General features: G+C 42.0%; 5 protein-coding genes across 5 annotated transcripts in view; 1 reads left to right on the top strand and 4 right to left on the bottom strand.

The window, feature by feature from the left end:
• Nucleotides 1–9,837, top strand: part of ptpn4b (protein tyrosine phosphatase non-receptor type 4b) — a 36,046-nt gene extending 26,209 nt beyond the window's left edge. The window contains exons 16-27 of the mRNA XM_053616985.1: nt 1,103–1,262; nt 1,424–1,504; nt 1,596–1,652; nt 1,908–2,064; nt 2,351–2,523; nt 3,230–3,320; nt 3,409–3,470; nt 3,585–3,731; nt 4,127–4,255; nt 4,437–4,585; nt 5,324–5,459; nt 6,084–9,837. Coding sequence (XP_053472960.1) covers nt 1,103–1,262; nt 1,424–1,504; nt 1,596–1,652; nt 1,908–2,064; nt 2,351–2,523; nt 3,230–3,320; nt 3,409–3,470; nt 3,585–3,731; nt 4,127–4,255; nt 4,437–4,585; nt 5,324–5,459; nt 6,084–6,188 — 1,447 coding nt within the window. The 3' untranslated portion in view covers nt 6,189–9,837. The remainder of the gene's footprint in view (nt 1–1,102; nt 1,263–1,423; nt 1,505–1,595; nt 1,653–1,907; nt 2,065–2,350; nt 2,524–3,229; nt 3,321–3,408; nt 3,471–3,584; nt 3,732–4,126; nt 4,256–4,436; nt 4,586–5,323; nt 5,460–6,083) is intronic.
• Nucleotides 9,838–21,920: 12,083 nt separating this feature from the next.
• Nucleotides 21,921–40,711, bottom strand: ppef1 (protein phosphatase, EF-hand calcium binding domain 1). Its single transcript, XM_053617309.1, has 15 exons — nt 39,383–40,711; nt 36,539–36,666; nt 36,108–36,168; nt 32,957–33,126; nt 32,713–32,827; nt 31,943–31,989; nt 30,570–30,736; nt 30,426–30,462; nt 30,199–30,348; nt 27,484–27,780; nt 27,135–27,320; nt 26,712–26,854; nt 23,482–23,851; nt 22,754–22,838; nt 21,921–22,285 (listed from the first exon to the last, which is right to left on the bottom strand). Exons 1-15 carry the CDS (start codon nt 39,435–39,437, stop codon nt 22,086–22,088), a joined length of 2,211 nt encoding a protein of 736 aa, XP_053473284.1. The 5' UTR covers nt 39,438–40,711; the 3' UTR covers nt 21,921–22,085.
• Nucleotides 40,712–43,875: 3,164 nt separating this feature from the next.
• On the bottom strand, nt 43,876–44,472 carry LOC128602583 (histone H2B.1, sperm-like). The gene is made up of 2 exons (XM_053616468.1): nt 44,167–44,472; nt 43,876–44,067 (listed from the first exon to the last, which is right to left on the bottom strand). Exons 1-2 carry the CDS (start codon nt 44,266–44,268, stop codon nt 43,876–43,878), a joined length of 294 nt encoding a protein of 97 aa, XP_053472443.1. The 5' UTR covers nt 44,269–44,472.
• Nucleotides 44,473–48,542: 4,070 nt separating this feature from the next.
• rs1a (retinoschisin 1a) lies at nt 48,543–54,051 on the bottom strand. Its single transcript, XM_053617207.1, has 4 exons — nt 53,806–54,051; nt 50,777–50,918; nt 49,220–49,415; nt 48,543–48,702 (listed from the first exon to the last, which is right to left on the bottom strand). The coding sequence occupies exons 1-4, from the start codon at nt 53,978–53,980 to the stop codon at nt 48,550–48,552; spliced, it is 666 nt and encodes a 221-aa protein (XP_053473182.1). The 5' UTR covers nt 53,981–54,051; the 3' UTR covers nt 48,543–48,549.
• A 6,896-nt stretch (nt 54,052–60,947) lies between these two features.
• The window catches only part of cdkl5 (cyclin-dependent kinase-like 5), a 46,111-nt gene continuing 35,539 nt past the window's right edge, over nt 60,948–71,519 (bottom strand). Inside the window, exons 13-19 of the mRNA XM_053617083.1 lie at nt 71,389–71,490; nt 69,181–69,286; nt 68,896–69,019; nt 68,602–68,707; nt 66,555–66,671; nt 64,549–64,758; nt 60,948–63,368 (exon numbers count right to left, since the gene is read on the bottom strand). Coding sequence (XP_053473058.1) covers nt 62,982–63,368; nt 64,549–64,758; nt 66,555–66,671; nt 68,602–68,707; nt 68,896–69,019; nt 69,181–69,286; nt 71,389–71,490 — 1,152 coding nt within the window. The 3' untranslated portion in view covers nt 60,948–62,981. The remainder of the gene's footprint in view (nt 63,369–64,548; nt 64,759–66,554; nt 66,672–68,601; nt 68,708–68,895; nt 69,020–69,180; nt 69,287–71,388; nt 71,491–71,519) is intronic.

Here is a 71,519-nt window from a genome sequence, read left to right as displayed (position 1 = left end):
TGGATTTGAATATAATTGAAGAAACGTGTAGTGCTTAAATGATACGTTTGTGGGCGGAAGCACTCGCAGGCTTAAACGGCGGGTTTTCAGTTATAAAGTTGTACAGTCCTGATGCCGGTTGGAAGGCTGGAATGTTCCGGAATCCGAGAAGGAAAAATCGAATGCCCGTGAAGTCATCCTGACGTCGCGACAGTGACGCTATTGTTGTAGTCGAGGCTTCATTGTAAATATGAGAATGTGGGCAATCTATATTGCACACACACGCACGCACACACACACACACACACACACACACAATCACACGCTCACTGGAAGACTGATCAGCAGCTGCGATTGTGCTCCGTAATGTTTTTAAGTGTTTTAAAGGGGTCATATGATGCTATTTTAAAAGTTCATTATGTCGTATATCGGGTGGAATAGATTGGGTTAGCATGCTTTTAATGTAAAAAAAAAAAAAACAAAAAAAAAACCCGGCACATTCTTTTTCACATACCGTACGTTATCGTAGCGACGCTATTCCCAGTCTGTCCGAAAGCCCTTCCTTCTAAAAAAAAGCCCAGAGTGCTCTGATTGGCCAGCTGACCCAATGCGCTGCGATTGGACCACAAACCTCAAGCGTGCGTAACGGCGTTTATGATAACGTAATCACGTCGGCTTCGCTTCCGGAGCATTTATAAACACCGTTAATAACGTCGTCGGATTTGTTTTCACACAGCCTGTCGTACCGGATGTTTCGCCTTCGTGCTCCTCTCGTCCCAGAGGCTGATCTGCTTAGCAGTGTCAGTGACTATTGAGCAGGACTGCTTTCATGCTTGTAATCAGAGCATTCATAATGAGGCTGTGTGTGTGTGTGTGTGTGTGTGTGTGTGTGTGTGTGTGTGTGAGAAGACCAAGGCCAGGCCTGGTTACATTTCTTGCTACAGGCATGAGAGCTAATCCTCCCGCCTCGTTATGCTAATATTCAGATTCGCCCTTTCCGGTGTCGGGAGAACCCGATCATGAGGGTGCGGAATTTGTGGCGATTTTAAAAAGGGAACGCGGCGGAAGAACAGACGACGTGCTGTTTGATCTGCCGTTCATTTCCACCGTGCTTGCCTTGCAGATCTCCGGACAGCGCGATAGACAGCCAGCCTCCTGCTCTTCCACCGAAGCAGTCCAGGAAGAACCTGATTAGTCACATCAGCCAATCCCGATCTGAGCTGGAGCTCGATGAGCACGCCACCGAACTCTACGACGTGCCTGTTGCTTCAGATAAGAGCATGGTGGGTTGATTTATTGATTGATTGATTGATTTATTTTTGCTTGTAGTGTAGTGTAATAATAAACGAAAGCTTGTAGCCTCGAGAGCATTTTTGGCGCCGTAATTGCGCGTGCACTCGATGGTTGTGTATATCTGAGGGTTTAATCGATCCTCCCTGTGCAGAACGGCGCAGTTCCGCATGACAACCTCGTGCTGATCAAAATGAAACCGGACGAAAACGGACGTTTCGGATTCAACGTCAAGGTACGTTTCGAGTTTTTACTTTAAAACGGCCGATTTGGGAAAATACTGAAGGATCGGTTAGCGTCAAAAAATCATGACCCTCCATCCACAGGGTGGCGCTGATCAGAGGATGCCAATCATCGTGTCTCGCGTCGCTCCTGGAACTGCGGTAGGCTCAAACTGGCGCCCAGAGTTTCTCTGTAGCCTTTTCATTTGAGTTCACCGAAACTGCGTTCACGCCATGCCGTAATTACCGTAATTACAACTCGTAAACTAGGAATTTTCGGAGAGCTCCGACTTGTACCCCATGACCGGGGTACAAGCAACTGCGGTAATTCCGACGTAGCGTGGACGCAGCGTGAATGCATCCTGTGTGTTGCTTACTCACTTGTGACATGCGTATCCGACTTCTCCCTCACTCCAGGCTGACCTGTGTGTGCCGCGCCTTAACGAGGGGGACCAGGTGGTGCTGATAAATGGGCGGGACATCTCCGACTACACGCACGACGACGTGGTCATGCTAATCAAGGCCAGCTGTGAAAACCAATCGGGAGAGCTTATTCTGCTAGTAAGACCCAATGGTGAGGAGCTGATCGTCATGGCTTGACGCCTACGCAGTGCGCTGCGGATTACAGACGGTTTATACGACATTCTGATTGGTCAGAGGGTGTTGGCGAGTGTTATATAACAGCGGTGTTGACGGTAGAGGAAGTAAACACTTTGGAACGTGGTGTTAACGCAAAAGGGCTGGGCTTTTACGTTGTTGGTCATCTGGACGTTCTGGTTATTCCAGATGTTTTGCTAAAATGTTCGCGAAACGTTCAGATCCTCACACTCGCGTCTCTGGCCTTATGGCACGCTTTGCAGCAATCTACGACGTGGACGAGGAGGACGAGAAGCTGGATCTGGAGCCGGAGTTCCAGTACGTTCCGGAAAGCTGCGGTTTGGATCGGTCGCACTCGGAACCGGACGGATGGAAGTCGTCCTTCCAGATGCTGAGAGATGGACTGAGCACCGGCTCTGTTCTCGCTCAGTTTGACGTGAGTCACACGCTACGCTCGTTTAGTTTTTGGGTTTCCGTCGTCGTAGTTTATGGTATGTTTAGTATCACTGATATTTATTTATTTTTTGGTTTCAAAATGACGTTTCATCTCGTATCTCGTCTGCATATCTTTACCCGCTTTTTAACTAGAGGACCTTACAGTCGCATGCATCTGAATATCACTTCCTGTTATCATCATGTGCACACTGTGCTGTTTCCTGTTTCATGACACTGCTGTTTTTCTAGCAGAGTTTTCTCACACTCCGGACTCTGAGATCCAGAACCGATCTCGAACGGGTTTTTGAGTGTCGGAAAAGGAAATGTATGTTGGGGGATCTGGGAAAACCCCCACATCTGTCCTTACTTGTACACCTAGGCCGAGTTTCGTTTAGTTTGACCTGACGCGTTGCTCTCCCAGTAACCAGCTTCATTTCGCTCAGTCGCAGTTTCTAAGACGAGTCCTTAAAGAAATGTCGGTCGTTGATTATTTATCTCGCGCATAATAACCAGAATTCCATACTCTAGATGGATATAAGTTGATACTTTTCTGCTTCGAGTGAAGAATTTGAAGCGCTTCTGAAACCTCGGCTGTGGTTAAACCCCGAGGGGGAAACCCCAGCGTCTCTAAACTTCAAAGCCTCGCGTATGTTCTTTCGATTATCTCACTGTCTGATCATTTCGAATGTCTCCTATATCTGATCCAGCAACTGTATCGAAAACGACCCGGAATGTCCATGTCCTGTGCCAGGCTACCGCAGAATCTCTCGAAAAATCGCTACCGGGACATTTCCCCATGTGAGTAATGACATCAACGTACGCGCTTCTGTTTCCTGTTTAAAGTACTCGAAACGTTTTTGACATGCGAGCGCCATGTTTCACGCAGATGACGCGACTCGAGTGGTCCTGAAGGGAGCCGAGGACTACATCAACGCAAACTACATAAACGTAAGGACCTACAACCTATCTCTCTCTCTCTCTATATATATATATATATATATATAATGACTCTGTTCGACTGTAACAATGTTGTTGTTAACAATTTTTTGTGTGTGTCCTAAGATGGAGATACCAGGGGGAGGTGGCGTAAGGCGATATATCGCATGCCAGGGCCCACTACCTGGCACTTGTTGTGATTTCTGGCAGATGGTGTGGGAGCAGAGCGCCGCCCTGGTGGTCATGCTCACCACGCAGGTGGAACGGGGCAGGGTACGAGCGACACTTACTTCATACACTCGGACACGGATGCACACGAAGCACGTACAAGTAACCGATCATACGAGACATGGCAACACCGCTCAGGCTGTATAACGTTCGCGATTAGGCAAAAATCAATCCGCAGGAGCTGGCGGTTTTTCCAAATCGCAGCGGGTTTCGGGCCGAGACGCGTCACGTGACGTCCTCACGACACGCGTTCAGCCGAAGCGCTCTTCGGTACAGCTAAACACGCTCTCATTTCCCGACAACAAGATCGTACGATTGCGATCTCGCCGATTCATCTAGTTCTTTATGAAAAGAAATATGAAAATACGTTTATATGAAAGGAAAAAAAACAACAAGCCCAAAGTGCTGGATTGGATTGACTCGTGAGGCGTCTTTTTCAGGTCAAGTGTCACCAGTACTGGCCGAACGTATCCGCCATGGGCACTTACGGCAACTTCCAGGTGTCCTGCGTGTCTGAGGATGGGAAAGCGGCGTATCTGCTCCGAGCGCTGACTCTCACACACCTGGAGGTAAGGCAGTACGACAGTATCACCGTATAACGATCAATGGACATTTGAAATAGTTAGCATTTTTTCACTTAATTATTTAAAACAAAAATGTTCATCGAACTGAACACTGAACCCATTTTTCCATATTTAGGTAATGTCATGTGACCAATTCTGTATATCCCTATCCTGTGTGTGTGTGTAGACTAAAGAAGAGAGGCATATTTGCCAGATGCAGTACATGGCTTGGCCCGATCACGGCGTTCCGGATGACTCCACCGAGTTCCTGAACTTTGTTAACCTGGTGCGCAGTAAGCGAGGAGACTCGCAGGACCCTGTGGTCGTGCACTGCAGGTCAGGCCTACAGAACAACCGTCATTAACACACCAAGTTCATTTGACACGATTGGATTTAGATCACGAACAAAACCCTGCTACTGAAGTGTTAGCAAACAGCTGTCAGGTCAAACATCTGGACCGCCACTAGATTGCGCCAGTGTTTCAACATCGTCCACGGTCTAGTCTGTATGGCCTGTGGCTTCGGAGGCAGATGTTTGTTTCGTTACCTCGTATTTACATCGTATCGTAAAAATTTATATCCATGGCGAATGACCGCAGTCGTGTAAAATGAACCCCCCCCCCAAAAAAGCAGACACTTTCGAGGAGAAGATGGAAGATAGAGGTTATTACGCGAGTTTAAAGAGGCTAGAAGTCATTTTTTTTTCCTATCAAATGAAGGAGAAAAGATTCCCCTTTTTGTAAATTCACTATAGAGTTAAATGATCTGGAAATCTTTGTTTGTGTTGATGTAGATCCTGAATAACTTGATATCAGAGTCTGAGTGTAACCCAGATAATAAACTATATCTATAGCGTGTATATACAGAGTATATAATACTGTTGAGTACGTTTCCTGAAATATAATAGAACAGAATTTTGGAATATATTCCAACACCATGTAAGAAGACTAATGAGAAGAGAGTAGTGCAATAATTACAAAGGAAACTAGTTCTATGATCAGACGCTCAGTGTGAGCTCGGCCTGTCCTTCACTGATCCGCTGCTTTCCCCCCCACCCCCCACCCCCTGGCACAGCGCCGGGATCGGTCGCACAGGGGTTCTGATCACCATGGAGACAGCGATGTGTCTGATCGAGCGGAGTCAAGACGTGTATCCGTTAGACATCGTCCGAACCATGAGAGACCAGCGAGCCATGATGATTCAAACTGCTGTGAGTAGCGAAGCATTTCTTTATTTATTTATTTCTCAAACCCGTTCACGGAGATCCAGGAGGTGGAGTTCGGTTTTACGAACCAGCAGGCACAATACGTTCACGACCTGATTCGTGTATATATTAGTTCTCCATTTCGATTGGTCAGAAGGTGTTGATTTTGTATTTTTCTATAACAGCACAGCGTTTCTGTAGTGACCGCTAAATTCACGGAGATGCGTACGACGGCGTCGTTATTTAACAAAAGAAATCGTGTTAGTAATCATTGAAACGGTGAAGCTTTAGCAGGAGCTTTGGTAAGGATCGAATCTGCATTTAATCTGCATGAATGATTAATATAGTACAGCATTATGAATTTTTAAGTCTAGAAGCATAATACGTAAGATTTAACATTTATGTTAAGAAAAACTACTACAGTCTCAAAGATCTGTTGGGGAAAAGCAAAGAGCGATCAATAATTTGCTAAACAATAAAATTAGCCCAAAACCCCACCCACAAAACATCAAATTGAACAGTCTGAAGTAATAATAATATAAATAGCCACACGATCGATGTGTCTGACTTTGAGATCTGGCCCACGGTTTTTGATTCCGTCTCCTGAATCCATTTTTACTGCCTTCACAGAGTCAGTATCGGTTTGTATGTGAAGCCATTCTGAGAGTGTATAACGAGGAGATAGTGAAGCCGCTGGACTCGCCGGAGCCGAGCGCGTGCGCGACGGAGGAATGAAGAGCTGCCCCGTCCTGGATTCCTTTACGAACTCGACTGTCCCTCTGTCGCCTCCTGGTGGAGAGCTGCGTACCTGACCCCTGAGAATTGGAACACGGGCGACAAAGCACTATTTGCACTTTAGAACAAAATGACCACTCGAGGGGGATTTTACTAGAAAGACAACCGCATCAGGGTGTTGTGTAATCATTCATTTTTGAACAGTGGTAAACATTCAGGTTGGAGGCCAAACCGAATCGAACTAAAGACGATAGAAAGCGACTTCTCGTAGTGCCATACACTGAAATGAGCCAATGTCCGACCTGGAACAAACTCTTCTGGATCACTTTCCCGCCGGTAAATGCTATGTATATGATTTTAACGGGTTAAAGAGCCCCGTGTCCACCCCACAGTTCACTGTTTCATTTCATGGTACACGGATTTATGTCTCTTCTAAATCTGTGGAATTCCCAGTTTTCTGTCCATTGCTCTGATGCTTTAAAATGAAAGTAACATTTTGTCACGCACTCTTCCCGTTTAGGTCTCGAGTCTCTCGAGTGTTAAATTCGTATAATGGTTCAGGCCAGCAGCCAAGGGTTTAACTACTGTATACAGTCTGCGAAATAATGTGAAAAAAAACAATGTGAAAATGTTCCTTGCTGGCAGGACGTTGCTGTACCGTCGCCCTATACGACACACCAGATCAGGCTGATTGCTTTGGCATGAATTTTTTTTTCCTTTTCAAAAGGGTCAAACGACGAGGTCATTTAAATCTGGAATCTATTTTAACCCATGTGAATTTTCTCACCTACTGCATGTCAACAGAAATCTTTTGAGGCTCTTTTGCGCTTGTCCCACATTTCAACATGCAGTTGTCGTCGTCGTTTTTTTTTTTTTAGCAGACTTCTGATGTCTCGTTAAAATGTCCCGCTGGAGACCTAAGGTAAATGCTGTAGGCCCTGGGCCCGCACCTGGCTAACTGATGTAAAGGTGCTCTAGGCCCCGCCCTTGTACCTTGTAGAGTGGAGTAAAGATGCTCTACCTAGCAAACTAATGGTTCTATATCGGCCCCTAAACCAGACCAAGGAATTGACGGCCCAGACCCTATACATGGCTAAAGAAACAATGCTATAAACCATGTCCCTGTACTGGAGTAATTAAGGTAAAGGTGCTATAGACCAGACCCCTGTAAGTGGTTAAGGAAGTGATCCTATAGACCCTGCCCCTGTTTCAGACTACCTAAGATAAAGGTGCTATACACCTTGTAAGTGGCTTAAGAAATGATTATATAGACCTTGTCCTTCTCCTGGAGTACTTATGGTAGAGGTGCTACGTTAGGAAGCTGAGGTCAGCCATGATATAGAACACCTGGAGCAGATCTTCCTCAAGGGTCCAACAGTGGCAGCTTGGTTTTCCTAAGGCTTGAACCGCTGACTTTCAACAGCATCTTCACCTCCATTAGCAAGGGAGAGTACCAATGGTACTTTTAACTGAGTCGCATACAGGGCTTAACCTTGTGCGAGCAAGGAACCTTTTAATATCATTGGCTTACTCGTTGTTATTATCGTAACTACAGGTATTACCTTCATGAAAGTGAAGGTCCTGTAGGCTTAGATCCCTGTGCCTGGCAATTGAGGTAAAGTTCTCAACCCTATATCTAACCCTATACGAACTAAAGGTTCTGTTGGTACTGTTCAAGTACTAGCATCCGCTAAAGATGTTATAATAACGAGTAAGGTAATGATATTAAAGGACTAGTTAAGAAAGCTAAAGGTAAGCCCTGAACTCGACTCGGTTAAAGGTACTATTGGCACCGTCCCCGACCGTACGTGTATAATTAAGGGAACGGAGCAATAAGCCTGGCCCCTTTAAATTAAAATCGACATAAAATTGCTATAGACCTGTTTGTATTGGTGAGTGTGCCCAAATCCTAGCCCCTTTAAGGTAAAAGTGAGATAGGCCCAGCCCTTGTGTTCCTGAGTAACTAAAGTAAATGCCATATATTTACCATTGCCCCTAATTCACCCATCATTACTCACTAATCCATTGTGAATATATTCAAATCTGCTAAACCCCAAACTGTGGAAAACACACTCAACCAATTCCCATCTGTTGTTCATCTCCCTTGCCCCTAAAGGAAAAGATGTGACCAACTACTGTTTTTATGTCTTGCTCTTAGTCCATCCGTCCCGTTTTTTAACCATCGCATTCCACAACGTATAAAAGGGATTTGGCTTCCAGGACCAACACGTTTTTTCATCCTAATGAATGTTCATCAAGCAGACATGCGAGCTTCCGTGCGTGTTGTGATGAATCTTAAGCTATAGATTTGCTATTAATATTGTGTTGGGACAATGGTATTTTTGTATTTTAAAAGTTGAGAGAGAAAATGAAAAAGGAAAAAAAAAAAAAAAAAAGAGACAACACTTTGCAGCTAACTTCGTAGCCTGTTGAACTACTTTATTCTTACTGTAGTTATGGGCAAGGTGGGGGGGTAGGGTGGGGGGGGGTCATGTTGAAATTATATTTATGTCGAAAATTTGTTAAATAGAGACACCTGTAGGAACATCTCTTAACTACATCGTGTCGAATGTTAAATATTTGTAAATATGTTATATATTAAAAGTGTTCTGAAAAGATTTTTTTTTTGCTTTTTGTCTTCTTTTTTTTTTTTTTTTTTTAAGACTCTGACCTGCCATAAAACATTAATTAACACAGAAGGTCAGAAAGTTTATGATGATCTCTTATACGATGATCAACTACTGGATATACGTCCGACACCTGAGAGCAAAACACCTGGTATTTTCTGCAAGTCCAGGATCGGAAGCGACCGCCCGACAATAATTGAGACAGTTTGTACAGGGAGATGAGGTCCTTGACCTCCAGCTCAGTTTACTTACCAAGTGGCAAGGGCCCTTCGAGGTCACATGGTGACTCTTGAAGGAGTTCAGACAGACACATGGTAAGTAATACACACCCAGTAATACTGTAACAATGCAAGAGACAGATAATCTCCTAAAAGTGATCCTACATCACATTCTATCCAGTCGAATTCGGTTTCTCTCACCCGGTGCCACAGTATATTTAGAACGACTTCGGTATTTGCCAATAAAAATTGGCTGTGAAGTCCTTGAGATGAGCCAGGCTCACAGAGAACCTATCAGTGTGCAGCAGGACAGATGGCGGTACATCACGCAGTAAACCATTTTGGGTCTTGGGCATACTCAAAGATGGCAGCAATTGCTTCACTTACCTAATTTGTCTTTCCCCGTTGTACTGTAGACCTAGGTAGTTGGACAGAGGGTTCAGGGCTGTTTTGTGTTAGGTGCTAGGAGGTAAGGACTGCCCAGCGATGTACATTAGCAGGAAATTCCCCGCTCAAGTCACCGATAGTGTTTTCTGATCGAGTCGGGTGTCCTCACTTTCCAGTATGACCTGCTGGGATGTCTTCACACTCTCTGTTTGAACCATGTCCCCATGCAGCTGCTCTACTGAGATCACTTGTTGCGGTCTGTTTATTTTATAGTTCCGGTGGTCAATAGAAATGGGGCACATTTCCCATCTGAAAGTATTGGAACAGCAAGGCCCATTCTTTTGTTTTTGCTATACGATGAAGACACTTGGGTTTGAGATCAAAAGATTGATGGATGGGAATTTCAGCTTTCATTTAATAATATGTACATCTAGATGTGTTGAACAACTTCGAACACGGCACCTTCGGCGGCAGACGCATAAGTATAACGAATAGTAATAGAGAAAAGTCAAAAACGCTTAATACTTGGTTGCATACTCATTACTTGTGACAGCTGCATCAAGCCTGCGAGCTAGTGACATCACCAAACTGTTCGATTCTTCCTTTGTGATGCTTCTCCATGCTTGTACCACAGTTCAGTTGTTTGTTCTGGGGGGGGGGGGGGGGGGGGGGGGTTTCTCCCTTCAGTCTGCTCTTCATGCTATAAGGTTGGGTGAAATGCATGCGTATTTGGCTTAAGGTCTGGTGATTTGACTTGGCCAGTCTAAAACATTCCACTTTTTCCCTCTAGATCAAGTCCTTTGGTAGAGGTAACATATGGTGCATATCTATTTTGAGATACTGATTTCCGTGAGCTGTAAGCCGTAATCATCGAGATTAAAACATAAAAAGGCTCGAATTATTTCACTTTATGTGTAATAAATCTAGAATACATGAAAGTTTCACTTTTTTTTTTAAAATTAATTTATGGGGGAAAAAAAAAAAAAAAAAAAAAAGACTTTTCCATAATATTCAAATTTTTGGAGATGCACCTGTACACCCTAAACCTACAGGACTCACTTTGCCAAGTGCTCACTTCAGGGATACTGGTGTGGACCTGCACAGTGAATAATAGTGCAGAATAATAATAAAACCTTCCTCAGATATCTTGGGTCACAGTGAACAAAAATGAAAAACCCTCAGAACATTCCCCCGAGTCGGTTGTGCGCGTGGGTATCACGCTACAGACCAGCCACAATCATAGACGAACTTGTATCTACACTCAAAGATCAGATTAGGCATACCTACATACTATGCAGCTAAATGCCCCACAACCACAAATACCCTCTCACAAGCTAAATGCTTCCATTGTTGAATTCCCCCACAACTGCAAATACCCCCATATCTAAATGCCCTCACCACCCAATAACCCTCACAGCTGAATTCCCCCCAAAACCACAAATTCCCTCCCATTATTATAAACACCACCAACAACCAATTGCACCACAACCTCAAACAGATGCCAGTATAGGTACTGGTCTTTACAGAAACATTTCACACTGTTTAAAAACATAAATGAGAACCCATTTCCTGCCCATGTGCACAAAATGAAAGGACACAATGGAGTTGTCTTAGTAGAATGAAATAATTAAAAAAAAAAAAAATCTTCAAAATACATCACAACTTCCATGAGAAGGTGGGTGAGGGAGTAAAGAGTGGAACAGTACTGTACAGAGACGGTTCTTTAAACTGGCTGGCACTTCTTCCGGCTGTGAGGCGAGATACGGTAACTTTTGGGACAGGTGCATTTGTAGCCACCTCTGTGGTTCACGCATGTGTGAGAGCAGCCCCCATTCCTCAGTGTACATTCATTGATATCTTTATAAAAAAAAATAAAAAACACACACAATGAGATATACAGTCATTCTGTAAATTCAGTATTTAAATCCTTTCAGTTGTACGAACTAACCCTTGCACTGATGCCCATTTGGATGCCGGGTGTATCCACGTGGACAGATGCAGCGGTGTGTGCCTGGCAAGTTAACACACCTCCATTCACACATGTGCTGCCGGTGCTGTTGCATCTCCTCACACTCATTAATATCTGAAATGGATGTGCACGTGCATTAGAACTCTGCGCACACTACCACAGTTCAGTCTAATCTGCATTCAGAACAGTTGCAGTGAGTTTTCGAACAGTCCGACTGGTACGACCAATGACACGTGTGCTACTAGAATTTGGTTATTTTGTTTACCCTCGTTTTTTCTCGCCCGCCAGACAGCTCCGCCCATCATAGAGGTACAATTTCACCCGGAGACGGGTGAAAGGCTAACGTGCTTTTACCAAGTTGTCAACCACGTGTTTCCGAACTCGTGCGGATGCTGTGTCGCAGTGGAGCGTAACACACTCAAAGGAAAGCACCGACTGCCCTTTTCCACATTTAATGTAATATACAGTATGCTCACAGATCCCCCCGATTGGCTAGTGTCGCTGTGATTGACAAGCGAGAAAGAGAACGTCATCCCTCCCACCCAGAGAGCATGCCCAGAGAGTTTTGCTCCCTCAGGTCTTGGCATCATGGATGGCGTCGGCATCTTCGGGATGCAAACTCCTAGGATGATCTTCCAACAATAGAACAAATCTCGCTGAATCTTTGCTCCATTGTTATTGTATAAAACTTCATTACAGGTCTGTACAGCTGATTACTTCACAATTGATCTTCGAGTATCGAATTCAAATTCTGTTTTCACACATACTGCAATACCGTCTGGAAAAATCATGACACTGTCCAAACACTGTTCATTTTCTGCATCATTAATTACTTTAATACTAGCGTTTGAGACACTTGCTCTACATACAGTACCAATTCATTGCTCTATATAACGTCTTTCGGTACTGTGGGCTGTATTCTGACCCAGAATAGAATTGTATAGGGTTTTATTTATGTTTTACAATACACTTGAAAGCAGCTTCACAGACATTATTACAATACATCCTGTCTCTTGTAAACTCCTGCACTTACCGACGCAAGGCAGTGCAGTTAAATCTCCTACGGTCGGATCAGAAGGTTTTCTGCGGTATCCTGGGGGACACTCTGAGATGCAGGTCCTCCCGTCCCCGGCTAGCCGAGATCCGTCCGAACACGCGCAGTGGAACGACCCTGGAGTGTTCACGCATGCGTTCGCACATGGTCCGAGACCCGTATTCTCTCTGCATTCATCGATATCTGTACAATCAAGGCACAAACACATCGCTCAGGAAAATCTTAACCTGTAATATCACGTATTTAAATTAAAGGGGCGGGGCGAGGATTGCAGAGACACTCATCACGACTGACCTTCGCAGTGTCCGTGTGTGATGTTCATGCTGTACCCCGCAGGACAGAGACAGCGAAAGCTACCCGGTGTGTTAACGCAGCCAAACACACAGCGGGCCGTGCCAGCAGGCAGCACACACTCATTCACATCTGGAATAATAGAGAGGTGTGTCACATTTCTAAACGATCCCCCAGTGTAATGTAGTCAATACGCTGTGTTATACACTTACCGTCCACTTTATTAGGAACACCTGTACAACTGCACATTCATGCAGTTAGAGAGAGTGTGAGAGTGAGTGAGTGTGTGTGAGTGTAAGTGTAAAAACACACACTCCAGACAGGATGAAGAGTTTAGTCCTGGAATGAAGAACTCACCGGTGCAGGACATCCTGTCGGATGAAAGCTGGAAACCGAGTCTGCAGCTGCACCTGTATGAGCCAAAGGTGTTTTCACAGACCTGCTGGCACTCGTGCAGACCCTCCACACACTCGTCCAGATCTACAAACCACACACACACACACACACACACACACAGTTTTATAAAAGCAGAAACACATTCATACACGGCATGTCCGGAGCAGATTAAAGAGGGGTACTTTAAAGGGATGGTACGATTCATTCTTTAATAATGTCATATTTATGTATTTGATATTGGCCACAAATGGCATTCTGTATTTTTTTTTTGTTTGTGTGTGTGTGTGTGTGCAGTCTGACAGCGACACTGAACTTAATACTGCACGTTCAGAATCAACCAGCATGCGTACCTCTTCTGGATAGGGTTTAAACTCTATGTCTAAGGTCTAAATAAATATCGATGTGCACAATTTAACTATTAAATATTAATCACGCGTGTGGAATAACTGAACACTGCTCTAAAAGAAGAAATATCTTCATGATGGTATTTCAAATATGAAACATTTCTGGCGAAGCAGCACTAACCACACCCCACTAACCACAATTTCTCACCCAGACTCTTGGGTGTTGTTCGTGTCACACATTTCCTTCCAGTCTTACTTCATCATTTACAAGCATAAGTAAACACCATGCTCGTGAGTAAGTGGAAACACAAGCTGCTGTAATGTACTGCTCTGCACTATTACATGCCAGGCCATATGGAGAACCACCGAGGATGTTTTTTGCATCAGACCCAGTCCCACCGTCCCGTACCTTCTCATGATTGAAAATCCTCAAGAGGAACCAGACTCAGGACCTTTCCTCTTCTCAGAGTATAAATCATTACAATATACAGGAGAGGAAGACTAAAGGCAAATATTTGCAAGCATGCATGAGGTAAAAGTATTAATAAAGAGACCAAGGTAACGTGACCCTGACCAAGATCACCTTATTTATTTATTTATTTATTTATTTATTTATTTCATATTTATGAAGATTCACCAACAGTTATATTTTTTTCAACCTACTCCTTTCAAATCAAAACAAACTGAACATCTATAATATAATATATAATATAAAGGTGATTATTTATTTATTTATTTTTTAAACAGAGTTATTATCGTATTGTTTCACCAGTCACATTTGAAAACGACGGTATAGTAAAAACAGCTAAGAACCAGTGCAGTAAAGAATGTCCCATACTTGCTGTGGCTCGCCTTCATTACAATAACACACTGCTGCTGGACAAGAATTCACAGCCTTGGGGAAACTCAACGGCGACAGAACGTGAATTTAAATAGCGTTTAGCACTAAATCCAGATGTCTCGACTGGTTTGCTAACAGATACACATACATAAAGATCTACTTTAGACAAACGTTATGTTAGTGCCAGAACCCTGGCGCCTGAGAAACTAATGAAACAAACGAAGACGGGGGAAAAAAAATGAAGCAAAGTGGATAATCTCATACTCGACTGTAAATGTATCATTGAGAGTTGTTGCTGTAATCATAAAGAGTGCTCATGTGCTCATCCCAGGACTCTTAGTCAAAATATCCTCATGTTGAACATCCTTCGGTGTTTCATATCATGGTCCTGGACTTGCTCCGTTACAAAGCTGGTAAGTTATTATTTCGCTCATTATCTATAGGATAAAAGTGTGCTCTGGAATAAAACGTCTTTCACCTCGACACGTCCTTTGGTCCCTCAGCAGCAGGAAGCCGGGCTCGCAGCGACACTCGGCGTGATCGTACGCATTCACCTGGCACACTTGAGAGCAGCCACCGTTGCTCGGAGAGCATGGGGTTAACCCTGCAGGTAAGGACATACATGGGTAATCCCAGAAACATCTAGAATACACCTGCTCCAACATAAAGGCTTTTGGATTACGTTTCATTTGAAATACTTTAAAAAAAAAAAATTCTCTCTCAGCGTCCTCATATTTAAACTCGAATGGAGAGGTAGCGAGGATGTCCTCGGAGTAGATTTTAATGACTGGTACATCCTTAAATTGTGCAATATGATACCCTGATTTATTATTCAGCACACTTATTGCACTGATATATTTATTTATTTATTTTTTAAATTTCCTGTGCATGAAAAAAAAAGGCGAGTGTGAAGGCAGAGAGAGAGAGAAAATGAAATGCTGTTGAGATTACACTATGGTATAAAACTTACAGAAATACAGAAAAAGTGGTTATTTGATAAGCTACAAACTATGCCAAGATATATAGGGGCACTTTGTAGCACTTGGTAGTTAAGGCTCTGGGTTACTGATCGGAAGGTCGGGGGTTCAAGCCCCAGCACTACCTTGAGCAAGGCCCTTAACCCTCTCTGCTCCAGGGGCGCTGTGTCATGGCCGACCCAGTGCTTCCTGACATGCTGGGGTATGCGAAGAAAAGAACTTCACTGTGCTGTAATGTATACGTGTTCAATAAAGACTCATCGTCATTATTGTTCCATCAATGGGAAGGAATCACTATGACACTTACACTAAAAATACCTCAAAGACACCATTGGTTTGAGCCTGACACTGGATAAAAATAAATAAATAAATAAATACATCCAGCCGGCACCTTTGCGGTGCTCCGAAACGGACACTCTTGAGATTACCTCTAATTGTGCATGGAAAAAGCTAGAACGTTGAATTGTAAACTGACAAGGTAGGTGTCCAGGGGCTAGTAAGTGAAGGTATTTCATAAACCCCAATGTAATGATGTTTAAAGAATGTTAAACAGCATATGCATCAGTCAAACCTACAGCCACTAATATGCGTGACAAGAATATGCTCTCTCGTCAAGCCCGTCAGAGACTTTTTAGTCGTGTCTTTACCAAAGTAAGATCTATAAAAGCAGTGCCTTACCAATACACATGGGTGTGACACCGCTCCACTGCCCGTCCTGTAGACAGTAGCTGTACACATCCCCATCGGCCAGCGTGTAACCAGCATAGCAGGCATATTGTATGTAATGCTTATATTGGAATGGAGCAGGGTTGGAGATCGTATGGAAATAGAACGTTCCATGAGCAGGTAAGGGAGGGTAAGGACAGACCGGCCTTCGTTTGCTGCCGTGGAACACTGGGAAACCTGAAATTGCTGAAGTGGTTTGAGCGACTTTGTGTTTTGCGATAGTGTCCGGTGTTTGGTTCGCCACACTCTGCTTAGCTGTTGCATTTTCCTGATCATGATTACCGATCACTGGTGGTCTGTTTCTAAGAGTCAAAAATCTAGAGCTGGCAGGCCCATTTTTGCCTGATCTTGAAATATCATATAGTTCTCCACCTGTCTGACCAACCGAAAGTCGACGAGGCTCCAGAAGTTCCTTATCTACCATCGTGCTCCCCTTTGCCAGATCTCTAGCAACAACTGGAGTCAAGTGTATGGCAGGGGTATGTGCTGTTGGCACTTCCGTCCTGGGCGGAAAATCTTCATCAGCCCTGGCTGCTGTAGTACGCCAGAGGAACAATTCTCCCTCATGCATCCCAGAAGGAATGAATACTGGGGATCTAGCCTTAAAAGATGTTGGAAAAGATTTTGGCTTGTTTTTAGATACTGTGAGGTCAAGAGAGCTGGTTGGAAAGAAAGCAGTGCTCACTTCCTCGGTTACCTGTAATGACTGTGAAATATCTTCATCAGAAGAAGCTTCGACTAGGATCCGAAGGCTACTAGATAATTCACTATTCTTAAGGATCTCTGAAGACACTGTAGGAGCATCTCGAGAGGCACCATTCCGAAGACTGTTTGTGTGTGTTTTGGCTGCACTTGAATCAGCTGTTGCTAGAATCATATTCAAATTAGCTCCCCTTGATACACCAAGGACTTGCGAAGGTGTGATTGGAATTTCATGATGCATCGGTGCTTTTGAGGTCAGGTAGTTTTCTCTCTTATCTTCTCCTTTGGGTGTAGAAGAAAGCATCTGATCTAGGAATCTGGATGACACTTCTTGCTGATCATTTAGTGTTGAAGTGGCCGAGATGGTTGACCGAGTGGGTTTTGATTGCAAAGTAGCAGGAAGCGGAGTGGTGGTTGAGACTGTTGCAGAGTTCACTAATGTAGCTGGCAGTAGTGGTTGCTTGAGTGGATCTGCAAACGTAAGTTCCCCCATGGTATTCCGTTTAGTAATTGTGTCTTCGAGTCCCACAGTCTCTACTGGAGCTTGTGTAGCGACTTGATAACGCAGCAGTCTTTTTGGAGGGTTTGGATGTGTCTGTGAATCCTCAGACAAATCTCCAGTCAGCTGAGGGTTGGGCTGAGGATCTCCCAGCAGAGAGGATTTTAGAAAGGTCTCTTTGGCAGCTGTGATAGCAATAGCACTGAATGGGTTTTTCAGATTGGTCATGTCTTGGTTGAACTCCATACTAGGTTTGTACAATGATGTTTGCTTCTGCTGGAACATGTTCATGAAGTCTAACTCTGAAATCAGAAATGATGGTGTGAATTGAAAAATGACTTGAAGCGTGCCGAGAGACTTTACTGGGAGTCATACTGTGTTGCCTTGTTGTATTTCCTAGCAGTATTATTAACATCAAGAAATATGACCCTAGAGTTAATGCATCCATCTAACAATGCTTGGGAAGAATCTATAAGAATAATCGGCGTATTAGAAATATGGACATGTCATCTACCTGGATTAATTGCTTGCATTGCCTTGACTATATGTAGTCTGTCTTGATAAGATCACTTACCTTTACACACAGGAGTGCTGCCATTCCAGCTCTTGCCTTTGCAGTAGAGCAATGGAGAACCGAAGAGCCTAAACCCAGTGTTGCAAGTGAATTGGACCAGAGAACCATCAAGAGACATCAATGTGGTGCCATGCAGGAGCTTGCCGGGACTAGGGCATCCTGGAGCTGGGGTGTACAGGCACCAGACAAAACAAGTAAGCTGTCTAGCAAACTAAACAAGGCACATGCACATAAAAGGCATGGATAGAGCATCCAACAGTGAAGCCACCAACAAAACACACCACATCACAACAACAAGCCATCCCATAGATGTCACAGAGAACCCCCTCAGACAAAACATACTATATCCCTGACAAACTAACACACCTTAGCATTAAATACTGTACATATACAATATAGAATTCATTTATGGCATTCACATTAGATTGTTGACACACACACTAATTATTTATTATATTATTAAATAAATATTACTTCTATAGCGCTTATCCTACAGGGTCACGGGGAACCTGGAGCCTATCCCAGGGAGCATCGGGCACCGTACACCCCGGACAGGGTGCCAATCCATCACATTCACATTCATACACTACGGACACTTTAGACACGCCAATCAGCCTACCATGCATGTCTTTGGACTGGGGGAGGAAACCGGAGTACCCGGAGGAAACCCCCACAGCACGGGGAGAACATGCAAACTCCGCACACAGGGCAGTGGTGGGAATCGAACCCCCGACCCTGGCAGTGTGAGGCAAACCACTAAACCACCATGCGCCCATATATATTACTTGCGATATAATGCACTGCTCAGCCATAACAGTTTCACTGTCAGTGATGGATATTAGATTGTAGCCTCTCATTTAATATCACGACCAGCCATCAATGGGACGAGTCATCCTTGGACTGGACAATAAGATGAAGCGCAGTCGATACACACTCTACACTTACAGTTCTGTACACACACACACACACACACACAACACTACACTCAGCCCAAGGTTCACACCGTACTACATTTTCCACTGGAATCTCTAACAAAAGCATGAACTCATACAGCATGCTTACATTTCCGTATGCGTAAAAGGTTTTCTGCGTAAATAATCCACAGGCTGTAATGACTGACCTGCGCACAGTGGTGGATGTCTAGCCCACTGGCCAGACACACAGCTGCTGGTGTGGTGTCCGTGCATCCTGAAGCCTGGGTTACAGCTGAAAGTGACGTACAGTCCGCCATAACGGAAAAACGTGCGGCCATTCTCAAGATGCCTGAAGCTACTGCACGTGCTGGCAGCAACACCTGAAAAGATACAACTAGGTTGCAGAAAGGAAACCCATTCCCAAAGCATTATTGGTGCATTTGCACTGATTTACTACACGTGGAAATAATATCATGCATAGTTTATTCTGATCCAACAAACCCCTCATACCTGAAGCAAAGGCCCAATTCAGAGTAAGCAATGCAGGCAACAGTGTCGCTCCAAGAACCTCCATAGATATCCACTGTGGTGTTCCAGTATTCCTGGCTTTCAGACAAACAGGAGGAATGCCGTGTAGCTAGCAGGGATGGAATGGCAGCATACGGGAGGAGGGCACAAGACAAAGTAACACATCAGCTTCAGACTTCATAGACACACCTCTTGCTACAGAAAGAAAACAGTGCAGGATGGACGTTCCTAAAATGAGTATCCTTTAAAACCAGTAGAATAGTCACAGGTTGTTTTTGGCAAAAAAAAATAAATAAATTGCACCACTATACACTTTGGTGTTCTTAGTACTACTACTTTCCTTTTAACATTTTATTTAATAAAATGCACCTAATATCTCACAGCCAAGTTGTTTTCATGGACTAAACAATACACAAAGGTTAAAAATGTTCCTACAGAAGACTAAAAAAAAACAAACAAACTTGTTATACCAGGAAATCTTGGCCTCCATTGAGCATCTGGGATTTTATTTTAGTAATGTTTGATGGAGAACAGCATGGATTCTCAGAGGACTCTTTTGATGGTCGAACCAGAACATGCTTGGGGGAAAGAAAAAGTCCCTTTACTACTCACAAAAAGTTTATAAGTAGGTGTAAGCAGTAGCTATTAGCACCGTGTTACGCAGGGTTAAACATGACCGTTTTCTCTGTTGTGGAATGTGAATTGCTTGTTCATTCAAAAGCTGACTCCTGGACACACAAGCAGTTAAACAGGTCAAACCGAGGCACCATGTGCTTCTCAAACACACTTATGGGGGGGGGGGGGGCGGGGTGCAGAAAAACCTTGCCATACCTGTAGCAAAAAAAAAAAAAAGAGTGGTTTTTGTTTTGTTTTTTTTCCTTAAAGCTAAATTACCTTCCCAATTAGAAGCATTTCTCCATTCGAGAACTTTAAGAAGCCTCCACTGCACAAGCTTTAGGAATAGGGAATGTGACACTTCTCAGAATTAACCGATCCCATTCAAATGCATGTTCAAAAGTAATTAGCACAGACCTGTCATCAATGATATGATTCTGATTACCACCGAATAAATAGCAGCTGTTTCTGTAGGATTTTCTTGACATCATCTCGGTTTCATCTGACTGCTAAAGCGTTGGTCCATGAAGAGCTTACAAAGCATGTTCAGGGTCCCATTGTCTGAAGGTATCGATCAGGAGAGGCGTAGAAACAGTTACATGACCAAGAACAGGACTTCTCTCCAAAATTGACAAAAGGACAAGAAGAAAACTTACCAGGGAAGCTGCTTTAACATTACATTACAAGACACCATCAATATTAAAGGAGCTTCTGGAATATCTGGCAAGTACTGTACTGGTCACTTCCTGCATGTGATGATCTCTCACATGTCTGGGCTGTATTGTAGGGAGGCTAGACAGAAGCCCATTCTCACTGATGAGGTAGTTTTGAGTATAATTATAAAATATATGTTTGGTGCAGAGGCAAGACAGCTCATCACCCAAAGAACACCAGACCTGCAGTATGGTGAAGCATGGTGGTGGCAGCATCATGCTATGTGGCTGCTTCTCTTCAGATGGGACTCTATCAAGATAGAGGGAAGCATGGATACCAGTACGAATCTACTTTGCCCCAAGTCCTGCAGGCCTCTGTTCGACAGCTGAACATGAAGAAAATTTTCACTTTCCAGCACGATAACGAGCCACGGAACAAATCCAAGTTAACAAAAGAATGGCTTCAGAACAAGACAATTGACATGTTCGAATGGCCCAATCAGAGACCAGATCGAAATCCTATCAAAGACCTGTGGAATGACTTGAAGACGGCTGTGCACAGGAGATCCCCTCACTGGACATTATTAGCAAAACTTTGCAGTCGATATGAAACGTCATAGGCAGCCGACGTAAGTAAGTAAACAAATAAATAAATAAATACAACTTAGTACATCACGGAAACCTGCAATTTATTTGATAAAATGTTCTTACTATGGTGCTGTTCTCTCCCAGCCGAGTTAAATGTGTAAAACAGTGCACAAAGCTTAAAGATCATTTTAAAAATTTGAATAGAAATGTTTTTATTAAGTAGTTTTTACACCAAAATGACATACGGCTACAGCCAGTCCCGGCACAATTTGAGAGGAAACGGTCCGATCCAGGCAAAGTTCAGCTGAACTTGACACATCTAACGACGACACTGAATCACATCGTCTCAAATGATCAAATGATCAGCTCTTGTATAATTGCACTGATTTATGGGCTGCCTTAAATCTCGCATACATCAAATTATTCTTCAGGTATCGAGAATGTATTTTCTCGGAAGGAAAAGATACGCAGCCGTAATAGACAAACTACACCTTCGTACACGAGTCCGTTTCATGCCTTGTTTAAGTTTTATGTGTACAGATCTTAGCATTAGTTTAAAATCAGGTTTGAACGCGACACAATGACCTTAATATGTTGTTGGCAGTCCGTAGTACAACAGATATACATATACAAGTATAATTCCTCCATCGATATCCACGAATTATCCATCATTTCATCGTTGTATCAAGTAGCAGCACAGTGCTGCGCTATGGCTTGTTTCACATCTGTATTTTCAACTAGATTATACTGTAAATATAAAGAGAATAAACTCAAACCTAAATAAGCAGACATATCAATGCTTACCGACTATGCATATATAAGACCGCGTTTTTCAGTCCAATTTTCAATGAAGTGCAATTATTATAATCCTCTGCCATTAAATTCAAATGAATGGGAATGCAGACGTTCCTATCCATTCATTTCGTATCAATCATTATCTGCGCTATTGATTAACATTGCATTAATATTTTCTTGTCTTATGTGAATAGGTGTGTCAGCCTTGCTGCTGCTCCTTCACGTCCAGCTTATGGACGACCCGGAAGGCCTCGAGGAACTCGTTGAAGTCGATGCTGCCGTCCTTGTTGAAATCGATGCTGCGTGCCATGTCGTCAATGGCTCGGTCGTCCACATCCACACCCAAGTGAGAACTGAACAGGTTCCATGTTTGGCGGAACTCCTCGATGGAAATCTGACCTGCGAAAAGCGAGGTTTAAAACCTATAAACAACACACGACAAATTCAAATAAAACCTATAAACAACACGACAAATCCCATCCCTACTATAGCATGTGTTATGGTGAGGGGAGTGAACCAGGCCGAAAAATGTTGAGTTTAATATGGCAATTATGCTATGTGATGCTAAGTTATAGGAAAAAAAACTACCAAAAAATAAAAGGAAACGTGTCAATTTGAGTTGTAAATTGTGGACGAAGTACAACGGCAGGTCACGTGAGGTAAACAGATGGCAGTCACGAACAAATATGCTTATTTTCACTGGTTAAATACCTCTTTGGACGGCAATCCAACAAATAAATATGTAGTAGTTACAGACCAGTCAGGAAATCAATGCTACCAATACTTTTTGAAGCCATTCAATGCATCATTCATCGTGCTTTTATCAATTTCCCAGTCCATCGTCATCAATATAAAGCTAACACTTACCCGAATGGTCCTTGTCGATGATGTTGAAGATGATCTCAAGGTCAGTTCGGTACCTGTACAGTGTTTCTGCTAAGTTTGGTGCTACCTTTAAGTTGTAAAATAAATGTGAAAAAAGACAATAACCATCAGTTCTGTTCATGACTCAACCATGAAAGTGCACACATAAGAAACTTAAATCACAACCTAAAGTCTGACATGTTGCATGAGTCCCAATTACAAAGTTACAGAGGAAGTATCTGTGCCCAGGTATCAACTTGAAACAGGAGGTTCACCAAAGTACACATGCTCTTCACACCACCACAATGTCTCAAGGTGAGGTCAGACCATTAAATATTAATGATTGAAGTGGTTTGGACACTAAGGATCAGGCACATCCTACTGCATGACGAAGTGGCTAATGATATAAATGACCTGCTGCTTGCATAAACATAAAACACTAGGCCATTTATGACTTCAGCCATAAAACATATCCACAATCTGATGCGAGCAGTAGGTCATTTACTACTTTAACCAACGCTGATTATGTACTATGATGCTTCCGGAAACTAGTCTGAAAAACATCCTGTCTTTATTCTCTGCACACTAGGAAAATGTTTTAAACACTCTTCTTATTTGTCTTACCTGACCATAATATGCGATATATTCATATCATTTGAAAATATATTTATGAAGCAAGTCATTTTTATTTTTTGCTTGAACAAAACAGATGATGTGACGAGATGTAAAACCTGCGGCATAGGTTGCCCCGGACTAATGTTTTCAAAGCATGACTCGTATTCTACGTTCCCATCAGAGGCCAGGCGCACAAGACGTGGTCTCAAAGTACGCCATGGAAGATCCAGCCTCAGCACTGATTCCACTACTTGAGCCCATTCATTGGTGGAGATCCTGCCTGTGAAAGAGCAAGAACGAAATGAAAAGGGAAAGAGTAGGATAGAGAAAGAATGTGCAGTGATATTTGCAAGTAGATCATTCATTTGAGTTATCTTACCTGTGTTGTAGAGATCATGCTGCTGAAAGGCAGCCATGAGTTCAGAGCGACGGGCGAACAGCTTCTCCTGCAGAGCCTTTAGAGCTGAGCTTTCAGCCACACTGACTCTAAAATGAACACACATTCAGAATAGAAATATCCACACCTGGAACTGGCACTGTTGGGCACTGTAGCACATTTCGCTATTCTAAAATGCATCCATTGTTCATAATTAAAACACGTGAATGAGTTTTTACAAAGTTTTGTAAATGTATTAAAAACTGTAATGTCTCAGTTACACAAGTGTGCAGACCAAGGGCCAGGGCCATTTTTGGCTAAAAGCGGTACAAGTTGTTTAGGGCCCCCTGACCCAGCAGAATCTAAAAACTACTCACCCACACAATGCAAAATCTAGAAAATGGGCAAGTAGGATGGCACTTTGGGAATAGCCCCAGCTGTGACAAGAGATATGTTCAAGTAAACCATTTGTGTGTTGATTTTGATGTATGTTTTGGATCATTGTCCTGCTGGAAGATCCAACCACGGCCCATTTGAAGCTTTCTGGCCGAGGCAGTCAGGTTTTCATTTAATATCTGTTGATATTTGATGGAGTCCATGATGCCATGTATCCTAACAAAATGTCCAGGTCCTCTGGCAGAAAAACAGCCACAAAACATTAAAGATCCACCTCCATATTTAACCGTGGACATGAGGGACTTTTCCATATGGCTACCTCTCTGTGTGCTCCAAAACCACCTCTGGTGTTTATTACCAAAAAGCTCTATTCTGGTTTCATCTGACCATAGAACCCGATCCCATTTGAAGTTCCAGTAGTGTCTGCACACTGAAGACGCTTGAGTTTGTTTTTGGATGAGAGTAGAGGCTTTTTTCTTGAAACCCTTCCAAACAGCTTGTGGTGATGGAGGTGACTTCAGATTGTAGTTTTGGAGACTTTCTGACCTCAAGACACAACTAACTTCTGCAGTTCTCCAGCTGTGATCCTTGGAGATGTTTTGTCCACTCGAACCGTCCTCTTCACAGTGCGTTGAGACGATATAGACAGGCGTCCAATTCCAGGTCGATTCATAACATTTCCAGTCGACTGGAACTTCTTAATTATTGCCCTGATGGTGGAAATGGGCATTTTCAATGCTTGTGCTATTTTCTTATAGACACTTCCCATTGTGTGAAGCTCAACAACCTTTTGCCGCACATCACAGCTATATTCCTCGCTCTTACCCATTGTTATGAATGACTAAGGGAATTTGGCCTGTGTGTTACCACCAATTTCAAAGTTTTATTGGGATTCAGCTCGAGTTAAATGATGGCAGCTACTGTATTCTTCAGGGCATTCCCCAGATCTGTGCCAGAGGTTATAGACAGTTCCTGTGATCTCCTGTCTTGTTTCTTGCTCTGTTTTTTTTTCCCCCATTATTGTGAAATCTAGTCTGCAGGATATGACTGAGATGATGTGAATGCTATTTTTAAACGGGAAACAACAAAGCGTTCACATAATGGAGGTAAGACACCTGTCCTTTTCCCTGCTGTGGAACACTTCAAAGCCCTTAGGCCAAATGAAACAAAGTAAACTCAAGAAAAGATTGCACACAATGTCTGGGTGGATGTTAAACTACATGCAGGAGAAATCTTAAGCTAGAATGACGCTGGCCGAAGGAGGATTTCCACTGACGCTGTGTGCCACAGCAGATGAAAATCCTGCTGAAGTGATCAGCAATGTTGATATGGGAAATGAACTTCATGAAATTATTAGATCTACAGCTAAATCAGCCAAGACCAAGATGGAACTTATTCAGAGGTTCAGACAAGTCTTTGTGTCTTGTAACAGAGATCAGAAAATCCTACCAGAAAACAAGAACTGTCAGAGAGCACTGGTGGTCCTGCTGTATATTCGCTGATGTAAAGAGCTTCAAACTAAAACTGAGAAGGACAGAAAAATGAAAGATCTACAATGATCTACAAAGTCTTTAATTCTGAGAAAGCTTTGAGGGAAAATGTTAAGAAAGACCTCTATACAGATGCAAATGTTATAGAGCGAAAGGGTTAAATGGCTCACGCCTCAGCATGATGCATATGCAGAGAACCTTGCACTGGTGAGCGCACCACTTTATGTTGAAGTGGACACCTCCCACCAGAAAGCAGCTGAACAACGCTGCCTTCCAAAGGCTCAGGTAAACTGCAAAAATGGAACAACGTGGCCACCTGCTGTCTGGGATGGAACATTACACCGGGTCAGAGCTGGATCATCATGAAATCCACGATCCATGGATTCCAGTGATTCTGATAACGAAGTTCAACTATGACCTCTCAGAACTTAGACACAGAAGAGGAACGCTGATTGATCAGTTAAGTGCTTGCTCCAGCTGACACTGACAGCCTAGAGAAGATGGTATGAAGACATGCTATGATCTTCGTTGCCTCAAATCTATTTATAACCTACATTCATTTGATGGTGTGATGATTGAGTGCTTTTATGATACCAGAAAAAAAAAAAAAACTGAACTGATGCCTGGATGCATCAGTGCAAAACCTAGCACCAGGGAGTGTAGAACATTACTTTTTTATTTAGTATTAGTATTTTTCAATCATTGTTTTCCATCAATGTGATGCTTTTTATGTTCTTGTGTGTCTGTGTGTTAAGATGTGATACCTTGAGAAGGCCTCAGTATTCACATATATATGATCTACTCCAGAGATAATGAAAGGTGCTTGCTATGGGTCGCTAGACAGTACAAGGCCTGTTACGTACTCTATGCTTGCATCTTTTCCAAGAAAACAATAAGATAAAGGGGCGAAATGGTACACATTTACAGCACAGACGTGTAGACACCCTTATCCAAAGTGTGTCCAGAAGTACTTCGTTCCTGGGGTCTACTGCGACCCTGACCAGGATTAAGTGGTTACTAATGATATGTATATAGTGTACTACAGTGGTTAGTTGTACACACCCATCCAGACTAGTGATTATACCTCTGTTGCAGAGTAAGCTTCCTGGTGCTGCGGCTCACTTGGTACTGGAAGAACCGTGGGATCAGATCTGGACCCAGCTTAATGTATGCACCACGATTACTGCCCTCTTCGTAGTAGTTAGATGCCGAGAAAATAGTGATTACCTTTAAAAAGAAAAACATTCGAGTAAACAAAGTCCCGCAATTGTCCAGGACGGTTTGTACCAACTAATGAAAACACAATTCTGAGAGGTCTACTTAAAATATGTTTTGTTTGATACATCAGCATTAATGTTAGATAAACAGGATCATAATATGATTTCTTGTGTGTCCAATATGGCTGCCACAGGTCATGCTAGATACATGCTGTAATATACACAAAACCACTTTGTACTCTGCATTCGTCATATCATTCCACCCTTTACATGTATGGTAAGTGTCTGACCTGTCCATCATGGCAAAGCTCATAGCCCTCCTGCTTGCACTCATGTGATCGGATAAGTAGGCACATGCCGTGCTTTTCCAGGAGCCGCCGTGTAACATCAGGCCCGAAGTAGCATCCTCCGCCACGGAACAAGTTCGGACTACATCCGTTCTGGCTCTTTGGGTCACTCCACAACACGTCCACGATCTATAGCACGCGAACATAAATGTGAATAATAAACATAATCAAGTATTTTCTGTCTTGTACTTGTTTCTGGTTTTGCTTTTTTAAATGGTGGGACATTTTTTTTTTATTGTTGTGCTCCTGAAATTTCCTTATTTGTGTCTGTGAAATCATTTTGTCCTCTTACCTGCTTCCACTCCAGCTCTTCTCTGGGTGCCTCAGGCAGAGCAAGGGACACTATAGAGTCGAGGAAGGGAACTTGCAGTATGTCAGCAGGGCTTGGGAGTTTGGGGGATGGGGGAGCATGCCGCGATCCCCGGGGTGAGCACAATGAGGAGGAGGAAGAAGAGGACGAGGAGGAAGAGGAGCTGCTGCTCTGCCAGGTGAGGCGACTCTTACCCTTGCGCTTCCCCTTGCCATTGCTGGCACTGCAGGCACGCATGTGATCCAGACTGCACTTGGGCAGCCGCAAAGCTGACTTTACCTTGAGCATGGAGAGAGAACAGAGTGTCTGAAAACATTATGTTTGGATCAAATGTCACTCAAATCTGGAAGTTTTATTTATTTATTTATTTATTTATTTTGTTGCCACTCACTTCCCGCACCAAGCACTTGGGAGAGTTGCCAAATGACACAGACACACAAAATTCAAACAGCAGGATCTCTGATTTATTCAGAGAAAGGCAGAGTATATGTATTGTGCTCGACACACAACGGAGACAGCTAACTACTGATTAACTACTGATTTGCTAGGCTGATGGGCATACAAGAAGCATATCAATGTAAGGAAGGAACAACTCCATATATGGTGTTCAGGAAGTCACAGGAATGCGAGCAAATGGTATTCAGGAAGACATGGTCAGAGGCGTTATCTGTCTGCACCCGGGTGAAACTGGTTTTGTGTAGTGGTGGAAGAGGTAAAGGAACAAAGAATAAAAAGTGTTAACAAAGGAAGAGAGCGGGAAGTGTGTTCACAGTAAACTTATCAAGGCTAAAATACATTTCTTAATTAACTGGAGTCTCAGTCATAATTTCGATAATGTTCCATTTCATCCCTCCTAACCACCAGGGGGCGAGGTTTAACACCGGGACATCATTTAGTGTGTACGCATGTGCCATGAAATGTCATGAAATGAGAGAGGCCTACAACTTACTGTAAGTACACAACGTACTTTCACTTCACAGTTCCTTTAATTGTACTTGCCCTGTACTGTGCCGGACCTTTTGTGTATCTTGGAGCTATCGGAAGAACAGTTTGAGAATTCAGTCATAGCTGCAGATCCTCCAAATCGGGCAACAGACCATCATCTCCTAATCTCCTATCATATCTTCAGGCTTGTATTGTTTTTTTTTTTTTGGAGTGGCTAGAAGCTTAGGTGGCTTCATTGGTTACCTTGCTAGCCTTGTTATCATCACTGCGGCACTCACCTTTCAGTCGTTCACAGACTGCGGTTTCCCTCTGCACTCCCCTCGGGTTTTTTCACATCACCCTTAATCTGACAAACCGCAGACCTGTGCATACATACCACTAACGTGGTCCAGTGGTTTTCGCTCACCATACCGTGCTCTACACCACTGAGCTTGCAAAGTTGGATTCTGCCAACACGCTTACACAGGTCAGAGTAGGTCTCTCTTGATTCCCTGTATCTGCACCAAGCAAGCCTCTCATGGCACTTCGGATCAGTTCTGTAGCCCCCGCAGTCCACTGACTGGTGGCTTGTGAATCTACTGTAGTCGCTCTACAACATGGAACTTGAAGTAATCTGGATTTTGCACGTATGCATACATTGGCTGGAGTGGATTTCCATTTCCCCATATCTACAGCGAGAGGGTCTCCCTACCACTTTGGCTCAGTTCTGGAGTCCTGCAATCCCCTGACTACTGGGTCTGTGGCTAAGCTCCTTCTTTCTTGGTTGTGGCAAAGAAAAGATGAGTCCATTACCACAACGTACTGGTATAGAGTGTGGACCAGGATGCTTCCTAAAAACATCAAACTGAGACTGAAGCAGGGATTTTTCCTCCAATACTCTCTTGTTCTCTGAGAATGTTGAACCATTTCCCACTGTCTGCAGACTAGCGAGTTTGTGATGTACTTCATTAGCCAGATTGCTAAAAGCAGACTAGGATTTGAAGTACTCTGAAGTAATGAGGGGCCAGTGTTTTTTTCCCCCCATAGCACTGCTCTTCGTGGTTAACCTACGGGCTAGCTGGTTTCCACAATAGACACGGCTTCATCTTTGATGGGTTATAAACCACAGGATTCGTGTTTGCACGACCAAGGTCTAAACTCTCTGGAAGCTGAGAACAAGCAACAGCAACTCTGGCTTCAGCATTGTCCGGAAGCGTATGTGAAGTAAAATGAGTTTTTACCAGCTCGCGTGTACTGATGGTGTCAAAGGAGGCTTTTAAACGATCTACTGCACTGTGCCTGAGCTCTGCACCAGATGCTTTAGCTGACATGCAGGCCTCCTTTTGACACTTGGAGAAGGTCACAAGTGCTTCATTGAACAAAACACTATATTCAGACACACAATTCCCAAGCACTGACTGACAGATATGGACTAATCACTGAAACCGGCTGAAAAACACCCATCACCTGCCAAAAAGCACATGATATGTAGGGGTGTTTCAGTCTGCGTAATCACCTGACACATGGGCTCGGGTCATCTCATGCGTTAAACATCCTTTTCCACGAGTCATCCATTACAGGGTTGTGAAAAAAATCTACCTTTTTTATCCCAGTCACCATAACACTGAAAATAAAGAAATAAAACGAGAATTTTATGTTTTTTTTCCTCCCCATGCTTGTTTTCTTAAACACGCCTGACTTGCCTCGTAGCTGAGGAGGTGAATCTGTTGTTATAGGAGGATAAAACACTCACACAGGAGGACTTAAACTCACCTTGTGTCTTTCGACAGAGCTTAGAAAGTCCAAGTCGGTTTCATCTGAGATGCCGCCGTGAACAATGAGGACTTTGTTGTCAATTATGGTAGCAATTGGGAGCAGGCTGAACACATCCTGAAGGAGCTGGAGGATTTCTCTCCCGTGGGTCTGCAGAAAATCCAAATGAAATTAACGCCATGTATGAAACTCAAGTAACAACCACCGAGTAGCAAAAATTATATTACCTTGTACTTCTGCATTACTTCTTTTGTAAAGCCATATCTGAAAGAGGAGCAATAGTAAGTCCTTGAGGTATTCCTTGTGATTGTTTAAAACAGCACATAATTGTGAATATGAACACGAGCTAGGCAGTGAGGTCACTGTGCTACCTCAGGTTCATGATGTGATCCTCATGGTTGCCTCGGTTGAGGTGCATGTGATCTGGGTAGAGGAGCAGAAATGCAAATAGGATGATGATAATTTCCATGGACTTCTTGCCACGGTCCACAAAGTCCCCGTTGAATATGTAGGGGTTCTCAGCAGATGGCAGACCATTCTAGGGGGGGAAAAAAGGCAGAACATTATAAGGTTTTGAGGAACAATACTGACATCCAGTACATACCGAGAATGCTCCAATCCAATTTTAATACAGACAACTGAATTGAAGAAAAATTTATTTGACTTTGTTTGACTATGACGGCCATCGTTGTGTCATGGCACTGAACAAATTTTGGTTATACAACTGTTTACGGAAACCTAAATATTTCGGCTCAGGATGTGCCTAGCTCCTTGGAACAAAACGGATCTCTAGAGCACATTACAAAAGTACGTGAGGTATGTACATACTGTAAACATTTTGCACATTTATGTTCCTTAGACTTAGAACTTAAGTCCAAATGCTCAAGATTGCTCACAGTTGCATATTTAGGGTCAGTTTATAATGGGAAGGGCTCCGGTCTCAGACTTAAGTTTTTTAGGGGTTACCTAGGTAAGTATGGTCTGCATGCATAACATTTCAGGTCTGAGATTTCTCTGATATATTTTATTTATTTATGGGGCTGAGAAAGTGCATTTTTACAACAAATTCCCCTCATTTTCTGGTTGAATATCTCTGGTGGGGGACCAGATACAAAGATGAAATTTTCACAGAAATAATTCCTCTATAGTAGCATTCTGCTGTAAAAAAATCAGCCTGGTCCATCATGTTGGTACAGGTGTACAGTTGGTATGCATGAATAGATTTGATCCAAATATGGAATTACAGTGAATTACAGAGCTGTGGTGTTGATTCTATTGTGATAAAAGCAGTATGTGATTTCTGAGCTGTAGTCACTTACTGCTTATTCACAAGGGCCAGCATACCCTGAAATAACCAATCAAAACGCTATCGCCAAAAGCCTTTTACAACCCTTACTTCGCATGGCTACTTTGAAAAATTACAGAAATTACAGTCTTGTGTATGAGCACAACTAAATAAAACCTCCAATTCTTCCTGAATTATACAGGATTTATATGCATGCTGGCATCATTTTAAAGAAGTCTACACACAGATCAGTAGAGGGTGCTAATAGTAATTGCACATTAAGGACTAGGTGTCATTATGGTGACTGGAACTCGATGGGATTATGAATATTAGGGAGATAACATTATATACTGTAGACACACACATTTCATTTGTTGAATTTGAACAAGGTTATAATAATAATAATAAAAAACATAAACTAAAAACTATTGCATTTATGATGAGAGAATGTATTATTACCTTATAGAATATAAGGAGCAAATCATCTAGTCTTCCATGTAGGTCACCTGCAGTGAATATAAAAGATGATGTTCTGGAGAGATGTATAATATTAAGGGCTGACTGGTTTGCTGAAAATACAGTGGCACTTAAAAGTTTGTGCACCCTAAAATTCAGACAAATGCGTAAACGGATTAAGACCGGAAAACCTTTTCATCGTTCGGCTGTTTGAGTTGACTCGTCACGCGGACGTTATCAGCAGTATTGATAAAATTTTTCAGATTTGATTAGCGGATAAATACTGTTTATGAATACTATCGCAAGTTTGTGAAACTAAACAGCGGTAGATTTTGCAGAAACAGCAGAGCCATCACTGCTCATAATAAAACACTTATTAGCATCTGAATACAATTCATTCATATCTGAAGAACCATTTCGGTCCGGGCTTTAATATGAAGAAGAGAAAAAAAAAAAAAAAAAAGGTTTGTGTTTACAGAAATCAGATGCAACATTTTCATGTTGGAATCCTGCCATTAGCTGCGCCTCGCGTCTTCGTTTGATCTGAAGCGCCATTCAGGCGCCTGCTCCTCGGAAAAGAAGGCCATTGAGGTGCAAAGAAGTGCTTCGTAAAGTGCTACATAAATACACACTTCGTTTGGGAGACGCTTTGCTCGTGCATGCGTTCAAAATGGGAAATACGACTGGCAGGAAATCATACTGTGCTTGAACTCATTAGTACTAAACGGGAAGCACGGGGCACGCATTCGAATGCGTGCAAGGTTTAACCTTACCGCAGATTGTGATTTCCTTGGCGTAGGACGACGACAGGTAAATGACGTTTGGCATCTGCTGTAGAAACTTCTGCGTCTCATGAAGTAACTGCAGCACGTATTTGGCATGGAGAATCTAGGGAGAAGAAATACAACTTGTTAAGATATTTAATGATTTTTTTTATTATTTAAATAACAGGTTCTTAAAACCTAGGGCAGGATCTTTCACAGGGGGTCACTTGGTTAAAGCTGCAATGTGTTGTACCTGTTGCTCCTTGAAGGCGCTGAGCAGGGTGTTGGTATCGGTGACATTCAGGGGGAAGGAGAGGCGAGGGCCGCTGTATGACTCGGGAACCGTGATCTGCTCGTACTTATACTGTCTGACTTCCTCCGTTACAGGGTCTACCGCCGGATCCAGCAGGTGAGAGATCAGATCTGGACGGTAGAAAAAAGCAACAACAAAAAAAAGCGCCATGGTCAATGATAATACTACGTGTTATGTTTTAAGCTGCCTATGGATAAGATCAAGTCATAAATAAAGATATATAGCAGCACACAAAGAGCTGAAACTGGTATGTATTCTCTGTTATGAGCTATATCACAAACCGCAATAACTAGCTAGCACATGGCATAGAGGTAACTTGCTATTATGACTCGCTACTTGGTACAGTAGTACGCTGTAGGTGTTAACCCAATGGAATAAACACTGCTTTGTATGTGTAACAGGAAGGTGTTCCATCTCAAATATCGCAGAGACTTTAACTGCAGCATAGTTGGTGTCAGATGGAATGGTTTGAGTATCTCAGAAACTGGGATTTTCATGGACAACAACCCCATGGAATTTACACAGAATGGTGCAATAAACAAATAAACAAAAAAAAAAAACACATCCAGTGATGTGGGAAGAAATGTCTTTTTGATGAGAAAGGTCAGAGATGAAGGGCCAGACTGGTTCAAGCGGACAGGAAGGCTGCGGTAACTCAAATTAAGCACTCTTTACAATCACAGTGAGCAGAAAAGCATCTCAGAATGCACAAGCCGTCGAGTTTTGAGATGGACGGATGGATGGACCGTCAGCAATAGCCTGTACGGATCTACAGTCTGGGCTAGAGTGTTGGTGTTGCTCTTGATTCCATGAAAGTCCAAAATAAGTCATTTGTTAACAGCAAATAAGACAATATGGCTGGCTGAGCTGTATTTTCATCTTTGAACGAGAAGGACGCCTTCGTCCTGCTCGTTCATTTATACCAGTGAGCCCTGCTAATATAAATAACAACCTTATCTATTGTTGTGTGTTTGAACGGTATTGGATATTGTTTTTTCAAAGCAACAGCCAGTATGGACTGAGATGCAACGTTGCCATCACTCACACACACACACACACACACACACACACACACACACACACACACACACACACACACACACACTTCAGTCTGAATGGCTGCTAATTATACGCAGAGATTTGTAAACATTGTCTCTACTGTGCCTTTTGTGAACATGGAAATGTGTGATTGTTCGTCCGTGAATCTATTCAAACGGGAGCCAGACATCATGAACAGCTGTTTCCACTGAACGGAAAGGAAGTGCTCATAACCTTGCTCAAGTGTTTACTAGGGTTGCTGCTTATGTAAGCAAAAGCGTGTTCAGGTATGGATGGTTTATATTCTAATTATATACGGATCCTATTAAACTCTTATCACGCTCATAATTAGTCTGAGAGAGAGATTCTTCAGCCAATGAGTGAATAGCCAAAGCTCTGACTGGAGGACAAATATGTACAAAGACAAACTGAAGGTATTTCCGTGTGTTTCTTCTGGGTTCTCTGGACTAGCTATGCTATACTGCCCCTAGGTGTGAACGTGTGTGTGTGCGTGCGTGATGTGCCATCTAAATGCGTTTTTTGGGGTTTTTTCATAATTGATGTACAGATCATATACATTTGGAGAGAGGCCAAATCTATTTGTTCCTAAAGTGAATATGTGTCAACTTTTTTTTCTGAAGCTCATAAAAACTGCCATGGAAATACATGCCATTGCGTACATCTGCCAGAAATGTTAATTAATTCTCTCTCTATCTCGCTCTCATATATATTATATATATATATATATATTGCAAAGACCACCAACCATGACAGCTGGCTTGCTTTTGCATCTTCCTCTAGAAACGTCCACACAAACATTTTCATTGTTCTGGTTCCAGGCAGCCGTTGTTTCGGTCAGTTCTATGATGCACGGACATCGCCTAATTCAGTTAGCGTCCTCGGTTTGGAAAGGCTTTAAGGCTTGGTTTTGGATTAGCTTGGGTTAATTGTCTGCATGATGCATTTCTGGCACAACAGCACAGCTCAAAGTGGTATCTCCTTGTGTTGCTAAGCAACTGTGTCCCTCCATAGTAAAGGTTTTAAACCATTAGGATAGGTGCATGACTGTTAAAAGGGGATCTGCTCGTTTGATATGAAAGGATAGAAAGCCAAGGGCTGAAATGTGAGGAAGAGGAGTTGCTGGATGAAAGAACATCAAACACTCTGTTAGGATGCAAACAGAATTTCTATGTATTTATTTATTTGTTTAAAGTTCGACACGTATGGAAATGATTACATGCCATTATTGATTTTATTCAGCTGTAGATGTGGTAAAAGTTAGCTGTACTGTATAAGCAAAATGCTTCTGAGGCTGTAAAGCTTCCTTAACGATTCCAGTCCATGTTGTAATTGCTGCAGATTTGCTGGCTGTGATTTCCCTGAAATGTGACTGAAATCTGGTGTCTGTCGAGGCACTCGGCTCATTCGCATGTTAGTTGGACCAGCTCAAGCTGACATGTAGATTGTAACATGATTCATTGCAGTTAACAAATGGCTTAAGGTGGATTCCTTTTTACTATTCTGGTGCCAAGACCAGCGGCACTACCACCAACGGAAAATACACAGGCGGATCTGATGACGCGAGATTGGAGTGGATTTCAGTGACCGTCGTGTTAAGTGGTTACACTTCCCTGTAGATTTCATATGCCTTGGGGCCAATTTACTCACTCACACATCATCAGCAGTGACGCAACGTCATCAGCGGTGCCTGAGAAGGCGCACGTGAGAGACAATAGAGGGTGTAATAAACATGAACGAGGTGGATTACGTTCACGATCCATTTTCTCAAAATGGCTTTGGAGGAGCCGAGAACAGGAACCTGAGCCGATTTTACTGTCTGTATTGTGCTGCTGCTACGTGATTGGCCGACTGCATGAACGACCAGGGGTACAGGTTCCTATAAACGTGGCCAGAGTGCGTCACCAGCGATTTGAGCGACCGGCTCGCGAAACGCATTCACCCCGTACTCAGAATTCAATTGGTGCTACATGACTGCTTTAATCAGCAGATCAGATGAACGTACAGGTGTATTTTAGTGTATAGGTGACAGTACCTGGTTCGTTCCCACTGAGCTGTGTGACGTTATCCAACATGAAGCTGAAGAAACTGGAAAGCTTCAGGAAAATAGAATAGAGCGTCTGTGAAATCACCATTCACGACAATCACAAGTCATAGAGATCATCACAAATAAGCTGTATTATTATTAGTTTGGTATTATATGCATTTCAGTAACAGCACTGCAGCTGCCACAACCTAAAACTGTCCTCTTGTTAATAGAACCTCTGAAAACTGTGGTACTGGGTCGTACATTTAACACACTGTGATTTTGTTTGACTATTTAACCCCTAACCATAGACAATAGGCTTGGGAAACAATCTGAGACCAATTTTGAAAAATTTAGAGTGGCTGTATGTGGTACAGGGTACGAAGATCAGACATGAACAGTTGTGTAAACCGTATTTTGATTATTTGTCTTGATGTTACCTGTAACTGGTCCTGTTCTCCGGCGTACTCTATGGACTGGAAGATGTTCCAAGTGTACCGTCTCCTGATCTCCAGTCGGGCAATGTAACGCCGGTACCAGCGCTGGATCAGTATGGCAGCTTTTATTGCTACGTATACGTATACGGGAAACAACACGAGTGATTCTACATCTAATATCGGATTTCTAATCTCCCTCCACCCGCTATTCACGTGAAATCGATTTAAACTCGATGAAGGATTGCACTTGTGGTGTACAATGTTAAACACCACAAGCCATAAAACCTTACAAACCTCAAACACTACGAATTCGACAGGAAACCACATTAAATAAAATGGACCGACATAAAAGAGCAAACCACTCACAGTGCACTTCCTACCACAACATTAGCGCAGCTTTATATCAGAACTAATATAAACAGACGGTGTTCTTATTTTCAGAGAAGCAACCCAACACGTGTCAGTTAACATAAGGACACTTAAATCTTTACAAACATGCTGGAGTGCAGTAGTGCCGCTAAAAATAGGCAAAACCTCTGGAGATTGGCATCATGGCTGCTAATTAAAGATGTGCTGAAAGAGTTGCTGAGAGTGCAGGAAGTGGTAAAGAACATGGGGGAAAGAGCTGGAGCAGTCTTCATTAACAACATGGGCAAACAGAGCAAGTCAAGGTGGGCTCGTTGTTTTCCTCCACCGGTGTACATTCAATGAACTGATTCTTTCAAGATATTTGCTGCAATAAATTAATATTAATTTTAATTCCATTAGGGAATACCGTTGCTATGAAGAGGTGTACTTGGTCTGCAACAAGGTTTAGGTAGGTGGTAGGTCAAAAAGTAACATCCACATGCATGCCAGCACCCAAGGTTGCCCAGCAGAACATTACCCAGCAGAACATTACCCAGCAGAACATTACCCAGCAGAACATTGCCCAGCAGAACATTGCCCAGAGGATCACACTGCCTCAGCCGGCCTGCCTTCTTCCTGTAATGCATCCTGGCACCATCTCTTCCCCAGGTAAGTGATGTACTCTCACCCAGTCATCCACATCATGTAAAAGAAAACGTGATTCACCAGACCGCCACCTTCTTCCACTGCCCCATGGTCTAGGTCTGATGCTCACATGCCCATTGTAGGCTCTTGCAGCAGTGGACAGGAGTCAGCATGGGCACTCTGAACTCTGAGGCTATGCAACAAATTGTGATGCACTGTGTTCTGACATCTTTCTATCATAGCCTGCATGAACTTTGTCAACAATCTGTGCTACAGTAGCTCGTCTGTGGGATGGGACCTTCACTCCCCACACACATCAGTGAGCCTTGGGTGCGCATGACCCTGTCGCCGGTTCACTGGTTGTCCTTCCTTGGGCCACTTTTGGTAGGTACTAGCCACCAGCAAGACCTGCCCTTTTGGAGATGTTCTGACCCAGTCGTCTCGCCATCACAACGTGGCCCTAGTCAAAGTCGCTCAGATCCTTACACTTGGCCTTCCAACACTTCACCATCAAAGACTGACCGTTCAGTTCAGTGGCTTTAATGTTATGGCTGATCGGTGTATTTAATTTGTTAATGAAGGTTCTGCTGCTTATCAAAGGCCACTGGACTATGCAAACAGCCTCCTGGACATTTAAGGTCATAGCAAAGGGCCCACTCAAACTAGAGTTTATCATTTATTCAATTAAATCAAATCGACTCGAAGAATGAACACAGAGGCCTGAATTTTAATATGCACGTAGCGCTGAAGCAGTACCCGCTGCATTATGTGAATCAGATCTCTTCTAATGATTATGATGCTTATCCTAAACATGAGAGTGGCAGCTTGGGAAAATCCTTCACGCTGTATTTTCTCCTATATGTACCGCATTTCTGAAAACTATAGCTTTCCCTGAAATGAAATATATTTTCCTTTTGTCCATATCTCAACCACAAAACAGGAGTTCTTGCATTTTCAAGTCTGGTTACCTCAAAAAGTAGAACGTTCATTTAAAATGTTCAGTCCAACGGCAGTGCAGAAGCATCATGGACATTTTGACAGCTGGACATTCTTTATTCTTATGTCCAATCACAAATTGATCAGATTGTGATTCACTGTGTGATGAAATCCCACTTCACTAGCAAGATTTGGAACATCTTTAGTCAGACTGACTGCATTTCCCCAACCCCCATTTTCTCCCTAATTTGGTCTTGGTCAACCCAGGAGAGTGAGGGCTAAAACGTGCTTCCTCGGAGACACGTGACGCCAGCGCTATCTGCCCTCTTCCACATACGTGAGCCCACATGCAGGAAAGATCATACATGCAAGAATGAAAGAAAGTAAATGAAAACATTTCCGTGTCGACCCAGTTCACTGGGTTTCATCTTCATCTCAGCCATTTCCACTTCAAATACGCTTACCGTAAATATATAAATAAACCTTTCCTGTTGAGACAGATGCATTCATTGGTGCTAAAGTCACCCCATTTAATTTAATTTAATTTTTAAATATTTAAGAGACAGAAAGATGATGAAGGCCAGGTGCTTACTCAGTACTGGGCTGGACGGCTTGACCATCAAATCTGTGTGAGGAGCAAGAGGAGGAAATGAACTCAAAAGTTCTAACGCTGTTTGATTATAGTGCACTTGAGCTACTCTCAGTCGATGGCACAAAGTGAGCTTCAAGTGCACTAGAAGGAGGAAAACAATGAAGGCAAATAAAGATCTTAATACATTTACTACACATATACACAATACATATGCAAAGATATGACTTGTTAATTGACGTGCGGTAGAAAAGAACTAATCTTGGAACTGGTCTTGTGCAAGACTAGTTGATCGTTACTTCCCAATATACAATACAGCATCCGCTTACCGATTTCCGACGGCCCTCCTTGGTTCTCAGTGGCTACTGAGGCGCCACAACCCATAATGGCAACATGAAGGTTTTCGGTCTGATCATGCGTCTTTGCGATCGCAGACCTAGGAAAATGAAGTCAGGAAAACAGTCTTGAATAGATATACGGTTGAATACATCGATACTTACACCACAACACTGCTGAATTTTTTTGTTGTTGACGTTTTCTGGAAGGAATCTCCAGTATCAGCACTTCGTATCAGTCTGAGGTAAAGCCGCGTGACATCACCCCATCACTGATTACTTTTCTAGAACAGCGCACCCATCATGTTTTATTCCTTTCTTATTGAATTTAAAAGGGAAACGTGTTCTAATAATACGCCAGATGAGAGGGTCTACATAAAAATACGCAAATGAAAGCATGTGTGCCGTTGTCACCGTTGAGGGGAAAAAAAAATGGATATGTGATTCATAATGGACTTTATTCTGTACCGTAAGTGCTTTTCAAAGGACAGAGTGCGAATCAGCTACAAGATCCATATGCAAAAAAAAAAACCCAAAAACAATAGGAAATGCAAAAGGAACCGTTCCTAGGAGCATCCTAAATCAAGTACATTGTAATCGATCATCAATCGTTTATCATGTTAGAACCCATGCCCCGTACCGCTGGAATTATGAGACTGAATGCTGCTAGGTGTTTGCATGATTCAGCTACTTCTGGACACTTTTCCTCCACTCTTTAATTAATAGTGTGGTTTCAGACATGCAGATGTTTCTGAAGTACCACATTTGCAGGAGAGTTAGCATGGAGAAGCAGGGGCTTATCAACAATAGTGCTGTACAAGTGTGAAGGCTACGCAACATTCAAAGCAAGTGTACCAAAACTGGACAGTCGAAGATTGGGAAAAAGGACCCGGTGACATTGTTCGGAATTGAAAAAAAAAAATACATAGAGAGAAATTTCAATCTTCAGCCGCCCAGTTTTGGTGAGCCTGCACATCTGCATTAGATGAACTAGTTCATCTGGGCAAACTGACAAAAAAAAAGCTGAGGTCGCTGAGGGGGCGTGGCTAAAGGACACATCCAGTTGACCTTATTCCATGAAAAAGACCACAATGGCGAATTCATCAAATATCACTAATCCATATGTACTTAAATAAAGAATATTAAATTAACATAAAGAGTATAAATTGTAAGTTTATATACTGTACGTTCGCCTCACACCTCCAGGGTCGCGGGTTCGATTCCCACCGCTGCCCTGTGTTTGCAGAGTTCGCATATTCTCCCTGGTCTGCGGGGGTTTCCTCCCCCAGTCCAAAGACATGCATAGTAGGCTGATGGGCATGTCCAAAGTGTATACTCACACAAAAAAGTTCCATATTTAATGTTGATGGCCAATATGATAGAAATTAGGGATTTTTTTGTTTTTTTTTGGGGTCGGGGACACTTTAGGACTGTTGCACGATGCAGCTGATTTAGGAGGTTAAGAAAACTACACTCAATAAAAGTAATAATTCAATTTGATTTCTATAGCACTTTTTACAGTGGACATCGTCTCAAAGCAGCTTTACAGAAATATATAAAACACAGGATACAGATTTTAAGTGTATGGGTTAATCCCGACTGAGCAAGCCGGTGGTGACTAAAAACTCCCTACAATGATAGAGGAAGATATATATAGATTTATTTTATATTTATATATTTTAAAACTAAGGTGTTAACTGGAGTCTTGTATCAGAAACATTCTACACTGAGAATAGCTGAGAGAGCACCCTGGGAAATCAGGACACTGGTGTTCTTAAGAGATTTGGAGGTGATTAACATTTGATATCTTCCTCAAAGCTGTCTTAAATCGACTGTCCATATCTCCAGGACATGAAACAAACGAGAAAAGACAAAGTCCATTAGTCCAGAGAACTACTAAATTAGTCCAAATCTAGAGACAGACACAAGGTGAAGCAGAAAACACTTTACATCCCCGTTACGCTTTTTGGAGATGCTCTGGAGCGCGCCAGGCTGAATGTCAAATGACCCCAAATCCCCTCTGCAACAAGTGCGTGCACTACATCGTCCATCAGATGATGTCCACCTCCAAACCACACGTCCAAACATGACGCCCCCTGCGGAGCGCCACCGGAGGGGTCTGAGGGGTCTGAGGTCTCAGCACGACCTGGGTTTGACATTCCGTTCGGATATAACGCGACGACGGACAGAGTGAATCGGAAGCAGGTTGAAAAGCAGTACATACCGTCTCCGGTGTGAGGTGCACGCTATAGGCGCGAGCGGGAAGGAAAACGGAAGCGCGGGCGCCTCGTGCGCGCGTGTACAGCTGACGCCTGACAGAGAAGCGCGCGCGTCTGCAACCGCGAGGAGAATTAAACCCGTGTAAAGATATTAAAATGCAGATGCATCTCGGTGGATAAACACCACACTGCGAGCTCGGGACTCGTTTACCGGATTAATGAGTCCACAGCAGCCGGTTACCGATATAAGCACGAGCCCCATGAGTGGTCCCGGGGGGGGGGGGGGGGGGGGGAGTAATTGGGACAGGACACAGGTACAACTCCTTTGAAGTGATTGTGCTTAATGTGACACTTTCAGTGTAGGCTGTAGAACCCCATGGGCCCTACACAGATTATGTATTTTGTATTTCTTTTAGAATTTGCAGACTTAACCCTCTACTGCATTAATTATATTTACATTTTAAAAAAATAAGGTTTCATGAATTTTTATTACTTTGAGTTGGTAAATTGTTGCTGTATAAGTATCATATAGTCAGAAACCACAATCACAAATCTGAATTTTCCAGACTATAAGAGCTTACACTTTTAAACTGCATTTAAAACTGTTTGCATGTCTTACCTTTAAGCAGTTTTGCCTAAATATTAAACAATTATTCAAATTAATGATTAAAATTCGTTTCGAGAGCCCTCCAGTGATCACTTTCAACATGCCATGTGACTGCAGAAAAGAAAGTACACTTCCTGGTCATGTGATATGGCATGCTTTTATGTCCAAATTAATGTCCCCTTTTTCCAATTACATAGAGTCGTTTAGTATCATTACCCACCCCCCAAAAGAGAGAGAAATTAATTTTTGCCATGGCAACAGCTCGCAGTAAACGGTTAACAGTTAACGTGGACGAAGCAGTGATTGAGATTTTAACATCCACATAAAACTAAAATGACTCACCAGGACTTGCTTTTGTAGAGCCACTGAATTCTTTTGGAATTCAAAAATAATCACTAATTCACAGCTCAATCCATTTTAAATACCTCTGAAGTACTCGTTCCAATGACCCCATGACCAGACAGTTTATTTTTTTTTAAATAAATAAAAAGTTGCTATGATTTGGTCCCCTTTTTAAACAGTGGGGAAACATGCTGCCACATTTAGATCTATAGAGCTTTAGTTGTGGTTAGCCTAGTGGTCAAAAACGGGAACTGCAACAAGCACTAATCAAGACTATGCAGTGCAGAACCATTTCTGCTGCAAGATGTATTGAAAAGATCTTAAGACTGGAAAAAAGGGGATTATGGAGTAGATAATGTCTGTACATCAGAAGTAAATCACCACCATACCCCTCACAAATGCTGAGGGCAGGGGAAAAAAAGAGCAAACCTGTGTCCGACTTCAACACCCCAATCTTTTCGACTAGTTTCAGGTCTTTTAGGTTGTTTGAGGTGTAGTCAGGTTGGACATTTTGCTGAAAACTGGCAATTCTGATTAATGATATTAGCTTTTCTTGTGCACCTCACAGAACAGTGACGGGGAAATACCCACCAATCAAAATAAGCCATTAGTCCACTATAATCAGACACCAGATACACAGGCTTGATTTGTTACATGTAGGTAAATATGACTAGACTGCTGGGCTGTAGACACCAAGTTATGACACAGTCTGAGGGTCACAAGCCAGGGGCAGACGCATGCTGTCTGAGGTACGAACAATAAAAATGACACTATTAGACATGTTCCCTCACACACATGGGGAAACCCTACAGGGTACCACATGATTTCCACAGGAAGGACACCATATAGCATAGCAGTGCGCAACACCAACCTTCTTCCCAAAACACGATCATCCTGAAGTCTTCAGCTCCAATCGTAAGCCACACCCACCCAATAATCTAATCATTACCTTGGTAAGTGCTTGATCAACTAAAACAGGTGGTGTTCAATTTTGTTTGGAGATGAAATAAGCAGGAAGGTAGAGCTCAAGGAAGAGGGTTGGTGCCCACTGGACCAGACTTGGACTCCTGCACGTAGCATAATCAGAGTTTGTGCCTCTCCAGTTCAGCATCTCACCTAGGTCCACCATCTTAAACTTTACAACACGTCATTGCTGAATGGATTATAAAGCTACAGCGTTTGGAATTCTCCAGCTCTGCTTTCTCATACAAGAGCAACACCTAATACAAAGCATCATCATCAGATAGATTAAAAAAAACTCATTTATTTTTATATACACGTAAAATATATATTTACACACATTATTAGAATGAGACAAGTCATGCTCCGTCCATAGGGATGGTATTGCGGCGGTGTGAGAGCTGCTGCATGGCCGCACTGATCTCCCGGCTCGTGATGATCCCGCGCCGGTTAGAAATAGTCAAGCGCGCGGCCTCCAGGCCTACTCTTCTTAAATGAAACGACGCCGCGAGCCTCGAATCCCCCACCAATCTGCAGTGAACAGGCTCGAGCTGAGCAAAAGAAAGACACAAGAGTCAACCATCAACACCTATATTACAGTTATGATGTGCATGCGCCATAAAACTCTACTTCCGGTTGAGCAGACTTACCTCTCTGCGTAGTTTATAAATGTAGACCGCGTGCGCGCGGAGATGGGCCTTTGCTCTCGGATGAGCGGCGCGTGACTTCCTCTTCGAGCGGACTGCTTTCATGGTAGTAGCGCGTGCTTTAGGGTCACGCTTGTGTTCGGGTCAATTAAAGCGTCAGTAACGGAGTAACAGGCACGCGCACTAATAAAGAGGCCTTAATTACGCGTCACCTGACCTAATGGCCAATCAGCGGCGCTGTTTCTCTCAAAGCGTCACTGAAGTAAATATAAGTAATTAAACATTTCCCCCTCTTTTGCTTTATGACATTAGGATGAATTCGGGTAAAGTAGGATAGTATGACTTGGCAGAATTTTGTTTCTGTCCTGAGAAGTGACAATCAAAACGTATATTACTAAACAAACAAACAAGAACGAATTCTTGATATATTCAAGGGGGCGTGGTCAGTATCATACAGGAAGTAGGAAAAACGACATGTTTTGCTAGGTGTTTTTTTTCCTCTTCTCTTCTTTTTTTAAACAAGGTTATAAGATAGTCATGCTTTATATATTCTGCTGATTAATGTTAAAACAGATTTCTTTTACTTAGCGTATTGTGTTTATATCATTTCAGATATTGATGTCATTGATGTTTCTGCTTTTTTTTTCCCTCATAGCACATTTAAGGAATTTAAATATGTATCATGTGGTGGGGTATTTTGTTGTATTAATTCCAAGAAAGCTTAGATAAGGTGGAAATTTAAAAAAAAAAAAAAAAAAACTGTCCCAATATACAGCACCCTCCACTAATATTGGCACCCTGGGTAAATATGAGCCAAGAAGGCTGTGAAAATTTGTCTTTATTGTTTAACCTTTTGATCTTTTGTTAAAAAAAATTCACAAAAATACTCTGCTCTCATGGATATCAAACAGTTGCAAACACAACACATGTTTATGAAAAAAAAATGTTTGTTAAATATAGGTGTGCAACAATTATCAGCACCCTTTTAGTCAGTACTTTGTGCTAGCTCCCTTTGCCAAGATAACAGCTCTGAGAGTTCTCCTATAACGCCTGATGAGGTTGGAGAATACATGGCGAGGGATCTGAGAGCGTTCCTCCATACAGAACCTCTCCAGATCCTTCACATTTCGAGGTCCACGCTGGTGGACTCTCCTCTTCAGTTCACCCCACAGGTTTTCTATGGGGTTCAGGTCAGGTGACTGGGATGGTCATGACAGGATCTTGATTTTGTGGTCAGTAAACCATTTTTGTGTTGAATTTGATGAATACGCTCAAGTTTGTTTTTGGATGAGAGTAGAGGCTTTTTTCTTGAAACCCTTCCGAACAACTTGTGGTGATGTAGGTGACTTCAGATTGTAGTTTTGAAGACTTTTTGACCCCGAGACACAACTAACTTCTGCAGTTCTCCAGCTGTGATCCTTGGAGATTTTTATCCACTCGAACCGTCCTCTTCACAGTGTGTTAGACGATATAGACACACGTCCAATTCCAGGTCGATTCATAACATTTCCAGTAGACAGGAACTTCTTCATTATTGCCCTGATGATGGAAATGGGCATTTTCAATGCTTGTGCTATTTTCTTATAGACACGCCCCATTGTGTGAAGCTCAACAACCTTTTGCTGCACATCACAGCTATATTCCTCGCTCTTACCCATTGTTATGAATGACTAAGGGAATTTGGCCTGTGTGTTACCTCATATATTTATACCCCTGTGAAACAGGAAGTCATGGTTGAACAATTTCCTGTTCCTAGTCACCCAGGAGTACTAAAAAATAAATGTAAAATATCAATGGGAATATACTTTAAATATATTTTACTCATATGAATTCATAGGGGTGCCAATAATTGTTGCACACCAATATTTAACAAAGATTTTTTTTTTGATAAACCTGTGCTGTGTTTGCAATTGTTTGATATCCATGAGAGCAGAGTACTTCTGTGAATCTTCTGAACAAAACATCAAAAGGTTAAACAATAAAGACAATTTTTCACAGCCTTATTTGCTCATATTTACCAAGGGTGCCAATATTAGTGGAGGGCGCTGTATGTGAATTCACGCCATTTAATTTATTATTTCATTGAATGATGGTAAGTAAAGAATGAACCCCATTCATGCATTCCAATAAAAGGCTTTTTGCTTTATTCAAGGGATTTTTTTCATCACATGACCACAATTAAACATCTCTAAATAATCTGAAAAATACAGCCATTGCACAGTCAAACACAAACGAACATCTTTACAGCAGTGTTGCACCCTTAATCCTGCACTGCAAATGTTATCCCTACTCTTAACATACCTGTTATAAACTGATGAGTCAGCGTTTTGGAAGCAGACATAATAATAATTCTGTGAGTACCTGGTTGTAAGGTTCCACATGGTGACTGTGGAAGAGGGGGCGTGGCCAAAGCAGGGGAGGAATCATGGAGAACAAAAGCAGGTAACCTGTGCTGCTCGGTGTATTGCAGTGAGAGAGAACCACGTTTCTTGGAGCTGAGAGTGGAGCTACAGACGTGTCCTGCTCTTTGTGTTGACTTTATGTTAAGTTGTTGACGTTTTTCGTTCGCGTGGAATCAAGCTGAAACGTTTATGTAATAATAAAATAAAGCACTGCTCTCTAAAACAGAGTGCTGTCATTCCCCCTCCCTGTCACCAGGGTGTCACGGTCATCTTCAGGGGTGGAAAATGTACTAAGAATATACACTCGTCTGTCACTTTAATAGGAACACCCGTACACCTGCTCATTTATGCAGTTATCTAATCAGCCAATCAAGTGACAGCAGCACAACATGCAAATACAGGTCAAGAGCTTCAGTGATCAAATATCAGAGTGAAGAAAAAGTATGATCTCTGGTACCAGATGGGCTGGTTTGAGTATTTCAGAAACTACTAATCTCCTGGGATTTTCTAGAGTTTATACAGAATGGTGAGTGAGTTTGGGTGCGTCTGTTCCCATGATATTCACAGAAGTAGAACCTGATGTGGTCTTCTGCTGTTGTAGCCCATCCACCTCAAGGGTTGATGTGTTGCTCATGCTGAGATGCTTTTCTGATCACCACGGTTGTAAACAGTGCTTATTTGAGTTACTGGAAGCTCGAACCAATCTGCCTGTTTTCCTCTGACCTCTCTCATCAACAAGGCGTTTCCAACCACAGAACTGTCACTTACTCGATGTTTTTTGTTTTTCGCACCATTCTCTATGAACTCTAGAGACTTGTGTGTGTGAAATTCTCAAGAGATCAGCAGTTTCTGAGATACTCAAACCAGCCCATCTGGTACCAACACCCATGCCACGCTTAAAGTTACAGAGATCATTTAATGTTTGATCATTACCTGAAGCTCTTGACCTATATCTGCATTATTTTATGCATTGTGCTGCTGCCACATGATTGAGTTAGTGTATACTTAAGTAAAAGTATCAGTAATGTGCCAAAATCTTACTGGGTCCACATCCTTGCCTCCAGTCCTCCTGATACTAGCTAATTATGTTAACTACAGGAATTGATGCTAGTCTAACCTGGCATTAGCAAAGAAAACAGGTTAATTAGTTAAATATAGCCAATTAACGTTGGCATGTTTAGAGACTTAACGGCAACTCGCCTCCGCATGCTTTATGAAATAACATCCTTCATACCTTCTACCTAGGCAGAGCAGCACACTACTGCTAACTACTACTAACTTCTCACAGGAATCATACAAATAACCAGCAACTAACCAATCATACAAATAACCCACCAAACAATTAGCACCAGAATCACTAAGCACATCACAAATATTTCAATATACAGTAAACATACTTAATGTGCTTCAAGGTGAGGTTTTCCTTTACGGTTCAGAGGTCTGGATAAAATGCTCACATTAAACCTTACGTTAGGAAACATCTTGCGGTTTGGTCACATCTCTTCAGACACCGATGAAAAACAATACTGACTGAGTTGTTGGTTTGGTGGTATTTTATGCTATGTATTTAATGTAAACATGAGTATAATGAATGTATTTTATTATATTTTTTCTTCCTTCCAAGATATTTGACCTCCTGTGGATAAATCACATACACATACATACATACACATACACAGATGTAATGAAAATACCACCAGTGTTTCCTTATCTCCCTCCACCCTTCCTTATTAGATTACATCCAGCTTGCTGTAGCTTCAGATTATTACTAATGCCCTCTTACTATACTCCTTGCCAAATGTAAACTCTTTTATTTTTTGAATGAATAATAAGCAATACACAAAGCAATATATGTCTGTATGAAAGATGAGAATACTGTAGGTGTAACACACATCTAAAGACATGAAATGACATGACAACTAAAGGGCGAGAGTGCCACTTGTGGTGGTGTAAGCGGGAAAAACAAATGGGGCAGTGTGTCACGTTAGGTGCATTTCTTCATGCAGAGCAGAAGCTCCATGCGGATAGCGATACGTGTGTGCCAGCCCAGAGGGATGATTCGGATGTAGCGTGCCACAATGGGAGGACGCAGCAGGTTCTGGACCGAGGAGGAGCGATCAGAATTACCGTAAAACACCTGCGAATGGAACAGTAGTCAGCAATGGTTGTCAGTCCCATACGATCAGGCTCACGTTCCTAATAAGTTCCTCAGGCCAGGGTTTCATAAGCATTGCTCCATTTGATGAAGTATAATCTCTCTCAGTTCAATAGACACGTTATCTTTTCTATATCTACAGCTCATTCGTAGGGACTCGTATGGCACGTACGTATCGGCCCACGTAATCTAAGACTCATTTTAAACAGATTCAAATCACGTTATCAGTTAACAAAGAAAAACATGTATAATTGTCGATTTAGTCTCTCTGTAAAGAGACGTTTATTTAACGTTGTTGGAAGACTCCAGCTTTCTGCCACTGGACAGTCCACGATTTGGAGGACTTTCAGGTTTCCGTTCAGATCTGCGTTATTATTTTGTCAAGATTAAATTCAACCGAGAGGAAAGACGAGCGCCTGTTAATTAGGAAATGTGCTATAAGAGGAATAATACACTTCTGGATGTGCTTTCTGGAGCTAGTGCTTGGAAAACCACCCACCCTGTTGTTTCCTGTCTGATCTTTGTAGTAGATCCAGTTGAGGTTCTCATGGACGCGGTACTGCACACTGTACTTGGTGATCCACTCGTCTGCATCGCAGCGTCCTTGGGTAAGGATGCCAGACACCACTTTCACCTCCTTCAGGTCAATCTGCAGCCACTGGTTGGTGTCCTGGTACTTAGACAACCAAGCACACCTACAGAAAGATAGAGATAGAGAGATCGTTTGAGTTTTTATGTAAGGTATAAAACATAACAGCCCTCACTGTAGATAAAAACCCCGGTAGAAACCGTTACAGAAATTCATATGGTTTCCACTACAAATACCATTAAAACCATTAACAAACGTAGTGTCTTTTGAGCCATGTGCTATTAGGATTTAATGGTTTGTATTGGTTTCCACTAGACATAATGTAAACATGCCACCAATAGACCCCAACACATTAACAGTAGAGACCCAGAAGTACCATTATAGGTTCTATTAAAAACAATACAATTCCCATTAAAACCATTAAAACCATGACGTTCATAAGACAAAGCAACAACAACAGCAAGACACAATTTGTCAAGACTTTCACATACTGAGAAAACTTACTTGCTGTTACAAAGCGTTGACACTGGAGACTCCTTCCATAAATGTTAAATAAACGTCTCCTTACAGAAAACGTCACCTTATCAACGATTCCACGTTTTTTCTTTGTTAAAAAACGGCACATTTTTAATCCGTTGATTATTAGTATCAGATTATATGATGTCCACCATTCATGGTTACTATAGAAATGATAACGTATTAGAACGGGCGCATTAAAATAAACCCATCATTGGAATTACTGTCCGAGTTGCTGTTATAGAAACGTAATCTGATGTGAGAATCGAACAATTTTAGCATTGTGGGATACCACGGCGAGATCTGCTAAAACCCTGCAGTCACTGTGGATGTGAAACAAGGTGAGTCACTGCTAATCTGGGATAATCTCATTTAATCTGGCATAATTCCTAAAATACTATTTGATCGTTGGTTACGTTTTCCAAAATAGAACGATGACTCGGCTTTTCCAAGAGCATTTGAATATTAGTGTCAGAACACGAGTGTGCGCATGTGCCAGGTGGGTTTTTGGTCTGTATTGACGCTTGTGCTTCTGGGAATTAACGCCCGATAACCAAAGAGTCTTCTTTATTAGTTCGTAAAAAATTTTTAAATTCCTTTCATACCACAGCAATTTCCCAGATATTGTAATCAATGACGTCGTACTTTATAACGATTTATATAACCGTAGTAATGTTGTGTAGTAATGGTAGTACTTATGGCGCGTCCGACGTACGGGTCCCTGTGAACGAGCTGTTACTGTAGAAACCAGAATGTGTTAGAAGCCAGCACTTCTGTCAGAGCTGCTGTTGTGGAAGATTATTCAACACATTTTGACCAATCAGATTCAAGAATTCCACAGTGCTGCATAAAGTATAAAAAGGTTTCTTGGACACAAAGCCTAAAACAGAATAGTGTTACAGAATTGGGATACAAAAAGAAAAATCTGTTCCTTTTAGAAGTCACACTCACCCAAACCCCTGGCTGTTAAGTCTGGCCTTGGTGGGAACCCATGAGGAGAACCAACCCGTGTACTGCTCTTGATTAGAGCAGCTGATTTGGTCAGGAGTGACGGATCCAGCCTCGAAGCCCAGGGGTCTGTGATAAGGGCATTCTGGGAAATAAACCTTCATTAGTCCATTTCATATCAATATCGAAAACCATAAACAAATGCATTTAACAGTACAAATAGAGAATGTACAAGTTATTTTAGATAGTTCCGTCAGATATGCTAAATAACCAGCTAGCTAGGAAGCATTTCTTTCAGAAGCACAATGAAATGGAAACCAAGAATGCTTTTTATCACGTCAGAATTAAACGAAACGAAACAGATCTACTCTGTGGGTTAGAAGGCGTTTATGTTTATGAATATACTACATACTGTATTCGGTATATGGTATACAGTAGTTTCAGTCTTCCGTAGCTAGCTTATACGTAAAACAGGTCGCTAGCTAGCGAACCGTTGATATCAGTTGTCAGTATTGTAGCTGAAATATTGTTGTTGTTGTTGTTGTTGTTGTGAGTACATATTAATCACTGACAGTAACATGTCGAATAATATAGATGCTTAACAATGGCGTTTTCGTTACTTAAGTAAGAAAAGCTGTGAAAAAGTGTACAGTTCTCTCAGTTCTCAGACAAACTGTCCAATAATACACAAAGGTAATGCCTGCTAAATAAATGAATGAATTTGTTTCAATTCCAAAATCATCTCTAAAAGGACTGTGTGTGTGTGTGTGTGTGTGTGTGTGTGTGTGTGTTTAAATCCTACTTTATAGAGTGGCCCAGTCTTTTCTACAGAATAGCCTACAGAAAAGTTCTCTGTAAACCCCGGACATCTCCGTGCTGGTATCGTGTCTTTTTTTTTTTTTCTTCTGTAAAAGCTACACAGGATTACAGCCATGACACAGAAACTACCCAAGCTAAAGCTCAGCGCCTCCCTGATGGATGCTGAATGGAGCTTTGTTAATCTCTACATGGCAAAAAAGTGCATCAGTGTTAATCCTGTCGTACCAACGCCATGCTCATGTCCTGGTCTCGTGACTCTTTAATCCTTAAAGCTTTGCTATGTAGAATGCGAGGTTTTGATGTAGATCAAACGTGAAAGCTCGACAGATGCCAGCTTAAGCTCCTGGCTTTTATAAAATATATATATAAATAATAAAATATTTTGAAATGTATGATCTCTTTCTCTTTATCTGTCTTTCATTTATTGGGGATTTTTGTTAAGTCATTTTTCCTGTATGACCATTATAATGATCACGTCTTATATTTATGCATTAATAGTTATGAATTATGAATGTATGATGTGAATATTAGATACTGGTGTATTGGACACCAGTCCACTGCGGCTCACCCACCTAGGGACAGTCCATCTGGAGGAATTACTACTACTACTACTACTACTACTACTACTAATAATAATAATAATAATAATAATAGTAATTCCTCCAGGTGGATTGGAATGCATTTTTATGCTTTTCAAATATGATTTTAAATGTATTTTAATGATTATATATAAAGAGAAAGTGCACATATAGTGGGCTGGGACAGAAAAAACTGCTGTAGAGGTGCTTTAAGTTTTAAGTATTCTATTCATTCATTAATTACATGAGAACATTTCGAATTCTTTCAGCTACGGTGCTTCCAGAAGGAACCGTCATATTCGACACTGCGTAATCTTGGCATTATATCCCTATTTGTGTTACTCCAACTGGCAAATGTGTATGCTCTCTCTCTCTCTCTCTCTCTCTCTCTCTCTCTCTCTCTCTCTCTCTGACTGTCTGTCTCTGTCTCTCTCTCTCTCTCTCTGACTGTCTGTCTCTGTCTCTCTCTCTCTCTCTCTCTCTCTCTGACTGTCTGTCTCTGTCTCTCTCTCTCTCTCTCTCTCTCTCTCTCTCTCTGACTGTCTGTCTCTGTCTCTCTCTCTCTCTCTCTCTCTCTCTCTCTCTCTCTCTGACTGTCTGTCTCTGTCTCTCTCTCTCTCTCTCTCTCTGACTGTCTGTCTCTGTCTGTCTGTCTCTGTCTCTGTCTATCTCTCTCTCTCTCTCTCTCTCTCTGACTGTCTCTCTCTCTCTCTCTGACTGTCTGTCTCTGTCTGTCTGTCTCTGTCTCTGTCTATCTCTCTCTCTCTCTCTCTCTCTCTGACTGTCTCTCTCTCTCTCTCTCTGACTGTCTGTCTCTGTCTCTCTCTCTCTCTCTCTCGCTCTCTCTCTGTCTCTCTGTCTCTGACTGTCTGTCTCTGTCTCTGTCTTTGTCTGTCTGTCTCTCTCTCTCTCTCTCTCTCTCTCTCTCTGTCTCTCTGTCTCTGACTGTCTGTCTCTGTTTCTGTCTTTGTCTGTCTCTCTCTCTCTCTCTCTCTCTCTCTGTCTCTCTGTCTCTGACTGTCTGTCTCTGTCTCTGTCTTTGTCTGTCTGTCTCTCTCTCTCTCTCTCTCTCTCTCTCTCTCTCTCTCTCTCTCTCTCCTGTACTGGGGAATCAAAAATGGAGCATTGGTGTCTGCTGGCTGTGTAGCGGTGGGAGGCATCGATGCCTCACACAGTGCAGGTGAAGCTGTGAGCAAATGATTAATTACTTTCTAGTGCGCCACCTGTGCTGCCCGCTTCCTTTCACACACACGTCACGCTCACAAATCGCTCTGTCTCTTTCAAAGGAACAATGGCGTTCCACATCTCAGTTCGTAGCCTCAACGCTGGAAGTCTCAGTTGGATGTAAATTCAAATGTTTACTTTTTCACAAGTAGTCCATTAAAAATTTCAGTTGACGGCAAATTGCTACAGTAATCAACACTGGGGCATCGTAATGATCAATTATTGATTATATTCCTTCAACAGTGTGTCGTATCATGGCTTATTCCTTACAAATAAAGTGAGAAGCTCAAAAACCTTTCAGATGTGTAGTACACCAATGAGACCCACACACACACACACACACACACACACACACACACAAATGAGGATCCCTCATCATTTTCGCCCACATACTGTTTCTTTCCCTCTCACCTGGCATGCAGTGCATTTCCTGGATCCAGGCCGAGCTAGATATGATGGACGTCGTCTCGGTGGTGGACTCGTCTGCGTCACAGTCACAATTGCAAGCTTTCGTTGTCCAGCTTTCATTGTCTTCGATCACCTGCTGACCGACAAAAGAGCTGATCAATGCACCAGAGTGTCTCATTTGTCTTGTGCCATTATGTTAAAACATTGAATTGGGAATTAATAATAAAGAACTTGAACCCACCTGCTGAGAAAGACTTCCTATAGGAACTGGGAGCAAAATAAAAGCAAGAATTTTCAAACATTACATGATTTATTGTGTCGTTAAAACAGGCTCAATTATAAACTTTTTTTGTACTGTCAATGCCTGGAATATTATAAGACTATTATATATTATTAGGAAATAACTAATAATATAGCAAATATAACAAAAGTTCCTTAAGCCAAATGGCCACCTACCTTCATTGATCAGCAATAGTGTGAAGAAGAAAACTTTTACAGCTCCGTATTCCATCTTGCCTTGCGTTTGAGTGGTGCAAAATCCCGATAGTGAATCCACTGGATTACAATAATCCACTGAGTCCTAATGGCCTTGTCTAATACTCTTTATCTCCACTGGGCTCCTCCCACAGTTCCTTAAGACCTGCTCATATAGCTGTTCACACCATGGTCCGCTCTCACCTTCTACCAACAGCGGAGGAAAAGCTAAGTAATAAACCCCCTGAAGTTCAGTTCAGGCCCGTCACCCCCTGTGACCCAGTTAACGCTCCAGTGCATGCAATTAACTCAACCCACCCTCGGCCAACAATTTTACGCCGCATGGACCATATAACTATGACTGCGGCAGCTTGTTTTTACGTATTGATATTAAAACTGTTCCTTTTACTACTTAGCTATCACGATTAGCCTTCTCTTTTGAATTTATAGCAATATAGTTGTAAGATATATATATATATATATATATATATATATATATATATATATATATATATATATATATATATATATATATATATTTTAAATCCCATTTGTTTTGGACCTTTATGTCAATTTTTATACTATTTATTTAAATAAAAAAAAAAAAAAAACAAACCCTTTCACATGCTTGGCATAGATTTAAAAAAAAAAAAACAGAAAAGAAAACGAGGTCATGTGACACGGAGTTATTTGTCTTCGATGTTCAAAAACACTGAATGTCTTTTCACTTTGTTCCTGTAAATATGAACTAAGAAGCATGTATGGACAAGCATCAGCTGAGATATGTTAAACAGTTTCTTAATGAATTGAAGTAAAAGTGTAACTGTTGTTCCAGCTGCTTTCAGCTCGTCCTGCAGCTCTTTTTACATCTGACTGCTGGATCCTCTCTTACCTTCCTTCATTCGTCTGAGAGAATGTTGTGAAATCGTGCATGGAACACTTGTTTGGGGATGATTACTTGTGGCTCCATCAAATTTCCACCTGCTCCGCCTGCATATTATCAAACCAGCTGTTCTGACAGGAATGTTTAAGCTCTTTGTTGTGTGAAAGCTTTCCAGTTCATGGCAACGGCCTTTATCATTTGAAGAAGGCTGTACACATCAGATGCCTTTGCGATTTGATGGATCTCGAGCACTTTCGCAAGGAAGAGTGGGAAAAGTATTTCCCCAAAAAGAAAAGGTGTCCGATTGTTTTCACTTTATTTTCATAGGTTGCAATTTCACAGTAAATGTGGGAAACGGTTCTCCTCGCAGGTTTCTTTTTTTCCTTCTTCAACACAACAAAAACCTGACATTTCAGCGGGGGTGTGTAGACTTTCTATACGCATCGTAAGCGTCAACTTGGTAAGCTTGAAACACAAGACGGTTATTGGTAGGACATGGGTTTTATTCGTCAGTAATTACAGGGAAATATACAGTAGAAATGCTTTTTTTGTCACAGACATGCCGATACTTGAAACAACCACAGCCAGAGGTGATGAATAAAAGAGTTCATGTCACGTTTGACCGTAGGTTAGTTTGGGAGTCATGAAAGTGAGAGAACGGTTTGAGGTGTGTAACGAATGACGTGCCTAAACCAGATCTACAGCCCAAGCCTTTTCTTCCTGTATCTGAGAGGTCGGAGGTCGGGAAGTATTGTATCCGGAATCTTTGTGTAATGAAAAAATAAATCAATACATACACACATAAATTTGAGTTCAACCCCTGAGTGACTCAAACACACACACACACACACACACACACACACACGCACGCACGCACGCACGCATGCACACGCACACACGCACGCACGCATGCACACGCATCCTTTGACCTTTGAATTTGTATTCACACAACTAAATTCCAATGTATTTCCAAAATACATTCTACTTCAATCTGTATGTAAAGAAATGTAAAGACAGAACTTTCAAACGTGACATGTATAAAAGTCTCCTGTCGTTGCTGATGGTTTGTAAACATGTTCGTTTACACAAAGTTGGCACAAATGGGGCAAAAACCCAACCACAAAGTGAAAACAAACAAAAGAAACAAAACAAAGGCCATCAAGTACAAGGTGAACATTATTATCCTGGCCACGGCCGCGTCTGGCGTGTTCATCAGGGATTGAAATCTAAATCTCCAACAGAAAGCAGGTCTCCAGTGTTAGGTCCGAACAAATGACATTCTCTGGCGCTTTATTTATTTATTTTTTCTCTCTCTGAAAGGCAGATTCACATTCTAAGAGATTTGACAGTTTCTGTTATCATGGCAGTGATGTATTTGGATGTACTTGAAAATGCACACAGTGCTTCTGCATAATTGCATGCTCCTTGCACGCTGAGATTAAAAAAAAAAAAAAAAAAAAAGAGAGAAGCTTTTGAGCATAATCGACACGTTATGAAAAACAATCCTTTAACAATGAACGAACGCTGTAAGGGAGAGTGCGTTGAACTGGTGACTGGTTTTCATTCACCGTCACTGGTGTGTGGGATGAAACGCCCATTCGACCGTCATGGCGTACCCGGCAATGGTCATCCCAGTGGCCGAGGGCTTCTCTTTAGATTTTATAGATAAATCTCTTTCTATGTGTGCAAGGCTGATCTTGTAAATAAAACATGGTAACATGCACTAAAATAACCTTTCATTCTAATAATAATAATAAAAAAATTGCTGTTGAAAAACAACTTAATCAGCTGTGGTGTTAATAAACCTGTTCTGATATACTTGATAGATATGGAGTATAGATATCTGAATAAGAAGTTTTAGTACTTAATTAGGATTTTCATATCAGATGCTGGTAGAAATGATATGATGATATGAACAGCTTTTTTTTTTTTTTTTTTTAAATCTACAGTTATTAAAATCTGTTTATGAAGGACAACAGCAGTGCATGGTTTACACACCCAACAGTAGTTGAAGGTGGATTTTTAGAGCGCTAAAGCACGTGACGCCTCCAGCAGTCGTCCTCCAGCACTGAATCTGCTTCAATTTAGGTCACGCCGGTTGTAAAACCCGCACTTAGGGGACGATGCCAATCCTCAAACTGTTGGTGCCAAACATGGGCTAATGCAAAAATGACTTGGCATCGCATTAGCACACTCTAGCTAGCTGGCACTGCGCCAAGGCAGGTTGATATACTGTAACAGAGAGATACTGTAACCAACCTGGGCACAAAAAGAGGAACATGTCGGTTTTAAATATAATAAAGGATTTAAAAAAAAAAAAAAAAACATTTAAAAGATGATATGACACGACTGGATAATACGTGATGAGTGACCTTCGTTTGACCTTCGTAGAAATTCATCCCTTGTAAGGGCTCAGAAGCGTGTTATTGCGAAACGGTGGGAAAACAAACGATTTCCCCCAAAAATTTGACCCAATAGGAACAATAACAAGCCGAGAGTTTCAATTTCAGACTTGGGGTTAGGTATTCGAAGACGTCTGAGAACCAATCCTGTTCAACTCTCTTTACGATAACGTCTCAATAATATCTCGGTATCGGTGACTACTATCTCTAGAGCAGTCAAATAAAGCGATGACGTGAAGACAATGACGTGATGTCACGTGAATAACAACGGAATAGAAATGACATTGAATGATACCATTGGGGGGGAAAAAAGAAAGTAAAATAAAACCATGTGATTTCAACGTGCAAAATCCTCACTGTAGGTTTTTAATGTTGCACATGACTGGAAAGTTGGCCAATTACACACAATCTGTCATAAAAAACAAACAAATCCACAAATTCAGTTCAGTTCCGTGAACGTGGTCAGCGGGGGCGTGTACTATAAATAACAAAAATAAGCAGTTCGATAAAGTGTTTAAACTCTTAGTTAAATATCTGTTACAATTTCTTTCCTGGGATCTGGTAATAAACTACTGCATGTGGAATATAACCTTTGATTATCGTCATTAAATACATCTGAGGAGTAAAATATCGATCTTTAACTTTAAAAGATATTGCTCCCTTTCCCACTACGATATAATTCATTCACCTCTCACCATTCATTCTTTTCTTTCATATTCTCAATTTTATATATACACTGTATATACAACCCCAATTCCGAAAAAGTTGGGACAGTATGGAAAATGCAAAAACAAACAAAACAAACAAAAAGAGTCGTTTGGAAATTCAGTTCACGCTGTACTATACTGAAAACACGTTATTAACACTTTATTTGATGTTTTACTTTGTGAACTTATTTTTGAAAATATACACTCATTTCAAATCTGATGACTGCGACACACTCCAAAAAAGTTGGGACAGTCGACTGTTTAGCGCTGTGTAACATCACCTTTTCTTTTAATAACACTTAGTAGAAGACACCAGTTGGTTAAGTTTAGCAAGTGGAATTTTCCCCCATTCGTCCATCATGCATTACTTCAGCTGTGTAACTCTATGGGACATTCATTGCCTTATTTTTTTGCTTCATAATGTGCCACATGTTCTCAATGGGAGAACCAGGGAGAGGCCAGGACTGCAACAGGCCAAAATGTGTCCAAAATGTGTACATTTGGACAAGTACATGTACATCTTTCTGCATTAATGTTGCCCTCACAGATGTGAGTTACCTATACCATGGACACTGACACGCCCCCATACCATGGGCACTGACACGCCCCCATACCATGGGCACTGACACACCTCCATACCATGGGCACTGACACACCCCCATACCATGAGACGCTGGGTTTTGGACCTGACGCTGATAACAGCTCATATGGTCCTTTTCCTCTTTGGCCTGGAGAACATGACGGCTGTTTTGTCCAAAAACTATTTGAAATGTCGACTCGTCGAACCACAAAACACGATTCCAGTGTTACTGTCCATCTCAGATGAGCCCGAGCCCAGAGAAGTGGGCGGAGCTTCTGGACAGTGTTGATGTTTGGCTTCTGCTTTGCATAGTAAAGTCTTAACTTGCATCTGTGGATGCAGCGGCGAATGGTGTCGACTGACAAAAGGTTTACCAAAGTATTCCCGAGCCCATGTCAGGATCTCCATTACAGACTCATGAGGGTTTTTAAGACAGTGACGTCTGAGGGATCGGAGATCACGCGCATTCGGAAGTGGTTTTCATCCTCGCCCTTTACGCACCGAGATTTGACTGGATTCCTTGAATCTTTTAACTATATTGTACACTGTAGAAGGTGAAACGCCCAAAATCCTACCGATTTGTCTTTGGGGAATGTTCTTCTCACAGTGTTGGATTATTCTCTGACGCATCTGTTGGCAGATCGGCGAGACTCGACCCGTCCTTGCTCTTGAAGGTCTAGACCGTTTTTGGAGGCTCCATATATTCTATGATTAGACGAGTGCCTCACCTGTTTCACATCACCTTCTTATTTCAACTTCTCACATCGCTATTAGTCCTAAACTGCCCCTGTCCCAACTTTTTTGGAACATGTTGCATGCATCAATTTCAAAATAAACGTTTGTCTTCAAAAAAACAAAAAACAAAAACTATGCAGTTGATTAGGTAAAACATCACATACCTTGACTTTATACATTTTTTGTTTAAATACAAGTCAAAGTACATTTACATAATCACCCCTCTTTGTGTTTATGATCATTTTCCATACTGTCCCAACTTTTTCGGAGTTGGAGTTGTATGATATTGGATCATCTCTGAGCTGTATACAGTAAACTGAAATGAATTCAGCATTACATATGCTTTGAGTGTTATGTAAATATCATCTCTCAGAAGTCTTGTACGTGTCTTGTTCACAGACACTTTTTTTTTTTTTAACAAAGCTGTGCTTCGATTCTTGCAAAAGAATTCACAGCTATATTCTATTACTTCTGAAATGCACTATAAAGAAAATATTCCATTACTGCTAACACACCCTCATTGACTTCCGCTCATGGCTCAGTAAAGCATGTCACCTCTGTCACACTTGCAGAGATGGTAGAATTATTTGTGGATCGCCGAGTATGAACACTTGCTCTTTGTCACAAATATAATGGAGTTTTCCTTGGCGAGTTGAACAGTCAGTTTCAATTGACTGATATTTCAAAAAATGAGGTTGATAACTGTCTACAAGTGTAACATAAATGACACCACCTCTCATGTGTACAGTGGACAAGGTACACACGGCAAACCGAATATTACGCGAGGAATAATCAGCGACAGGGTGGCATGACGCGGCCTGATGGAAAGCTGATTATATCCTATAACAGCACGTCACTTACTTTCTAGCCACAAACACACACTTTTTTAAATCCATTTATGTTGCAGCGAAACTCAGAATCTCATCCTCTAACGAGTCACCTACTGCCGATGGTCTGATATCTTTTGTATACTTTTCAGGCCACGAGCTCCAGAATCTTGAAGGCTGAAAGCCGATTGGTTCGCTGCACTTTTGTGTATACGTATCCATAACATTCAAGCCACTGACAGGTGAAGTGAATAATATTTATTATCTTGTTACAAAGGCACCTGTCAAGGGGGGGGGGATGTATTTATTAGGCAGCAAGTGAACAGTCAGTTCTTGAAGTTGATGTGTTGGAAGCGGGAAAAATGGGCAAGTGTGAGGATCTGAGCGACTTTACGACTGGGCCAGAGCATCTTCAAAATGTCGGGTCTTGTGGGGTGTTCCTGGTATTCAGTGGTTAGTACCTACTAAAAGTGGTCCAAGGAACCGGCGACAGGGTCATGGGCGCCCAAGACTCATTGATGCATGTGGGGAGCGAAGGCTAGCCCGTCTGGTCTGATCCCACAGAAGAGCTACTGTAGCACTATGATAGAAACGTGTCAGAACACACAATGCATCACAGCTTGCTGGGTATGGGGCTGCGTATCCGCAGACCAGTCAGAGTGCCCATGCTGATCCCTGTCCACCATCAAAAGAGCCTATAATGGGAGCATGAGCATCAGAACTGGACCATGAAGCAATGGAACAAGGTGGCTTGGTCTGATGAATCATGTTTTCTTTTACATCATGTGGAGGCCGGATGCGTGAGCGTCACTTACCTGGGGAAGAGATGACACCAAGATGCACTATGGGAAAAAGACAAGCTGGCGGAGGAGGTGTGATGGTCTGAGCAATGTTCTACTGGGAAACCTTATGGGAAACCGTATAGATGTTACTTTGACACGTACCACCTACCTAAACATTACTGCAGACCAAGTACACCTCTTCAACGGTATTCCCTAATGGCAGTGGCCTCTTTCAGCAGGATAATGCATCCTGCCACACTGCAAAAACTCTTCAGGAACGGTTTGAGGAACATGACAAACAGTTCAAGGTGTAGACTCGGCCTCCAAATTCCTCAGATCTCAATCCGATCGAGCATGTGTGGGATGTTCTGGACAAACAAGTCTGATCCATGGAGGCCCCACCTCGTAACTTACAGGACTTAAAGGATCTGCTGCTAACGTCTTGCCGCCAGATACCACAGCACACCTTCAGAGGTCTCGTGGAGTCCATGTTTCACCGGGTCAGAGCTGTTTTGACGGCACAAGGGGGACTTACACAATATTAGGCGAGCGGTGTACTTCTCAATACTAACAAATTAGCTTTTCAGAGCAAAATGTGGTCACCAGATTGAAAAGCATTTACCGACTCTTGGATTTAAAAACTGTCTAAAAGACAGATCCGTCTGATGCAGAGAGTAGTGAGTAAATAAGAGTCTAGCAAGGCTACAGAAAAAAGGTCTGCTATTTGTTGATATCAAGAAAATAGCTTCTTTCTGGGAAAGCTGGCATATTTTGGCCAAGTTTATTGGCGAAATGTATCAGACTCCCTCGTCTTGCTTGCGAGACTACTTCATATATAAGTTATTGCTCATACGTACACTCATAAACAACTTACACTCTCTTGAACAAGAACTGATTCTCCCAAAGGGGAAATGACAAAGGCAAGTCAATGAGGGAACATTAAAAACAGTTTTGGAACACAAACCTGGTGCAGAGGTGAGCGTCAGACAGTCAGTACTGACACGAACCCTGCTGAACTAATCCCTGACTGCGTCTACCGTGGCATGCCGTCCATCTTTTTCAGCCATTCAGACTGGGTTTGGCTTACAGTTCAGATTTTAGTTTAGAAATGCTTTCAAAAAGAGAGAGGTAAAAAAAAAAAAGGAAAACAAGCAAAAGAAAAAACAAAACAACAACAACAAAAAAAAACCCTGCCATTTGTTAGCTAGAGCTCATGGGATGAGAATTAGCCTCTGACAGTGTAGCTTCTGTGTTAATGGGACGTTAGATCTCATAGATCTCACAAAATGTTTAAAAGCTGAGATGCCTAGGCAGTGGAGGATTCATAACAGAACAAACTGTTAATAATAATAATAATAATAATAATAATAATAATATGTACCATTTGTTACAACAATAAAATGCACTCTGTACAATGTAAATATTAAATATTAAGACACTCATAATTAATTAAATAATCTCCATGAAATATAGAATTATTACACAATAAATATTTATACATTCTCTGGTGTATAAACTAAAGCTCTTACTATTCCACGGTTAATTTACCCCCATCTGATAAATTTCCTTATACAAATACTTAGATACTTCATCAAGGTCAATAACTGAAAACTGAACCCATTAACAATAATACAAATTCTATCAAAGGATGTGGATGATTTTTAAAAAACAAACTCAAGACATGATTAGCGCCACCTTCTGGCCAGAGGTGTCGTTAAGTGCGGAAGTGATATTGGTTTTGCAGTTACCCCCAAAGAGTCAAAGGAGAGAAAGAAGACACGTCTGCCCCCTACAAAGCGGTTTCTTTCAGGTCATTGAGGTTTGGCATCCGAGGACGGGCAGCCCGGGCGAACCCGATGCCATTCTGCCCACCTTTACTGGCCAGTTGGTCGGGGTAGGGAGCTGAGGCATGCCAGGCGGACTCTATCTGCCCCGGCAGAGGGTAGCTGTGGGGCTTACGGCTCTTGGTGTTAGGAGTGATGCTGCCTACTGGAATGGCCCGTGCTTCAGGCATGTTCGGGGGTGCTGCTTTGGGTGGCGGGTTGGCAAGTGGCTGGAATCGCAGTTCAGAGGAGCGATCTGGAGGAGGTGGAGGAGGAGGCTGGCTAGGAGCTGCAGAGGATGAGGGGGGAGATGAGAGGTGCAGAAACTTACGCAGAGACCTTAGAGGTTGGTTCTGAAAGTAAAATAAAAACAGAAGAGCTGTGATGATGACTCACCCAGCGGAAACATACGAACATAGCATTATAAGAGTTCAGAACAATATGGCTGCTCAAAACTATGGGAATTCACAACCATAAAAAAATCTGAACTTTAAGAATTCTAAAACATCACTGAGAATCCTCAGATTTCAAACTATAACCTTGCGTTCACACGAGCAGCGATTCGCGTCTGTCACACTGTTCTATGCTCATCGGTAGTGGGCGGCCCTATCTTTAACATCCTTCCCGATTTCCATGGTTTTAAAGACATTTAAATAAAGGCTTACGTGTATGGTTGAATTTTGTTTCCAAGACAAATGAACATTTATTCCTGTTTTTACCTAAAAGAAGTAGCTCTCATCCGAAAGATTTCAGTTACGGAAAAGAGAAGTAGTTTTCTCCAACTGCGGACTTTTTTCTTCCTCTTGCAATCATTTTGCTTATTCTCTTGCGGGGTGCCAATAATAGTTCAGGTTAAATGAACAAAGCGAAATGATGAATCAGAAAAACATAAGAATTCACTTAAATGTGTAAGAAAGAAATACCATGACTCAGAGTCATGACAATTACAAATGCCTCCGAACAATAACATTCAGAATGGATTCAGAAAAAAAAAACAAAAAAACGAAGTATTTCGAAGGCAGAAATATTCAGATTCAGAAGCACAAACATTTACAGTTATGAAGAATTGGAAACTTAGAAATTTAGAAATCCATGATCTCATAACCATGATTTAAAAAACTATAAGAATTCAGAAGTATAAGAATTTAGAACTATAAGTTAAGAAATATAAACATTCAGAACTACAAGAATTCAGAAGTATAAAGAGTCAGACCTATATGAATTCAGAACTATAAGGGTTCAGAACTATAATGATCCAGAATTATAAGGACTCACAGCTACAGGAATTCAGAAGTATAAAGAGTCAGAACTATTAGAATATTCTTATTCTCATATAAGAATATAGCAGTTTAGAACTATGATGATCCAGAACTATATGCGTTCAGTACTATAATGATCCAGAACTATAAGGATTCAGGAATATAAGATTTCAGAACTGTAAGGGTTCTGATAATGATCCAGAACTATAAGGATTCTATAGGCTTTCACATGGATTTACTGTATAGCTATATACATAAACAAACAGTTTCTTGCCTGAGGTTGCACATTTGTATGTTTCTCTATAGGCCAGGTGTTGTCTCTCTCTCGTTCTCGATCACGTCCTCGCTCTCGGTTCCTATCCCTGTCCCGGTCCCTGTCTCTGTCTCTGTCTCTGTCCCGGTTCCGGTGACGGCTGCTGTGGTGGGACGAGGATTTCACTGGTCTCTGGAGCACCAGCTGGTCCTGCTGTCCTTCAGCTGCAACCTGGCAACCATGTAGAGAAAAAACAGTGTGCAAAAAGCACCAAAAAACACAGCGCAATCGAGGACAAAGAAACCAAAAGAAAAGAAGGAAAAAAAAAAAAAACGTGCATGAGGCCAGCAGGCTGGGAGTGTACATCAATTCCCGTTGCAATCTGCCTATATATGAAATTATAGTACACATACTCTCACTGTCCAGTTTATTAGGAACACCTGTATAATCAGCCAATCATGTGGCAGCAGCTCAATGCAAAAATCATGCAGACACAGATACAAGAGCTTCAGTTAATGTTCACATCACACATCAGAATGGGGGGAAAAAATGTGAACTCTGTGACTTTAACCGTGGCGTGGCTGTTAGTACCAGATGGGCTGGTTTGAATATTTCATAACCTGCTGATCTCCTGGGATTTTCACACACAACAGTCTGTAGAGTTTACACAGGAAACATAAAAAACATTGCGTGAGAGACAGCTCTGTGGGTGGAAATATCTTGTTGATGACAGAGGTCCGAGGAAAGTGGCCATATCGGTTCGAACTGCCAGGAAGGATGTAGTAACTCATATAATCACTCTGTACATCCGTGGTGAGCAGAAAAGCATCTCAGCATGCACAAAACATTGATCCTTGAGGTGGATGGGCTACGACAAGAGAAGAACACATCGGGTTCCACTCCTGTCAGACAAGAAAAAGAATCTGAGGCTATCATGGGCACAGACTCATCCCAAAGTGGACATGTAAGGTGCGTTCTGAAATGCTTTTCTTCTCACCATGGTTGTAAAGAGTGCTTATTTGAGTAACTATAGACTTCCTGCCAGCTTGGACCAGTCTGCTCAATCTCCTCTGATATCATCGACAAGGCATTTCAGCCTGCAGACCCTCTGTACACAGGATGCTTTTATTGTTTTCTGTGTCAATTCTAGAGGCTGTTGTGTGTGAAATTCCAGCGTGAACAGTAGTTTGTGAGGTACTCAAACCAGCTCATCTGGTACCAATAACCATGCCACGGTTAAAGTCACTCACTGAGATCACACTCCCCCAGCCCCCGTCCCCTCCCCCTGATTCTGATCTGTGTCTGTAAGATTTTAGGAATTGCACTGCTGCCACTAGATTGGCTGATTGGTTAACTGCATGGATGTGCACTTGTATAGGTGTTCCTAATAAAGTGGATGGTGAGTGTATATTAATATGCAGTGTTTAATTAGCTGGGCTATTAGGACACACCCAGCCCCTGTCTCTACTAACTAGTGTAAATATGTTTGTGTTAGTTAGTGGGAAAAGAAACATTATGCTCCGTTCTCCTGCACTCTCCTACTTCTGGAGAATCATTAAGTGTAGCTGTACATCCACTGTAAGCAGGCACTGCTGAAGTCCCATGCATCTGATGACATGCTTGTGCTGCTACGCTAGCAGGAATGTTAATGATGTTTCACGTATTGAAACAGTCGGGACCAGATCCATAAAATCAGAATGCATGCTTAGTAAGGGCTTTAACAGAACTTCAGTTCAAGAACTTCAACCACTGACATTCAGAACTCGGTGTATTCAGAACCATGCGCTTTCTGAACTCTAAGGATTCAGAAGCATGTCTAAATATCTTAGCAGGTGCTCCGAGACCTGCTTGTTTAACGTTCACATGAATCTGGGCCCAATGCTCATGGCGTCACGTTGAACAAATACTACTGAGTAGCTAAAAACAAAAAGAAGTGATGGCTACATTTATAGACACATGCAGTGGAGACTCTGGTGTGATGTCAACAAAGCACAATGTGGAGTGGGACGGTTCCATGAATGCTGTACCATGGGCTGAGCAAGGACAGGAAGCACAGAGGAGTTATGCTTTAAGCTATTCTTTGAGTTAAAGAGGGGGAAAAGGCTTTTCTTGATGCTCGGGTTCCTTCCCTCGCAGCCCTCCGTCTGGAATATAAGACGCACAAAAAGGCCAGTGGCTCAATGCAGGAAGAGACAGACATGTTTTTTGTTGTTGTTGAAAGCAGCAGATGAGATGAACATACAGACCCATGGCTTAGAGTTTACACACAGAGCACATTTTTTGGATGAGTGGCAGATTTCCGTCACAGACGCACTGCTAGGGTCTGCTTACGACCCAGTGGGGATGCCATGAGCATAATTCCCATTATGTCCTTATCTGGATTTGAGCTTGAGGGATTTTACCAATGATACGACTACAGCCCTGTTTGAGCTGAATTAGCTTTACCTGGGGAGGATTAACTGATTAGCACATCATAATATGAAGCTTATTAGGCTAGTCTATTTGGTCCTGATTTCTGTTTATATTTTAATAGACCCCGCAGCCCCCCACCCCCGCTTCCCCCATAAAATAAATTAAAATTAAGCTGGTATAAACACAAAACAACTCCAGGCTAACAAGACACAGAATATCATAGGCTAGCATTAGCTTTATATATAGCTTTCTCTTAAGGCTAATAGTATATCACAGATTAGTATTAGCATTACATAATGTAGCTTTCAAATAAGGCTAATTAAATATCACAGGCTAGCATTAGCTATAGATAATGTAGATTTCTATCAAGGTGAACAGAATAACGCAGGCTAGCATTAGCTTTAGATAATGTAGCTTTCTATTAAGGTGAATAGAATAACGCAGGCTAGCATTAGCTTTAGATAATGTAGCTTTCTATTAAGGTGAATAGAATAACGCAGGCTAGCATTAGCTTTAGATAATGTAGCTTTCTATTAAGGTGAATAGAATAACGCAGGCTAGCATTAGCTTTAGATAATGTAGATTTCTATCAAGGTGAATAGAATAACGCAGGCTAGCATTAGCTTTAGATAATGTAGATTTCTATCAAGGTGAATAGAATAATGCAGGCTAGCATTAGTTTTATATAATGTTTCTATTAAGGTCAGTAAAATATCACAGACCAGCTTTATCGTTCTAATAAGGCTAGTATTAGCTTACATCCTATAAATGATGTAGAACCTCAGTCAGGCTAGCTAACTAGCAGGACTCCATTTTGTTGCATGTGCATATGCACCATCAAGTCATATACCACTGATTTACTTCATTTGATATAAATTGGAATAGAAAAACAGCATATGAGTTAAGAAGAGATGAACAGTTTAGCAAGTTAGGACATTTAGCATATATTTTTTGCACACACACACACACACACACACACACACACACACACACACACACTGCTGTAACTATGTAAAATAGCTAAGAGACAAACACATACCACGCAACCCAGAAAGACAGCACACATAAAAACACATAAAGCAATCCTCCTTGCAGTTATTATCGGAAGTTTTCCAAATTTCTGTAATAATACTGAAAGTAGGGGAAAATCAGCGTTAGGCGATAAGCTAATATGTTCCAACTCATTTTTTACACTTATTATTGGCATCATGATTTTTCATGGATAACACAGGGGTGGACAAATCAGTAGCCGGATGCACTGGACAAGCAGATCTTGTGTCTGAGCTATTAGCTTTCAACTAGAGGAAAGAAAATAAACCCTGCTTCCTATGACAAACGAACAGCTTTCATTTGGTATGTAACCTAAACTAAAATGTGCTTCGTGGTGTTGTGACACACCTTGATGGTGTAACTACAGAGGGAGCTTCCAAATCCCACCACCTGCTGTATTACACTCAACAGCTTTTAGACTAGGGCTAGCTACTGATTTATCATTTGTCCACCTGTGATAACATATTCTTTCAGTGATACACGTATTATTTTTTTGCTACGATTACCATTTAAATTATGCAACAAAAAAAAAACCCCAAACACATAATTTAAATGGTTTTATCGGCTCAGGCAGAATCCAGTCGAGTGTTAAAGGAAAAGTGTAAGGCTCACTGGTTGTGACTTCTTCTTTTTCTTCTTTATTGCTCTAAAGAAACCCTGTTTTTCCTTCTGTTTCGGAATCTCCGGTGGGTTCATAACCATGGCCTCCGAGTTATTCCTAAAATCAGAATCAAAACAAATATATTGTGAGATGCCTCCAGAGTTTTAAGGCCAGATTTTAAGTATTACTGACTATTTCGCAAAATACTCATAATATTATGATGTGCCATCCATCTGAAATTGTGTAAATATATATATAGTCAAGTGTGAAATATATATATAGTCATGCTAACAGTGAGGACTCACCAGGGGTCAAAGTTCGTCTGGCGTTTGGAGTGGTTGGCCATGGCAGCGCTGTCCGCTGATACGGGTGGAACTCTGCTCTGAGCCGCACTGTCATGGAAGGAATTGTCTGGTCGTGGAGAAGGGACTAGGGTATACATATAGGGTACACAATACACGGTAGGTGTTAGGCTCAACTGGGCACTAGTAAGATATAAAAAGTAAATCTATATTTCTCTGATTTTTTGCTGTCACATGATTAGCATATTGACTTTTAGACTTTTATTCTCAGTCCAGGTTTGTTAATACCTCTGTAAAAGCTGCCCACTCTGCGAGGCATAGAGTCACTATAGATGATCCGGTTCTCCTTGGATGAGGTTCCATCTTCCATATGTGGATCGTGGTACATCCCGACCTGCAGCACAGGAAGTACAGAATGCAGCGTACATAACGTTCTGCTCCACACTACCCTTTCGCATGCTTCCTACACACACCTAGCCATGCTGGGGCAACGTCAATAATAGGTCTTATTCCCTATGTAGTGCACTGCTCTGGAATCATTTGAAATCGTATCTGAAAGCACTATAGAAAACATCCAGCCCAGAGAGAAGATGATTCCAGGCTAGATATGGTTAGCTTTTGGTTGAAGGTTAGTTATGGCAAAGGCAAGTGGCTCAACCGTAAGCAGCCAAAAGGATTTCACAGCATTTGGAATCTGGGCACAAAAAATGTAACCAATCATTTATAAGGCTAGTCTATAGCAGTCCCTTTTATGTCATTTTGGTGCATTTTGGTAAAACTGCGTTTCCACCAGCAACTGATTGTTCACCACTTGGACAAGGACCGAAACCCACCAGTTTCTGGTGGACCACAAGTTGTTTGATGCTCACCCGATTACGGGTGTTCACGTCTGTCAAAACAAAAGAAAATGTCAGATTGATCTGCACTACACAAGGCAGGTTTTGACGTTGAGTTATGGTTGTGGTCAGTCTGCCAGATCTGGATGATTTCAACCGTCGCATGTGAGTCGGAACTGGGACCTCATCTATTTGTTACCTGGGAATACGTTTGCAAAATCCTGCATTGCACTACATTAGACCATGTCCAAACTAAGTACCCTAACACATGCTGAATGTGCTGGGGTACATAATCCATTTGAAGATGCTGCATAGTCTAGGCAATCAACTGAGTGTGTTGAGTATGGTTTTGTACCTATGGCAGTGGACTGATGGTAACATGCTTAGCATCAACAGAATGGCACTACAGCCACAGACTAATCCGCAAATTCTGCACTGTACAATTCAACAGCATAAATTACATATAGGTGTCCATTTTAAATATGCTATAGTGCTGCTAGTGGAACACCAAGTATGGTGTCGGTTTAAACATACCACCAGACTTTGTAATATTTACTTGAGGAGAGGACAGTCAAAAGGCATAGACATTCAAGACTGAAAGGAAATCATTTGATTCTGTGGTGGTCAAAGCAAAATCAGCCGAGGAAAACGTGCAGCATAGACAAACTTGGAGGGACAGTCATATACCAGGTGACATAAAGGGGATCATTCTTCTCCATGCAAACTCTCCACTGGTGTCCCACAAGACTGGGTGCTGGGTCCTCGTCTAGTCTCCGTCTATGCTCACTCTCTCAGTGAGGTTATGTCCTCACGTGGGTTTTCATTCCACTGCTATGCTGAGGACACTCAACTCATCCTCTCCTTTCTTCCACCACACACTGATTTTTCTGGTGGATCTCAGCATGTCTGGCAGACACCTCATCATGGATGGCAGTTCATCAGCTGAAACTAAATCCCGACAAGACTGAGCTGATGTACACCCCTGGAGATGCATTCCCATGTCAAGATCTTGTGATCTCTCTGGACAAGGGATAGTCCTGGGCAACCAACTGTCCGTCTTGCCTCACATCACTAAACAGGCTTGGTCATGCAGGTTCTTCCAAGTACTCCCCACCACCCTACTGCTATGCTCCTGGTAGTTTCCTGGATCAGATGCTTGCCTACAAAGCCACAAATGGACCTGCGTCCACTTACCTTAATTCACTTATCACACCCGGCTTGCACCATGCTGCATCTGAGCTTCTAGCATGGCTCAACTGGACCCACCATCTCTCAAAGTATATGCATCAAGACTTTTCCCTGTCCTGGCACCCAGGTGGTGGTATGAACTCCACTGGCTGTACAAACAGCCAAATCACTAAAGACCTCTACTTCTTCACCAAGCCCAAGTAAATAAATAAATAAATAAATAAATAAAAATACTTGTGTTGTTTTCCTTTCATACTCTACACCCGAACAGGGTTTTTAGACTGATGGTACTCTTCGTCCCTGGTGAAGTGAACTAGCATGAGGCTACAAAGCACTTCTGTAAGTCACCTCTAGGTAAGGGCATCTGGTAAATGCTTTAAATGCATAAATAACAATCTAGTCTAGATCTGGTCTGTTTACTATGTACAAGGTGGGTTTGGGGGAATGCAGCTTAATCATCTTAGACTCAGACCTCATTTTTGGCACGCTGTGAGTGGAAGGAAGAAGTGTTGTCCCTTGTTGAGTCCTTAATTGGGCCATGAGAGTGAGGCTTCTCTTTTGGAGACTGTTCATTCTGTTAACACAAACACACAAGAATCAGGA

This window comes from Ictalurus furcatus, chromosome 27 (genome assembly GCF_023375685.1).
Source record: "Ictalurus furcatus strain D&B chromosome 27, Billie_1.0, whole genome shotgun sequence".
Lineage (NCBI taxonomy): Eukaryota > Metazoa > Chordata > Actinopteri > Siluriformes > Ictaluridae > Ictalurus > Ictalurus furcatus.
The sequence above is the reverse complement of the archived record's forward strand: the minus strand, read 5'-3'. Positions and strand labels throughout refer to the sequence as shown.

Excerpts from the sequence above, each read along its gene's own strand:
- rs1a (XM_053617207.1), bottom strand. The coding sequence starts at position 53,980 with ATGAGACACTCTGGTGCATTGATCAGCTCTTTTGTCGGTCAGCAGGTG. Across the intron at positions 50,919-53,805 it reads GGAAATGCACTGCATGCCAG|AATGCCCTTATCACAGACCC; the intron begins GTGAGAGGGAAA and ends TTTATTTCCCAG. Across the intron at positions 48,703-49,219 it reads ATCAGACAGGAAACAACAGG|GTGTTTTACGGTAATTCTGA; the intron begins GTGGGTGGTTTT and ends TTCCATTCGCAG.
- LOC128602583 (XM_053616468.1), bottom strand. The coding sequence starts at position 44,268 with ATGAAAGCAGTCCGCTCGAAGAGGAAGTCACGCGCCGCTCATCCGAGA. Across the intron at positions 44,068-44,166 it reads TTTATAAACTACGCAGAGAG|CTCGAGCCTGTTCACTGCAG; the intron begins GTAAGTCTGCTC and ends TCTTTTGCTCAG.
- ppef1 (XM_053617309.1), bottom strand. The coding sequence starts at position 39,437 with ATGGGTTGTGGCGCCTCAGTAGCCACTGAGAACCAAGGAGGGCCGTCG. Across the intron at positions 27,781-30,198 it reads GCTCTGTCGAAAGACACAAG|GTAAAGTCAGCTTTGCGGCT; the intron begins GTGAGTTTAAGT and ends TCCATGCTCAAG. Across the intron at positions 27,321-27,483 it reads AAGAGCTGGAGTGGAAGCAG|ATCGTGGACGTGTTGTGGAG; the intron begins GTAAGAGGACAA and ends CGCGTGCTATAG.